The 70,482-nt window shown below is 52.8% G+C and overlaps 2 protein-coding genes across 2 annotated transcripts; one reads left to right on the top strand and one right to left on the bottom strand.

Annotated features, from left to right (window-relative positions):
* The first annotated feature begins 18,441 nt into the window (after positions 1–18,441).
* Positions 18,442–19,403, top strand: FAM181A (family with sequence similarity 181 member A). The gene has a single exon (XM_068553475.1). It carries the CDS (start codon positions 18,525–18,527, stop codon positions 19,401–19,403), a length of 879 nt encoding a protein of 292 aa, XP_068409576.1. The 5' UTR covers positions 18,442–18,524.
* A 5,296-nt stretch (positions 19,404–24,699) lies between these two features.
* Positions 24,700–53,527, bottom strand: ASB2 (ankyrin repeat and SOCS box containing 2). Its single transcript, XM_068553363.1, has 9 exons — positions 53,322–53,527; positions 46,240–46,338; positions 42,901–43,067; positions 41,919–42,074; positions 39,650–39,895; positions 36,433–36,604; positions 28,741–29,305; positions 27,593–27,746; positions 24,700–24,836 (listed from the first exon to the last, which is right to left on the bottom strand). Exons 1-9 carry the CDS (start codon positions 53,525–53,527, stop codon positions 24,700–24,702), a joined length of 1,902 nt encoding a protein of 633 aa, XP_068409464.1.
* Between the last annotated feature and the right edge of the window lie 16,955 nt (positions 53,528–70,482).

The following is a 70,482-nucleotide window of genomic DNA, read 5'->3' as shown; positions in this document are numbered from 1 at the left end:
GGCTGGGAGCTCAGGCACCTGGAGCGTGTACGTGGGAGGAGCTGAGAAGAAGCTTAGAGAGGATGGGGAGGGGGTGGTGGCCGAGCCCGTGAGAGAGGCGACTGACACCAGGCTGAGGCTGGCCCAGCCCTCCAAGCGCTGTCAACTCCAGCCATTCATTTCCCGGCTACAAGCCCGACTTGCAAGCGTCCAAGTCCACTCTCCTTTTAAAGTCAGATATACGCATTTGGAAAGGAAAGCATCATCTGTGAGGTCACCGCATGTGGCTGTCTTCTGCCTCGGGAGTCAAGGCTGGAAATGCCCCTGTAGTGCCTGGCATGTGGCCCCGTGGCCCCGTGGCCCCTCGTGTACCCCTGCTCTTCATGCTGTGCCCTCATCATCGTCCGTGTCGGGGTCTTACCGCACGACCCACATCCTCCCGCCTGCCTTCAGCACCCAGTGCGGGCCCTGAGAACCCAGCGTCCTCCACCCTAGGCCATTGGACCAACTCCTCCAGCAGGAGTTTGAGGAGGTTCAAGTGCCCTCTGCTGGCTGAGTCCCTACATGTCAGAGCAACAGCTAGGAGTTGAGAGAGGTGAGCCCGACCTCTGTCCTTGTCCCTGCCCCCTCTCGAGCCCCATTGCCCACCACCTCCCACTGTGGTCCTTAACACGCTAGATACAGCTCCCTTCTTGGAATGCTCTCCCCCCAAGACTCCTGCATTCCCACTGGTCCATCTGATACACTCCAGTCATCTCTAAGACTGTACTCACTTCCTCCAGGAAGCACCCCTTGATTTCACCCAGGGAAACTGACCTCGCCTGCTTCCTTTCCCTGCTGTCCCCGGGAAAACACCTGTGACAGCTTCTGACAGGCTGTAAGGTCCTTATCTGTTGACCTGCCTTTCCCTGTGGGGCCTTGTCTCTCCTGTCCTCAGCACCCAGCACAGAGCTCACGGAGACAGGGGCTCACACAGGAAATGCTTGGGGAATGAATGATTTTAGTGTCAACCTACTTCAAAAGTTCTGAGCAAGACTATTCTGAGGTGGATGTCTTGGCGCAAAGCCATATATAATATATATTATATTGGGTTGTGGCCAAAAGTTTGTTCTGCTTTTTCCATAACATCTTACAGAAAAACCCGAACAAATTTTTGGCCAACCCAGTGTATACAGGACAAAAACATTGTGCATAAAAACGTGCTCATTAAGAAAACAATCAAATAATATGAATGTTTATGAACTGAAAAATGAAATCTTCTTCAACCCTCTCCCATCCCTACAATCTTTCATCAATCACCACTGTTATAAGTTTGGGGTGTATTCCTTCCAAACTTTTCCTCAGCATTCCCTTTTACTTTATTTTACCTTTACTTTTTTCTTTTCTTTTCTTTTCTTTTTTTTTTTTACCACAAATGGGGTCAAACTATACACATAATTCTGTCCTTTTTTTTTTTTTCATGAAATGATCCATCTCGAGATCCTTCTAAGTCAGCACCTGTAGGTTTATGCCATTCTTTTCAGTAGCTGTAGAACATTCCATACTCCAGCACTACTGCATTGTATAAATTCCAAGTGTTTGGGGTTTTTGTCTTTGTTTTTGTCTGGGTTATTTTTTGTTTGTTCCTTGAGTGCAAACAAGATTTCCAAAGACATCTTATGCACAATTCATGTGCACATATTTCTGCAGAACTGACTCTTGGGAGTAGAGTTGCTCAGTCTAAGGGCAAACCCACTTCACTTGTAAAAGATGCTGCCGAAGGATTCTCCAAAGAGTTGATGCCAATTTATACTCACACCAGCAATGCTTAAGTGTATCTCTGAGTGTTATTAGACTTTCTAAAAATTCTGACCTATGTGATCATCTCAACCTTCAAATCCAGCTGAAGTCTGGTTAAAATGGGCATTTAGGGTGGCTTCTATAGGAAGAGGTTTGGAAAGGGTGCAGGGTAGGTATATGAACCTCCAGCCTCTCAAAGCAGTGGTGGTGGTCCCACTCCTCCTTGACCAGGAAGAGAAAGGCCCTCCCCAAACCCTGCTAAGCCCTTGATCCTGGATGCATTGCCCAGGACCCTCAGCAGGCCTCCCACCCAGGGGCAGGGGGGCTCCCGGACCAGCCAGAGCCCCCAGAGAGGCTGCTTGGTCTCTGGCAATACCTCCCTGCCCACCTGGGTGAGATCCCAGATGACTCCATCCTGCTCTTCGGGAGGGGAATGTATTTGGGAGAAGTGGAGAATAATACACTTGGTGATGCAGGGCCAGGTGAGGAGAGAATCCAAAACAGAGTGAACTGCAGGCTTTAGAATGTAAGCATGCTTTCTGTGATGTTTAAAGTGGTCCACTGGGCACATGGAGGGGGCGGCTGCAGCATCCCGCTGGCTCACCTCTCATTCTACCCCTACCCCAGACCAGGAGGACTCTGGAGAATGAAACTTGGAAATAGCTTGTCATTTGTGCGGTTTAAAAAGATGGAAAAGGGGTGATGGGGTAATGCCAACATTCAAACAGTGCTCTTCACCTCAGACTCAGGTCTTCCTGGCCAGCACCCTTGGGGTGCAGGGGGCACAGTGCCCATAGTTGCCTGGGATCATTTCCATAGTCTAAAGATCATTTCTTTAGTCTTCTAAGAGCTGCAGGATGGCCTCCAGGGAGGCTGGCTTGCCTTTCTTCCTGCTTTTATTCTAATAGGCCTTATGCAAGGATCTTAAAATGACTCAGGGGAAAGCCAAGGTAGGGAAGAGGGGTGGGCAGCCTTGGTGGGGTCAGCAGCAGGATCCCTGAGGGGAATGTCATTAGGGACCCAGGAAATGCATCTGCCAGCAGGTCAGGGGAGGGAGGATGTGTGCTGGAGACCATGAACTGGAGGCTTACTGGGTATAGCCCTGCGAATGATGAAAACACTGGTGCTGAAATATATATCCCCATGTTGGCATGTTTTTTAGAGTTTCCAACCTGCTTCCATTTTCAGTCATTGTGCCTTCTTTCATTCTAAGAAGAGGCAGAGTAGGTGTTAATTATTATTCCCATTTACAGATGGGGAGAAGTGTCCAGAGTGGGGGTCCTCACCCAGAGGCAAGGGTCTTCCCTCGTGGCTTTTTTGAACCGGGGGCCTTCTTTACTTGGCCAACTCCTTTGCTTCCTTTAGGATTCACATCAGGAGAACCGGCCTCCAGAAGCCCACCCTGGGGCTCCCACCCCCGGCCCCTCTGCTTGCTTCGCAGGAAGGCACTGAAGAGCATCCTGTCATCAGTGTTGTGGCTAAGTCTGCTCCCCTCCTGGAACGTTCCCTCTATGAGTCAGGGGCGGTGTCCCATGCATGACTCCCCTGGCCCTCCTCCATCCCCCAGGCGTGGCCCCGCCCACCCGCGGGTGCTGAGCAGATGTTGGTGGGTAGAGGGATGGGAGTGTGGGTGGAAGCAACGAGCAAACAACATCACTGTGATCCTGAACCCCCTGCTGGACAAAAACAATGCGGGGTTTCCGAGGATCCCAAGACTACTCAGGAAACAGACTAGATGATCCTGGGGTGGAGGGGCAGGAGGGTGGAGGCAAGAGGGAGATAAGCAGGGGCTCTGGAATCCCTTCAAGGTGCTGGGGTGGGGTGGCACGTGGAGGGCTCCCTTTAGAGTCCTGATGGGGCAGGAGCATGGGCTGTGGGCCTGGGAGGCCATGAACATTGGGGCAGATGGACCTAAAGGCTCCCTCACCCTGAATGCTGGAGACCCTGAGCAATTCTGAGGGCGCCCTCTTGTGGCCCCTTGAGGCCAAAGCCGAGCGCCCACAGAAGAATCCTGCACTTTCCTCTCCAAACCAACACGTGGTGCAGAAAAGGGGCTTGGAAGAAAGGGTGGGAGCACTGGTTTCGGAGTTGGGAAGCTCGCCATGCCACTAATACACCAGGGTGCTTTGGGCAAGTCATTTCGCCTCTCAGCTTCGGTTTCCTCATCTGATTAACAAGGGACTCGGATAAAATGAACGGCCTTCACAAAGGGAAATGTTGACCACCGGCCAGCCCTGGGCTAAGCACACGCCTGTGTTACCTGGGCCTCCTCCAAGGGCATGACAAGTAGGTGACAGAGGAGGAAACTGAGGCTCAGATTGCTTGAGTGGCTGTCCTCTGGTCACCCAGCTGGTAAGTGGCAGAAGGGAGGCTGTGATTCCAAAGCCCTCTCTCTCCACCTCCATGGGGTTTCCCACGGCCTCCAAGGTCCCTGCCACCTCTGTCCTGTGGTTCAAGGTGTCTGATGGAGAGAAAGAGACTCACAGGAGCCCTTAGGGTCCTGGCAGGCAGTTAAGACAGGAAGTAAAGAGCCAGTCGACAGGGCTTTCATATACAAAATGCACTGTCTTTGGGAGTTCCCTGGTGGCCTAGTGGTTAGGATCCCAGACTTCCACTGCATGGCCCAGGTTCAATCACTGGTTGGGGAACTGAGATCCAGCAAGCCACGTGGTGCGGCCAAAAAACAAAACAAAACAAACAACAAAAAAAAGCAAAAATGCACTGTCTTTGCAGAAGAAATTATGACCACCACTCAACTAGCCATCAAAACTATGTTCTCTGGGCCAACTGCTCACCCAGGAGAAGATCTGGCTGCCCCAGGGCGCAGCTCTTATCCTCTGCCCCGCACAGGTGGAGGATTTGGTGAGTGAACTTGAGCCCCAGTGTGTCTCCTTACTGTGGAAGTAAGGCTCTGGCCAGTGCTTTCTGGTCTCAAGGAGCATCAGCTCCCAAAAGGGGGCATCTGATAGGAGCTCACAGGGACCCAGGGGCAGGCTGGGTGGGAGTGGAGGTGAAGATGACGCCAAGGCAAAGACCCTCCTGCACTGCTCCAGGTGCCTCTGTGGAAGTTCCCCAGCATTGAGGTTTTGGACACTTTTTTTTTTTTTTTGGTCCAGGCTTTGGACATTCCCTCCAATGAGATGACCATTTGACAGGATTGAAGAAAAAAAAAAACAAGAGTGATTCTCCAACATTCACCTGTGTCCTCCTGGGCACTATTCATTAATATCTAAGTTAACATTCATTTGAATTATTTCAAAATGAATTATTTTAGCTTACTTTAATAGAGGTTAGGGCTTCCCTGGTGGCGCAGTGGTTGAGAGTCTGCCTGCCAATGCAGGGGACACGGGTTCGAGCCCTGGTCTGGGAAGATCCCACATGCCACGGAGCAACTGGGCCCGTGAGCCACAATTACTGAGCCTGCGCGTCTGGAGCCTGTGCTCCGCAACAAGAGAGGCCGCGACGGTGAGAGGCCCGCGCACCGCGATGAAGAGTGGTCCCCACTTGCCGCAACTAGAGAAAGCCCTCGCACAGAAACGAAGACTCAACACAGTCATAAATAAATAAATAAATAAATAAATAAATAAATAAATAAAAGAACGTGAATTTCTTAAAAAAAAAAAAAAGAGGTTAATTAATATTTTAGCTGAATTTAATTAATTAAAATCGAAAATAAACCCTGTAACTATCTTGCAAATTGCACCATTATATTGCAGTGATTTTCTGTGTTAGGAGAGCATTATTCTGTCACATGTAAACATTTAAAACACCACCATTTCTGTACCTTCAAAAGACACTTTAGAATGTCTTTTGAAATGTTTTTAATATGATGAGACCTTCATGAAATGGAAGAGGTACAGGGCTTGCCTGAATCCAGGCTGGGTGTTCCTGGGGACGGCGTCCATTCATGATGGGACTCAGCCTCCCTGGGGAGAGACCTGGCAAGAGATCTGGCAAAGGAAACTGAGGCAGAGGCCCGGAGGTATGGGCCAGACCCATGCCCAGGAGTGTGGGAAACATTCATTCATTGAGAACTTATTTTTTGGGCACCCTGTGTGAGGTGCTGTTCTAGGCACTGGGACAGAGCTGTTAGCAAGAGTCTAAGTTCCTGCCTTCCGTGCGACTGACCTCTAGTGGCAGCAGACAGTAAAGCAGGTGAGTAAACATCCGGAGTGTTTCGTGGAGGTGAGTGCGATGGAGAAGAATAAGGCAGAGGAGGAGGATAGGATGGGGGGTGAGAAGACACACCAGGGGGATAGTGGGGCGAGACATAAAGGAGGTGAAGGGGTGAGGCCTGCAAAGATCCAGGGCAGGGGTTGGCGAACTTTTCTGTGAAGGACCAGATAGTAAATACTTCGGGTTTGCATGCCCTCTGGTGTTTGCCACAGTCCCTCCGTTCTGCTGCTGTCACCCAAAAGCAGCACAGACAACAGGTCAATGGATGGGCATGGCTGGGTCCCAGTAAAACTTTACACAAGGAGGTGGCGGGCTGTGGCTTACCAACCACTGATCTAGGGGAAGGGAGTTCCAGGAAGAGGGAACAGCAAATGCAAAGGCCAAGTGCCTGGCGACTGAGGAATAGCAAGGAGAACGGTTATACCATGTACCAAGCACAGGAACGCAATACAAGGGGGAGATGTTGGCCAGGAGAGCTCAGGCTCGGTACCGGGATGGAGGTGAGGGGGCTGCTGCATTCACCTTGGCAACTCTTCTTACTCCCCTCTTACCTGATCAGGACCCATCGGGGACCCTGGGAATGGAATGCACAAAGCAGGCTTGAACAGCCCATTTGCTGATCATGCAAATGTTCCTCTCCTGTGGCAAGACTTTGTTCAGAGAATTCTTTAAAGGGGTGTTTTGGGTTGGATTTGGGATACACACAGAGTTGTGATCAGATGTCAGGAAATGCAGTTAGATGATGAAAAGGAGTCTGCTGTATATGACCAAAGTGGGACAGGCGCTCCAGGCGGGGAGCAGAGGGCTGGAAATCCGTGAGGTCAGAGACAGACAAGAGGGGACAATGCCCTCCCCTTCTCTGAGGGGTGCTGTGGTGTAGACACAGACTGAGGTCAAACCCAGCTCTTCTGCTGCTCAGCTCAGTTATAAGAAATAGTTCTTCTACCTCCCCAAGCCTCAGTTTCCTAATCTGTTGAATGGGAAGGACAATGCCCACCTCAGAAAGTTTCATTCATTCATTCATTCATTCACTCACTCATTCATTCATTGAGGATTAAACAAGATGGCAGATATAAAACTCTGAGCACAGTGCAGTATTCAAGGGGACTCAGACCCCTGCCCCACCATCTTTCTCCTGGGAAATCCCATTCCCAGGGAGCAAATGCTCCTCTTGGAAAATCCCATTCCTAGGGGGCAAGGGCTCCTCTTTGACGATGAGAGTGTGTTGTTTGTGCAAAGCAGCCGAGAGGGAGAGCTGTGGCTGGGAAGGCTGAGCACTGAGGAGGCACCTGCTGTTTACAGGTTGTTAGGTGACTATCTGTTGAGTTCCCAAGATGACTCAGAAACCAACCAATCATTTTGCTCCATGTTCAAGTTGTTCATTAAATCATATACTCAGTACACTTTATTATGTGCCTACTGTATCCAAATATACATGGAGGACAACCTTCCTTTCTAGCCTTTTCCTGCCCCACTCCCTGTGGCAACCTCTCCTCTCCATTGCACTAAACTTCTCACTGTCTTCATTCTCCAGCACGCCTAACACCCCAGTCTCAGTTTGGTGAACTCAGTTGATGAACTCTGGCCTGGGAAGTGCGAGCACTTGAGTCCTCGGGGAGTCGCTTCCCTTCTCTGGGGCCCTGATCCCTTGATGAAAACTCCAGAGGTTGGGTTACCAGAATGCCAAGCTTCATACCCTTAGCTTTGCATCCTGTGATACCAAAAAGGATTCAGGGACACCTAGCCCATCTCTATCCAGGCCCACAGAAGACACCACTAGCCGATCAGGGCATTCTAACTGCTGAGCCCTGCGGGGCCCTCAGAATCTTTCCAGGGGGCACCTGCCAGCCATTACCAATCAAATCCGAGTTGGCAGTTGAGATTAAACAGACTTTCATTCCTGGCTGGTGCCCCGGATGGGGTGAAGAGACACATCAGAAAGGCGCCGGATACAGTCAAGGTGATGGGCATGTGGAGGGTGGCAGGGATCAGTACAGGGCGGTGGCGAGAATGTGGGGCAGTGGTCCATTGGGGGCGCCCAACAGGGGTACTAAGACACTACTTCTGTGTCATTCCTGTCACATCAGCCCCTTTATGGGTGAGACATGCCCAAGGTGGGCTTCACCTGCCAGTTTTGGACCCAGCTCAGAGGGGAGGAAAAAGTGAGGGAAGGGCATTAACTATCAGCCAGGCACCATGTTAGTCTTTTTCAAAGATGATCTTTCCTATTTCCCATTATCCGCCCTGCCTGGGAACTACTGTTAGCTCCATTTAAAGATGAAGAACCTGAGGCTCAGAGCTTACTGAACATGATGATTAATCATAAAACCATAATAATCTGCTGGGGTTGGACTCCAGCTTCACCTCTTCTGGCTGTGGGGTCTTAGGCAAGTCACCTAGTCAGCCTGTGCCTCAGTCTCCTCATCCGTAGAGCAGGGATAATAGCAACAGCCAGCTCATTATGAAGGAGTTAATATAGATGACATTTTGGGAACATTCTCTAGCATAGAGTAAGAGGTCTATTTGCTAGGCTGTTTGCATGGGTGTCTTATTTATTTCGACATCTCCAGCGCCTCACAGAATGCCTTGCACATAGTAGGTGCTCATTAAATGCTTTGGAACCGAGCCATTGAGCTCTGACTATCCTTAGAAGAGTCCTGCATAGCTCTCCTTGTCCCCATTTCACAGAGAGAAAAACTGAAGCTTTGTGTGATAAGGTGACCTGCCCGAAGTCCCAAAGCTAAGAAGTGGTGGAGCGAACTTCCACTCCAGGTGTGTGTGAGCCCAGAGTGCTTCCCATGCCCCTGCCTCCCTCAGGGGCTTCGCCCTTCACTTTTTCCTTAAAACGTTCCAAAGACTCACCTGCTGCTCAGCCCCTGAATAGAGGATATGTAACCGCGTGTCATAGGAGAACGTAAGAGTAGACGGCGATTCTGACCAGGAGGAATTAATTAACCAATGAAGTCTGAAAGCTAGATCCATAAAGTAACTGAGATATTTGATAAGTGTGCTCCGAGCTAACCTTGATTCGAGGCAGCGGAAGGTGAAGAATGAACATGATATAAAGCGAATTAAGAGAGTTCAAGGTGCTCTTAAGCTGGGTAGGGATTGACCATGGGTTTTATCTTACTTGGTGGAGGCTGCTGAAAGGTACAGAGCCACTGCAGGGGTCAGCAGGAGAGGGTGCTGACCTGCTGTGATGTCTGCCCGGGGATGGATGTGAACAGTGGGCATCTGTGAAGGAAATGATAAAAGGCTGGGAACTGGCCCCAGGAACGGTGGCGAAGGGATCCTGAGCCTTTCCCCAATCTCCTGTTGCTCACTCAGTGTCTCAGGTGTTTTGTGAATGGCCAACCTCTAGAACATTAGGGAGCATTGACTTCTAGAGAAACTGAGCACAGGCTAAGAGCAGGGCCCCCCTTGGTGAGATGGCCATGTGTCTGTCTCATTCTTCCTAACTTCATCCACAGGTTTGCTTCACTGTACTAAGTGACTTCTAGCTTTGGAATTATAGTGAAGTTTCAGACCTGGACATGTTTCCAGGCTCTGTGAGAACCTACACCTGCCCAATTTATCTGTCCTGGAAGGAGTGTCAGAGAGGGTCCAGGCAGTGAACTTCCATCCTGGCTGCACATTAGAATCACCTGGGGAGCTTTTAAAAATACCAGGGCCTGCCTCACCTTCCCCCCAACTGCCCCAGTAAAAAAGATTCTGAATTTTTTGGTCTCAGGAGGGGCCTGGCATCGGGTAGAGAAGCACTGATTTAGGACAACAGTAAAATGATGGCAACGTGTTGAAACTAATAGACTGTAACAGTTATGTATGTACACTGAAATACGTAGAGCAACCACTAAAAAAAACTATGCAAAGAGAAATATCCGAAGAAACAGAAAACAAATGACCAAATGGCAGACTTAAGCCCTAACGTATCAACAGTTAATATAACATAAACGGTATAAAAATTAAAAAAGATTGGCAGAGTGGATTAAAAAATGACCCAATCACATATTGTCTACAAGAGATTCACTTCAAATATAACTATATAGGCAGGTTGAAAGTTAAAAGATGAATAAAGATATATCATGCAAACATTAATTTTTAAAAGCAGGAGTGGCTATATTAATATCAAGTAAAGTAGACTTTAGAGCAAAGAGAATTACCAGGGATAAAGAGGAGCATTACATAATGCTAAAAGCGTCAATCAACCAAGAAAACATAGCAATCTTAAATGTTTGCACATCAAACAATGGAACTGCCTAGTATATGAAGCAAAACCTGATATAGCTGAAAGGAGAAGTAGACAAATCCACAATTATAGTTGAATACTTAGACACCCCTCTCTCGGCAACTGACAGAACTACCAGACAGAAAAGCAGCAAAAATGTAGAAGAACTGAACAGCACCATCAGCCAGCAAGATCTAACTGACATTTATAGAACCCTCAAGCTGGCAACAGCAGACCATACATTCTTTTCAAGTGCTTGTGGAACATTTGCTACGATAGACCATACCCTGAGTGATTAAACAAACTTCAACAAATTTAAAAGAATTCAAGTTATACTGTGTATGTTCTCTGACCATAATGAAATCAAAGTAGAAATCAATAGCAGAAAGATTACTCCCAAAATCTCTAGGCACTGGAAATTAAACAACATACCTCTCATGCTTCTCAGTAATCAGTGGGTCTGTAATTATCTGTAATTAGTCAGAGTTCTCCAGAGAAACTATATCTATCTATCTATCTGTCTAATCTGTGTAATCACACACACATATATATATATGGGAGAGAGAGATTTATTATGAGGAATTGACTCATGTGATTATGTGATTGACTCATGTGATTATGGAGGCTGAGAAGTCCTATGATCTGCCATATGCAAGCTAGAGACCTAGGAAGGCTGGTGGTGTACTTCCAGTCTGAGTCCAAAGGTCTGAGAACCAAGTGAGCTGAATATGTAAATCTCAGTTCAGTTCAAGGGCAGGAGAAGACCGATGTCCCAGCTCAAGCAGGGAGGCAGGAAGAGAAGAAATCTTCCCTCCCTCTGCTTTTTGTTTTATTCAGACCCTCAACAGATTGGATGATGCCCGCCCACACTGGGAAGGACAATGCCTTCTTCTCAGTCTACTATTTCAAATGCTTATCTCTTCCAGAAACACCCTCACAGACACACCCAGAACTAATGACTAACCAGACATCTGGGCACCTCATAATCCAGTCAAGTTGACACATAAAATTAACCATCACAGGGTCAAAGAGGATATATCAAGAGAAATACCAAAGACACACTGAATTGATGGAAATTTAAGATAAAACATGTCAACATTTGTGAGATGCAGCTAAAACAGCACTGAGAGGAAATTTTATAGCACCAACTTCTTACATTAGAAAAGAAAATCTCAATTATCTAAGCTCAAGAAAGTAGAAAAAGACAAGTAAAACAGACCCAAAGAAGGGGGAAGAAAAGAAATAATAAAGAGTAGAAATCAATGAAATTGAAAACAGAAAGACGATAGAGAAAATCAATAAAATGCTTGTTCTTTGAAAAGATCAATAAAATTGATAAACCTCTAGCAAGGCTGACCAAAAAAGAAGACACAAATCACCAGTATCAGGAATGAAATGAGATAGCACTACAGATACAGCAGACATCAAAATGATAATAAAAGAATACTATGAGCAACTCTATGCACATAAATTCAACAACTTAGATGAAGTGGATCAATTCCTCAAACACTACGAACTACTAAAGCTCATCCAATATGAAGTAGATAATCTGAATAATCCTATTACTATTAAAGAAATTGAGTTTGTAGTTAAAAACATCCCCCCAAAGAAATCCCCAGGCCCAGATATTTTCATGGGAGAATCCTACCAAACATTTAAAGAATTAGCACCAATTTTATACTCTTCTAGGAAAAAAAAATTTGGAAACACTGCCAGATTCATTTTATGAGGCCAGTGTTACCATGAAGCCAAAACCAGACAAAAGCAGTACAAAAAACAGAACTATAGACTAATACACCGAATGAACATAGAGAAGAGCAAAAAAAAAAAAAAAAAAAAAAAAATCCTCAACAAAATATCAGCAAATTAAATTCAGCAATCTATGAAAAGAATTATACACCCTAACTGAGTGGAGTGTTTTCCCCAGGAATGCAAGGCTGGTTCAATATTTGAAAATCAACCAGTATAATTCACCATATCTATAGGCTAAATAAGAAAAACCACATGATCATATAAATTGATGAAAAAAATCATTTGACAATATTCAACACTGATTCATGATTTAAAAAAACTCTCTGCATATTAGGAATAGAGGAGAACTTTCTCAACCGGATAAAGGGCATCTACAAAAATCCTATAGCTAACATCATACTTAATGGTAAAAGACTGAATGCTTTCCCCCTAAGAGCAAGAACAAGGCACGGATGTCTGTTCTCACCTCATTCAACATAAAATTCTTTCTCTGAACCCTGCCCTTCCTGAGACCCCATGTGATGAATGAAAATTTGAGGCTCTAGCCTCTCTTCCCGGAGAGTTGGGTCCTCAGACTCACCTGCTCATTCATATAACTTTCCAGAAAGCACAAGAGAATACACAGGAGTTCACCTAATTTTATTATGCTGAATCTGCTCTAATTTATGTTAGGAAAAAGCACATTTTCTAAGTTTGGAACATTTGTAAATAACACTGACTTGTGACACACCAGCCCCACACCAATGTTCACATGTGCAACATGGAGGCTGAGAGCTGCTAATGTAATCCAGCCAGGAAACTGAGGCCCAGAGAGGGTGAGTGACTGGTCCAAGATCACACAGCCAGGTATGGGCAGAGTTCAGAGGTCTTATCTCCAAAGCCAGTCTCCCTTCTGGCTTCATAATAATGCAGTGAAATCACTTCCAATATGGGACTTGGTCACACTGACATTTGTCTCTGGCCCTGCAGTCGAGCTGTGGCCCAGGACACAGGGACAGTCTGAGCTGGGCTGTGACTTCTCCAGGTCATCGTGAGGTCTCTAGCTGCTCTGAGGGCACAGCCATGCTGATGCTCAGCCTCAGTTGTGGGGCAAGTTCGCCAAGGCCAGAAGCCCTCAGCCCAGCAGCCAAATTTCAACCCGACACCTCCCATTACAAGGAAGCAGGAAGCCCGTCTGCTCTAATTACAGTTGACAGCAAGCCTCAGGCTGGTCTTTCATAGAAATACTCCCATTATGTAAGGAGGTTACATAAATCATCTTGTGATGTCCGCATCATACATCCACAGAGGTGCAGGCTGGACCACTGTGCCCTTGCCCCCAGTGTAGCCTCTGTACGTTTCCTGAGCGGGGGTGGTTGGACAGTACAGCTGATGTCAGAATGTAACCTACAGGCCCTTATTTCCACATTCCCTGTCATCAAACAGACTCCTTGCTCTAATCCACTGTTTGCAAAATAAGTAGAAAGTATGCATTTGTGTGTGCAAAATCAATCCGTACTCATTGCACACTGCTGTCACTGTTTTACATGTTGGACTCCCACACACTATTTCTTAATGGGCTTCTCTGCATAAAAGCAGTTTGAAAGCGCACTGCCCCAGATCACCTCTCTAGGCTCCCTCTGGCTGGGCTGGCACAAGACACGGCCAACTGCCTCCTTTAGCTTTTCAGTTTCAGGCTGCACCTGTGTCCGCTAATTCTAGAAGAGGACCATGTCAGATGACATCCAGAGATTCCGGATGGGTGGTCCCTAGTAGTTTGTTTGGGAAACCAAGGAAGGTTAGGGTGTCGTTCGTTTCACTGCTGGATGGGCCCGAAGATGGATGCTTAATCATCAAGTCAAAGTTGATCTCTCCCCTCCAGTAAGTTGCCTTGGGAACAGAGGAGCAAGCCAAATGCGCCCACCCTGGCACCCTCTGGTCCTGGCACATAGTAGGTACCAAATGGAGTCCCTCGTGATGAATAGTGTGGATAAACTTGAGGCGGGGTTAACACGACTGGGATGTAGGAGATCCACGGCAATGACAGCAGATGGTTGGGACGGGACCCTCAAGTTCGAGTCAGCACAGCTCACTTGCTTTCAACAGAGCTTTCTAGAGCCCCTGCTGTGGCGCAGGGGGATGCAATTGCGAAACAGAGCTTCCTGCTTTCAAGGCACACACAGTCGAGAAGGAACACACAATTTCTCATCAAGTGCAACCATGGCAGCCACAAGGGTCAGTCATGAAGGCCTGCTCTGTGCCAAGGCCATTCTAGGCAGCAGAGATACAGAAATGAACCGGCAGACAAGCGCCCCGCTCTCGTGGAGCTTGCCAGGCAAGGCTGGGAGGGTGGGGCAAGCGATAAACAATAACACTAGACAGGAAGCAGTTGCTTCTAGTCGACAGGATAAACTCTATTCGGCAGGATGGCTGAAGTATTTAATTCGTGAAACACTTAATGAGAAGCTACTCTGTGCCAGGCCCTAGTAGGGGTCAGATTCCAAAGGGCCTTTTGTGTTAAGCCAAGGAGGTTAGACTTCACCTTTGAATCTGTAAATGGAGGGACGGGAGACGGTGTCGTATACAATGCTGGCAGTTGGTGGAAGTCTTCCTGGATGTTTGAGCTGGGCCTTGAAGAATGCTGAGGGGACAGGGTTGCCTGAGTTGGGCCCAAGAAGCAGAAGTTTGAGGCTTGTTTTTGCGTGTGTCACCAACTATAAATAGGGAGAACAATTCACTCCCTGCACAGGACCAGGACCACAATGAGAGAATGACTGTGGAAGGACTCTCTAGAGTGAGGCATGATTATTATTAGTGATGTTTTCCCACCTGTCTATACGGCCCGTTGGAAAATCACGGAGAAGCCTTCCCCAGCAGGGGTCACCGGCAGCGCCAGAGGCCTGGCCTGAGGCCTGGGGTGCGGCCGCGTCCATGTGGGGCCGTGGATCAGGTTCTCAGGCCACAGCTCAAGCCACAGCTGGCCCCGCTCCCCTCGCCTGGTCACCGATAGCTACGGGTCCCAAGTTCCTGAGTCGGAAGTTGAAAGTCACGTTCCAACGAAAGGACGGAAGAGCTGAACCCAGGACTTGATGTAGAAAATCTGGTCTGTGAGGCCTCCTGACAGCCCAGGGAATCAGCGAGGGCTGGTGGGACTGACACGGGCTTTGTACACAGACAGTCCTGGCTTCAAGTTCAAGTTCTGCCAGTTAGTAGCTGCGAGGCCTTGGGAAAGTAACTGCACCTCGTGCTCCTCCGTGATGGCCACACGCACACCCTCGGAGCTGTCTCAGGGCCACGTGAGATGGTCCATGTGCATGCATTTCAGCGCGTACCAGATGCCCTACAAATATCGATTGTCTGCACCCCATTTTTTTCTCCCTCCCTCCCTTCCTTCCCTCTTTCCTCAAAAAGTATTTGGTGGAAGAACAGCCAGTGTTAAGAGCTCTGGAGATTTTTAAAGATGCAGACTCAACTCCCACGGAGCTCAGGGACCTGTTGGGGACGAGGGTCCATTACTGGCTGAAAAGCAAGGGGATGTTGTCACAGGCAGGCAGCATCAGGTGGGCTGGAGTGACCGCAGGTGCCCTGGAGTCTAAAAGGAAGCTGAGGTCTGAGCAGAGTGGCCCGAGAGCATCTCGACGCTCTTAGAAGGGAGAAGGCGTTCCAGAGAGAGGGGCAAGCAGGAGCAGACACAGAGTGTGCAGGAGGCCAGGCAGGAATGGGGCTGGGGTGGTTTGAGGCCAGTCTCCCAGCAGAGAGTAATGGAGAAGGTGGTTCCTGGGCCGGCGCTGGGTTACGGAGGAACTGGAACGCACATCAGGCTGGCTGACCCAGCCTCCACCAGGCAGCAGGCAGCGGGGAGCCGTGATGAGAGCAGTTCCAGAGCCTAACCTGGTGACCTCAGGCATTAGAGTGTTTTCTCCAGCCGTGTGTGTGCAGGGCATTTTGGAGCAGAAAGGATGTTTCTTGCTTCTACCAGTCAGGGTGGGCTGGGTTATGCTGCAGAAACAAATAACCCCTAAATCTCAGGGGTTTAAAATGACAGTGGTTTAGCCCTCAGCCACACAGACGCTGCTGCAGATACGGGCCAATAATCCAGGATGCTGCGGTCCGAGGTCACCTTCATCTCAGCAGCAGGGGAAGAGGGCATAGAGAACAGTGCACTGGCTCGTAAATGCCTAAACTGAATTCTCCTCCGAACCCGTCATTCTGCCTGTAGAGACTCTCAGGCCAGAGAGGAGGCGGCCTGGAGCCCGGGGCTGTGGGCAGGTGCCTCGTGCTGGCAGCGGCTGCCTATTGGCCAGCAGGAGGGGGTGGGGCCACCACTCTTGGGTGAGTCCTCCTGCCCTGCCAGTGCTCCCAGTCTGGGGGAGTGGGAGCCTTGGAGAGGAGTCCTTGGCATTATAGGTTGTGATGCCAAGGTGTGGGTTGGTGTCAGCTGGCTGGGGACAGGAGGAGAAGGTGGCAGAGGAAAGGGGAAAAAGAAAGGAAGAGGAAGGAGAGGAGGAGGGGAAAGAAGAGGCAGAGCGTGAGATGGTGGGGGCCCACCCAGCTGGCTGGCACGGAGGCCTCGCCCATCAGCATTTCCCAGGCAGCCTCCCTCCGCCTGCGGCCTCACCTTCCCTCTGGCCAGTCAGTGGGCAGGGCCAGCGGCTGGCTCTAGGCTCCCTTGCTTGCTCAGAGCGGCCCTGCTTGCGGGCCCCGCCAGCGTTGGCACGGTGACAGTAGCCAAGTGTGCAAACTTGTGCCATTGTCCCCAGGCCAGGGGGAGCCATGGAGACTGGCTAATATGACACAGGAAAATGTTTGCTGATGGCAATTCTATGGGCTTTGTCCACCTCTTTCTCCATCATGACGACTCGATTTAAGTCCCTAACTGTTTGACTACAAATGCTAGGGGACCGTGCAACGCCAACCTTTTGTCCGGCCGCGCTGAATGGGCAATTCAGGCTTTGTGCAGCTCAATTGAGGAAGCAAACATAAAGACAAGATTCCTGAGAGCTCCAGCTCCCTTCCCATGGATATCCCAGCACCTCGTTAGAGAGTCCTTCCCTGGCTACCTCTCCAACATCAGTGTGCTGCCCGCCCTCGCAGGCCTGCCAGTGCCCGATGCCTTGGGAAGGGGGTGGGGAGAGAGAGAGGACAGAGGAGAGAGGGAAAGAGGGAGAGAGAGAGCAGAGAGAGCCACTCAACACTCAGGGACAGCGGGGAAAGCAGCCCGCCCCGGCTCACCCCATCCGATTGTCTGTCTGCACTGGAGCGTGGCAGCTGTAGGCCTGGAGTCTGGGGGAGCTTTGCCAGCCCATCTCTTCTGGGCCCAGCCCCTCCTCAATCTTGGACTTTTTAAACGTGCGCGCGCGCACACACACACACACACACACGTACATACACGCACTCGTGCGCGCACGCGCGCGCGGGCACACACACACACACACACCCCGCCCCCTCGAGAAAACAGGGAACCGAGGTCAAGGGGAGGAGGGGCGTGGAGGCCGAGAGGGAGAGTGGGCTGAAGGGTAGAAATTTACCGGGAAATGATTGCATTTGGGAGCTGTCTTTTTTGTGATGGTCCCCATGGTGACAATTTGTGACGGCAAAGAATGTGGGAACGGGGCGCTGCCGCCTGATTGGGATGCTTTGTATCTGGAGAGGCGCTCCTGATTGGCCTGAGGGGCCCCCCAGCTCCGGGGACTCGTCCTCCATTCAGCCCGCTCGAGGGCTGCACAACTGCCTCCAGCCGGACCACGGAGCTCGCCGGCCGCGCCGGGCCTGGCCCAGGTCTGCGGCGGGGAACCTGCCGGGCCACCTTGGCGGGGCCCGGGGCCCCGCACCCTCGGTCAGTGTGGAGGTCCAGGCGTCTCAGGCCCCACTGGGTGGGGACGTGGGGCAGGCTGGGGCCTGGGGGAGGGGCGAGGTGCTGCGGGTGGTGGCCGAGGAGGCATGAAATTGCTGCAGATGCTTCTACGGGGGAGTCCCTGCTGCCCACAGCCTGAGATCAGCCCGCCAGGCAGGCCTCGGCTTGAGTGCCAGACAGGGGTCCTGCCTGTCCTGCGTGAGAACTGTGGGTGGAGCGTGGGGACTGAGGAGGGGGGTGGATGCTAGCAGGGCTGGGGGCGGGGGTGGGAGGAGGAGGGCACCGCCGGGGAGACAGGGGGCTTGGCCTTGCCTTAAAGTGGAGCGGTTGCCTCGGCTCAGAAATGAAAACCTTGCTGGCAGGTTGTGCATGCCGGCGGCGTGGTATGTGGGAGACACAGTGGGCTCCAGCCCCAGCAATGCCACTTGTGGCTGGGTCGCCTTGGGCAAGTCGCCCGACCTCTCTGAGCCTCAGCTGCATGTGCAGGGTAACAGACCCAAGAAGACGAAATGTGTTTGTGCATCACAGATGCCCTGGGAATGCTTAGAGGCTTGAATGAGCATCCCGTGACCCAGGACTCTGTCTAGGGCTGAGGGGTGTTGCAGTGAGGACCACTGTCTGCAGCCATGTGGCCTTTGGGGAGGGCTGAGTGTGGTTGCTCAAAGAGACTCCAACGGCTGCTGTGTCCCTCCAGGTCAGCTCCGTGCCCTGCCCTGGAGCCGCCAGCCACCTGCAGAACCACCCTCTTCATGGAAAGCCCCGTGCAGTGGTCCCCTGGTGATGGCATCCGACAGTGACGTGAAGATGCTGCTGAACTTTGTGAACCTGGCATCCAGCGACATCAAGGCGGCCCTGGACAAGTCTGCACCCTGCCGCCGCTCGGTGGACCACCGCAAGTACCTGCAGAAGCAGCTCAAACGCTTCTCCCAGAAGTATTCCCGGCTCCCGCGGGGCCTCCCCGGCAGAGGGGCCGAGCCTCACCTGAAAAGGGGGTCCGAGGACCGGCCTGGGAGGCTGCCCCTTGATTCTGGCCACAGTTCCAGCCCCAGCGGGGGTGGGTGCTGCAAGGAGAAGGCGTTGGGGAACCCCTACAGGGAGGAGTGTCTCTCTAAGGAGCAGACCCTACACGGGCCGGATCCAGAAGCTGCCAGGCCTGGCCAGGTGCCCATGAGGAAAAGACAGCTTCCCGCTTCCTTCTGGGAAGAGCCACGGCCCACCCACAGCTACCCCGTGGGGTTGGAGGGGGGACTGGGCCCCAGGGAGGGACCTCCCTATGAGGGTAAGAAACACCGCAAGGGCTTGGAGCCCCTGGGGCCCGAGACAGCCCCAGTGCCCGCATCCCCAAGGGCACCCGCTGAAAAGGAGCCACTCAAGATGCCTGGGGTCTCCCTGGTGGGCCGTGTCAATGCCTGGAGCTGCTGCCCCTTCCAGTACCATGGACAGCCTGTCTACCCAGGCCCTCCGGGGGCCTTGCCTCAGAGCCCACTCCCCAGCCTGGGCCTCTGGCGGAAAAGCTCGGCTTCCCCAGGTGAGCTGGCCCACTTCTGCAAGGATGTGGAAGGCCCCGGGCAGAAAGTGTACAGACCCGTGGTTCTGAAGCCTATCCCCACCAAGCCGGCCCTGCCCCCGCCCATCTTCAACGTCTTTGGCTACCTCTAGCCGGGCTGGGAGGGCCTCGGTCCCCACCGCTGGCCTGCAGGGGTGTTGGGGACCCCAGGAGCTCTCCTGGTGAGGAGTGGGCTGGGCAGTGGTGTAGCCTCTCGAGAGCCTTCCCTTTGTATGTTGGGGGCGGGGGGGAGGAGGAGGGCAGGATCGGGGCAGGGGCTTCTCAGACAGTTGCCCAGCCAGCCCTTGCAGCCTTGGGAGTGGTGGAGCCGGGCTCGGCCGGCCCCTCTCCAACCGGGCCAGAGCCCGACAGATCACCCGCGGGCCTGTGCAGACCTCAGTCGGTGGGGCGTTGCTCTGGCCTGCCGGCCGTTCCAGAAGTCAGAGTTACGCACCTGTGCATCTGCCACCCACTGTGTAAGCCAATCTCAGTTCTGTTCTTCTTGTTCTTTGTAAATATTAAGAAGGCTAAAAGAATAAAGACATTTCTTTTGCAGTTTTCACATCTTGGGTCCATGAAGTTGAATGGTCCCCAGGCCTAGGACATGCTGGCTGGCCCAGATGGAGGGCCACTTACAGAGGCTGTGGGGGAAGCCTGGAGTGGCCCAGAGACCTCCGTGATGTCTGGGGATGGGCACTGGGGCCCAACCGCTCAATTCCAAGGAAGGAGGGTGGAGACAGTTCACGGGGAAGGATGCTCTGATTCCCCACACCAGAGAACAGAGCGGGGAAGGTCTGGCTACCCAGAGGGTCCAAACTGCTCTAGAGAATAGGGAGGCTGGGACCAGGGCAGGGGGACCTGTGCTCCTGGCTCTGCCATGGGATGTGGGGCTGGAGCCTTCCTCTTGGGGCCTCTCTGCCCCACCTGCAGGATGAGGGGTGGGATGAGAATGGTTCCCTCTGCAGTACCTTCCACTCCGATCACAGCCTCAGGGCAGAGACTGGGCCAAGACCAAGCAGGAGCGGAGCCCCTTGTGGAGCAATTTGACCAAATTGCTCCTTTTTTCAACATGGTCTTTGGTTCTATGTCCATGGGAAGAATCATCATCATCATCATCATGTCTAGCTCATTCCAATTCCTAGGTTACCTGCCAATGGCTCTCTTCCCGGGCCTGATGCAGCCCCTGGCACACCCTAGGTGCCCTGTCAATGGAATGATGAGGGCCTCTGCCTGTGACAATGCACAGAGGGGGGCACTGGTGGCGGGGAGTGGCCCTCGGTTTGGCCCCAATAGTGCCCAAACCAGCAGCCTTGGGAGGTGGGGGGCCGGCAGAGCCAGAGCCCGAGGGATCACCCGCATGCCTGTGCAGACCTCAGTCGGTGGGGCATTGCTCTGGCCCGCACCGCACGCAGGCCCGGGATCTGCGCTGCTGTGTGTGGCGTGGCTCCGTGGCTGAGAGCGAAGGGGCTGCCATGGGCGCTGAGCGGCTCATTTCATCAAAACGCAGTTCTCACTACCGGGACAGGTGCAGGGGACCAGCCTCGTTGGGGACTATGGCTCCCAAATCAACAGCATCCTGTTGAACAAGTTAATCCCCGTCCTGTGCCTGTTTCCTCCTCTGTAAAGCCGGGACTAGATCAAAGATAGCAAACAGATGCACCCACCACTTCTGAGTCCAAGGCAAGTATCATCAACTGGTCACATACTCTCTCTGTTGGGGCCCGGATATGGCCTCAGAATCCTTCCTAACACAAGGCCCCAGGATTAGTGATTGCTAAGGGCCCTTGCTACCCTGCCTGTTTTCACTCCAGGATTCCCCTGGAGAGGGGCATCCACATGGAGGGGCGGCTTCACTGGGAAGCCGGTGGGTTTCTGGTGGTTTATGCCTGATGGTCTCAGAAGACTTCGGAGCCATGAGGCCACATGATGCAGGCAGGGTTGTCCTGAGTAATTATCTGGCTCATGGGGTAGGGAGCCCTCAGCCTGAGCCCTTGCCTCAGGCTGCTCTGGTTTTAAAGAACAGAGAGGGGGCCTGGAGGAGGCATGTCCCCTTCTCTCCCCACCTGCGCATCATTACAAACGCCCTGCAGGACCCACTGTGATGAGAGGCTCAGCCCCTCCACACTGTACAGCAGGGTGTTAAAAGCTCTAATCTGGGCTCTGCCACCTGCTAGCTGTGTGACCTTGGGCAAGTTACTTACCTTCTCTGTGCCAGAACATCCTCATCCAAAAACTGTGATTGAAAACAGACCAAAACAAACGTGGGTAGCTGTGGGGATGATGTGAGTGCCGGGCACTCTAGTACTTCACAAAGGATGAAAAGCTGCACCAACCCAAAGTCACCTCTCCTAGTTATCTGATGGTGTCTGTAGGTCCTTCCACACTGACATTTCAGTGTTGTTTATAGAGTGGGCAACCCACGGGAACGGGTGCCTGGATCGTCCAGCCACCCACATTCCTTCAGAGAAGGAGTCCAGCTCTGGGAGGCATGTTTTCTTGGGGTGCTGCTCGAGTACATTGGGCCTGGGTCCCCACAGCTCCTCTGGGGCTCAACCTTTCCCAGGGGATACCTGGCAGTGCCTTAATTCAAATTCTGGGAGCCTTGTCTGGAAGCAGAAACCTTTACTAAGGTGCCACTCAACAGAAGCACCCGACACCATGATTTTCCACGTTGAAGCAAGTTGGGGAAAAACACAACTTGGAAAACTTCAGTATTAAAAACAAACAAACAAACAAACAAACAAAAAACAGCCGCAGTAGCAGCAGCAGCTGCTTCCCTGACCAAGAAGTGAATGGTGTTGGTTCCACATGAAACCCAGGAACTCATCTGCTCACAGGCTCAGATCTCCAGCACTGGGTCAAACGTGTTCCGCCTCACGAAATGAACACACTTTCAGGACGTTTACTGTTTGGTGATGCTGTCTAGACACCTCTGAGGCCGAAATCTTCCCAGGGGCTGGGTAAGCGCGGGAGTGGTGTCTGTACAGTCCTCTTGACAGCAGAGATGCTTAAAAAATGGAACCACTGGCACAGTGTGAGCACTGACCACTCAGAACCGACCCCCCGGGGGAAGCAGGGCATTTACGCTTTAGCTGCTGGGTGATTCGGAGGCGGGGGGCTGGGCAAGGCACTGGAGGGGAGGGGCCCTGACCAGTGGCTGTGACTGACTGGTGTGGACGTACATCAATATTCTAAGAACCCAAGGCGACTCCTGTGCCTCCCAAGCTGGGCCCCACATCCTACAAATAAACGGTGCTGATGTTGAATCCGGGGGCTGAGCTCTCCCTTCCCACATCTCCCACCACCTCCTCAAGCCTCACCTCCTCCAGGGGAGACCTCCCTCAGACCAGCGTCCCATCCTGCCCAATGCCTGTGGCCCCTGCCTGTTAGGACCCTCTAGGACATAAGGTGACCTGAGAAGTGCTGTAGTTTTAAGAGTTTTGCCTGATACCCAGCCCCACCCCAAATGCCCCCAAACAACATCTTTCTGCTCTGTCCCATCATTGACTGCCACCCCCTCTGGCTCCCAGGTCAGCAAAGGCATTCTTCAGTCAGGGCTTTCCTCTGGCTATGCACTGAGCCCTCCTTGGCCCCTTCCCCTGGGACCCTGGGGTTGAACATCCCCAGTCTGGGAGGACGCAGGTTTCCTTCGATATTTCCTCAGGATCTCTGCAGCAAGACAGCGTGGGACTCTAGCCAAGCACTGCTGGGCTGGAATCCCGGTGATTTGCTGTGTGTACCCAGGCAAGTCCCTTCCCTTCTCTGGGCCTGTTTTCCCTCCGGTACCAGGAGGGAGTGGGCAAGATGTGGCCTAGTCCCCTCTGACCCCTGGCTGGAAGGTGTCATTTGGCAGACTCGTCCTCTTCAGGAAGACACTGGGACTTACTGGTTCCACGGCAAGCCAGCGTGTCAGAGCCAGCAAGGCCACCAGGGGCCACAAGGATGGCAACCTGAGGCCCCAGAGGAGTGAGCCAACAGCAGAGCCAGGCCTGGAACCCGTGCTCCCCCAAGCTGCCCAGCTGCTTGTTTGCCAAAAGCCAGAAACTACGTCTGACCTCGCTTAAGCCTCTCCTGGGGCGGGGCCGGAGCAGACTCTGAGGTAGGTCACCTGCTCTGGTGTCACCTGAGTGGCTTTAAGCAGTCAGGGAAGGCAGCGCCTATGAGTCACTGGGACTTCCATGGAAACAAGGCAATCTCGGCGAATGGGACTCAGATGGTGAGAAAGCACTATAGCCATGCCAGACCTCAGCTCTCTCACCCGCACCACCCAAAATGGGCTTGCAGCTCCTGCCGGGCTCCTCCTGCACCCACGTGAGGACGGAAGGATGCAATGGGGGGCACAAGGCTTCCTGTCTCTCAAGTGTGGTGCCTTTGCAAGGGCTGACGATGTCCATCCCTCTGGCGTTAGCTCACAGGAGCCGGTGTTTGAATGGTTTTCCCCAGTATCTCAGCTTTTGTAGCAAAACGGGTAAGACGTGAAGACAGTGCCAGGGAACACGTGTATAGGACAAGCCCAGGTGTCAGGAGACTTGTGGGATCTGAGACCCTGTTTGTGATGAAGCTCCAGTTTCCATGGCAACTGAACCGGGAGAGAAAAACCAACCTTGGCTGCTCCAACCACAGGGCAGGAAGCTGCCCCCTCTCCTGGGGCTGTCAGGTCTCTTCTGGTGAATGAAGGACACATTCTCCTGGGCCTTTCAGAAGCCCAAACCAAAGTGACACTATCAGGGGTCCATGTGCCTTGTCCCAGCACCTGCTTCTCCCCCACTCCCGCCAGGAGCTAGGCTAAGGGCCTGAGGCCCCGGAGGGGTCTGGCGAAAGGGACTTCACCGGGCAGGGCACCATCTGTGCAACATTTATTGTACCTAAGGAAGCCCTTTGGGACCGAGGTCTCCCCACCCCGCTCCCCTGGGCCACACCTTTGGGGAGAGAGCTCAGAGTCAAGTGGAGAGTTTCACGGAGCAAAGGGGGAGGGGCACAGGGACACTCTGCAGCGAGGCTGTCTGGGAAAGACAGACTCACCCCCGAAAGCTCTCCAGCCACAGCCCAGAGGTGACGCCAGGGCTTCCCTGCTGGCCCCTGCCTTCCCCAGACCACCCCAAGTTCTGCCCTGGTCCCATCTCCTGGCCCCAGGAATGGAGCTTTCTGCCATCCCTGATGGCAGAGAAGGTCGGGGATCTCCTCGTCCATTTGAAAACAAACATGGTTCTTCTCCTACTGGACACATTCCGTCCTCTGCTCTGGGCAAAGCTCTGGCCCAGAGACCGGTGAGATCACGGCGCTACCCCAGCTGAGATGGAGGCAGCCCACAGCCTCGTCTGTCACCAGGTCCCCTTGGATTTGGGGACACTGCTGGCCTGACACTCAGTGAAACAGTCTGAGGAGCCACTCCTTCTCCACGTGCTCCGGTTACTGGGTGTTCTCATATTTCAGGTATCTAATCAGCCTGCCTGGGAGTGGCAACGTGTCCAAGAGTTTTATACGGTATTTCCCAATGGCTTTTCGAACTTGCAGCCGGCAAAGGTGAACCAGGGGTCTTGGAGGTTCTGGAAAAAGGAGAGAGAGATGCTGATTCGCCGTTTGCAACCGGCAGAGGGTTTGCATCTGTGACCCCTGGCTTGTGGGAAGTACCCAACCCACGTGGCTGGCGAAGAGAGCGGGCGCCTGGACTACCCCATGCTCCGTAACCCCGGCGCCTGCCAACTGAAAAGACATCACCCCTCATTCGTCTGCTCAGCCCAGGGAAGTAGCAGGGCACGTACCAAACCCATTTTACAGGTGAGGGCTTAGCGAGGATCACACCTGGGGCTAGAACTGGCACTTCCTTTGTCCTGTGCCCCTTCCTCTACACATCAGCCCAGACCCCGCCCCTCCCCACAGCCTTAGCAAATACGACCTCTTAAGTGCCCCCATGCATGGAATTCAGCTCTGGGCTCTGGGGGGTGCAGAGAAGTCAGGGTCAAGGGGCAGGGACTGGGCAACTTCCAGCAGGTCCCAGAATCCCACTGGGCTGCCTCCTCCAGGAGGCCCCCGGGATACCTCATTCAGTGGAGTTTTCTCAGCTGGGGGGCGGGGGAAGCGGGAGAGAGAGGTAAGAGCAGGGCCTGATGCATCTAGTAATTAATTTCAGCCCTGGGAACAGGGTAGGTATTTGCTGAATCAAAGAATGCCATTCATTCATTCAACAAACACGTGCTGACCCCTTCACTGTGGCTGGCCCCGTGCTCGGGCCAGAGATGCAGGGGTACCCACTCAGGAGCTTTGGCGAAAGGCTTCCACACCAGATGGCGCATCTGAGCAGGGTCCTGATGGGTGGGTAGGAATTTGCCAGGTGAGGGAGGGAGGGAGGCAGGGCATTCCAGGCAGGGGAAGTAGCAGTGCCAAGCCAAAGAGGCCACCGCCACCCAGGGAAGATCAGGGTGCAGCAGGAATGTGGGGGGAGGTGGGGAAGCCAGCCAGCTGCAGGGCTGTCTCACTAGTTGCCCCATCACGGCATTGCTGACACTTCCGCTGCCCTCTGATCTCAGGACAGGGGCTGCCCTCTGGGATGCTCAGCCCCGTTCTCGGCTGAGTGAAGTCTGAGCTTGTGGGAAGGCAAAAGGCCACTGGTAGGCAAAGGACACAGGGCCACCAGGGCTGGTATCCTGGCTGGCTTTGGAGTCTCTGCTGTCAACGTCACAGCATTAAATGAAAACACACGTGGGAAAGTGTTTCGCAGATGGAGGGTGGGCTTTAAAGTAACCAAAAGAGGTATTGGTTAAGAACTATTTGTTCTTCCTGTTAATAAATGTTTGTAGCACACTAAAGGGTTCAGCATATTTTTTCCCAGGGACACAGTTTAGTTGTAAATTACCCTTCCCAGGCAGGGCTTGAGGAGGGGACAGTGAGAGGTGGGACGACATCTAAGCAAGGACCGCTCTATTCTCTAGTGGCCTCTAGTGGCCAGTCACCATGATGGCAACCAATTATTCATTAATTCAAGGAACGTTTGTTTATTGAGCATCTAGAGTTCCCAGTGAGTGGGCAAGTCCATCCCACCCTCCCCCCGTCCTCCGCCCCCTCCTCCTCCTCGCTATCGCCAGCCCAGTAACTTTATTAAGGGCCTCAATTCAAGAGCTCCCAGGCATTTGTGCAAATGGAAAATCCTACGGCAAGTTTGGGTTCAAAGGGGCACAGGGATCAAGGAGGAACTTGGCAAGTCAGAGTTGGGCAACTGGGCTGTGGGACAACTGGACAGGTAATGAGGCAGCGTTTTCACCTGGGGACAGCAGCAGCAATGGTGGGATAATAATAACTTTCTGTGGGTCAGCCTCTGTGCTACGTGATTGACAAGCGCTTGGTCAGAGACAGGACTGTGCCCCCTAGAGCCAGAGAAAGCCCTGGGGCAGCTGGATTGCCTCGGGGCAGGCATCTCCTCAGTATCAGCTGCAGCACCCAGCTCAACTGGCTCTGACGCCTCACCCGCCCATAATTTCTTATAGGGATTCTTGGCCTGACTCAGCCTGGCTGCTCCATCTACACTGCACACAGCTGCTGGACCGTGGCCAAAGCCCACCTCACTGTGCCAGGCACACACCCGCCCCTGCAAACACCCCAAGCTGGCAGAGCTGGATGGGGCTGGACATTGAGCCTGCCCAACCTGCTCTGCTCACACAGGGATACTGAGGTCCAGAGGGGAGTCCTGCCCACGGTCACCCAGCAAGCCCCTGGTTCCAGAGCTCCGGGGGCCTGTCCCCTAGACCAGTGCGGCTCCAGGGATGGCCAATGAACTGACAGCACCGGCACCACCTGGAAGCATGCTGAAATGCAGACTTTTAGGCCCCGCCCCAGACCTGCTGAGTCAGACTCTGCATTTTTAAACAAGACGCTCAGGTGCTTCGTGTGCACTGTGCAGTTTGAGATGCCCTAGCCCATCACTCCCTCCTCCACCCCGTCACACTGCTTCCCAGTGGCCCATAATCCTGGGCGACTTACTCTAAAGGTCCTGATACCCCGTGGGGAGCTGGAGCTTTTGTTTAAAGCATCCTAGAGAGATTTAGTTGTGGGATGTTGGGGTCGATCAAACCTGGGTTTGAAGCCCAGCTCTGCCACTAACTAGTGGTGAGACGCTCGCCAAGTGACAGTGTGAGGGCCAGGCTCCTCACTTACAAAACGAGGAACCACGGAGACACTGGACTTGACACGCAGCACAGAGCCTGGCACGAGAAGGTGCTCATCAAATGTCAGTAACAGTCACAGGCCCCGAGTCCCGGGCCTGAGTCAGGCAGGGTGACCTGCCAGCCGCAGCAGTGACGGCCCCTACCTGCTTTCTCCTTGATGACAGCCCAGTCCTCGAAGCTGTCAATGTGCTCCTTCAGCCGGGAGCAGAGCTGCACGTTGCCCACGTAGTCCAGGAGGACGTCGATGATGGGCCCTGCCCAGCGGCTCACCTCCGGGGCAGACAGGATCTCGCAGAACTGAAAGGGAACACACGCCAGTGCTGGGACACCCAGGACCAAGGGCACTGCTTCAGCAAGCTCATCCTACAGATGGGAACCTGCGGCCAGTGAGGGCAGGGGACGTGTCTGAGGACAGACACTGGGCACGCCCAGGGGAGAATCCAGTTCTCCGCATCCACACCCCTCTCTCATCAACACAGGCCTACTGCTGCCAAAATCGGGAGGTGGGCAACTTGGGCAAGTCACATCACCTCCCTAAGCCTCAACTTCCTTGTCTAGAAAATGGGTATATGACACCAACTTCAAGGGTTTTTTTTTATGAGAATTAAGGTAATATAAACGTAAACTTCTCTGCACACAGAGGTTAGCCCATAAGTGATGGCCATTAGCCATTGTTAATATCTCCAAGAGGAGGTTGTTTCTAATTTCCTTTTCATTTTACGTTCTGGCTTATTTAAGTCATCACCATGGACAGGTCTTGCCGCTGGGGTCACTGACCTTCTGCACCTCACCTGACCTTGTACCAGCCTGCTCTCACCTCCACCCCGATCCTGGTCAATCAACCTCATATCCAGGTGTAGGTTTGCTGGGGGCGATGAACCCCTCAGTTTTGCAGAGTTCCTCACCAATCCCCTGCTCCACTGTTCCTTCCCCCAAAACAGCAGACCAAAGAAAGGACTTAATTTCTCACGTGAACCACTAAGTTCTGCTGCCTCTAAAGCATGCTAATCGCTCACGTGAACCACTAAGTTCTGCTGCCTCTAAAGCATGCTAACACCGGGTTCCGCTGCCTCCGAAGAGCGCTAAATACTAGCTTACACTCCCTCCAAAGTGCACTGACCACGAGTCCACACTGCCTCCAAATCCTGCTCACCACCATCTTCTGCTGCCTCCCTAGTGTATTCCACCCCGCCTCCGGTGCACACAGCCTCGGGAGCGAGTGAACCACTAGTCCCCCCAGCCTCCGGAGCGCACTGGCCCTGGCCGCCCTCCCCCAGACACGCCTTCCTACCTGGACCACGCCTGGCGCCTTGCTCGAGGCGGGCGCGTCGTTGAACCTGTTGGAGGGCGACGGGGCGGGCGGGTGCGGGCCGTTGCCGTACAGGCACGAGAAGCAGGGCTCGCCGTTGCAGCCGAGGTCCATGATGAACTTGAGCAGCGACAGGCACTTCATGGAGAACATGATGGTGGCGGGGAAGGCGGTGGGGTGCGTGGCGATGTAGGCGTCGATGTTGGCGCCGTGGTCCAGCAGCAGCTGCATGGTGCGCAGGCAGCCGTGGCGGATGGCCACCAGCAGGGGGTTGATGACGTCGCGGTTGGGGTCGGCGCCCGCCAGCAGCAGCAGCTCGGTGGCGTACACGTTGTTGTTGACCACCGCGAAGTACAGCGCCGAGCTGCGCCGGTCCTCGTAGAGGCGCGCGCGCTCGGGCGCCAGGGGCGCGTTCACGTCGAAGCGCGCGCCCAGCAGAGCCTCGAGCACCTCGTCGTTGTTGCGCTCGGCGGCCAGGTGCAGCGGGCTGATGCCGCTACGGCGCACGCGCGTGCGGCTGGTCACCGGCAGCAACATCTGCACGATCCTGCGGGCGGGGCGGGCACGCGCGGGTCACGGGGCTGCCCTCACGTCTGGGCCGGACCCGACCCCGGGGGGAGCGGAGGGGCCAGGCTCGGCCGCTCGCAACCACTGAGTGAGGAGGCACGGGCCCACCAGCAGGGGGCGCCGCGGAGACAGCCGTTCTCACAATTACCACTTGGGGGAGACTGGGTCTGCTTTACAGATAAGGAAACTTGAGGCTCAGAGAGCTTCCACCACCTTCTCAAAATCACAGAGCCAGTAATGAGTGGAGCTGGGCTTCAAACCCACAACCCTTAGCCTCCAAAGTCCGAGTCCTTAAAAACCTCAGCCAGACTGGCCTGTGGTTTCAAGAATCTCTTGCCGACTTATTTCAGGCTAAGGAGTGTTGCCCATTCCCAGCTCAATTATCTGAGGGAATTGATTGGAAGGCCCCCAAACCTAATGACTGTCCGAGCTACTATCTTCAGGAGGCAGTAGAGCCACATCGTGAAGCGTGGAGCTAGACCCTGCCCTGCCTAGGTAGGCTGGGGATGTGGGTAGGCGTGGGCGGGCAGGGACAGCCATATCCAAGGGCTTACTATGTGCCAGGAGACATCCAAAGGCCTTACAAACACTGTTCGGTTTAATCTTTACAACACCCCATAAAGTATGTCCCGTCATTCCCATTTTTCCGGATGACAAAACTCAATGCTCAGAGCGGTTAGGGGACTTGCCCAGGCCTTACATCGGGAAACACAAACCAGGATTTGTACCCTCCTCTGACTCCAGGGCTGAGCTGTCCTGCATCTCTGTCTTGCTGCTCTGAGGCCTCGGTGGAGCCACCAGGTCCTGGGGGACAGGAGGGGACAAATCTGTCTGGCCCCAGCCACTCCTGCCCCAGACCCCAGTTAGCCCTCAGTGACCATGAGGTCGCCTCCCCGGTTCTGTGAGTCTCAAAGCCTCTTCCCCTGAAGGCTGACTCTAGCCTCTCCCAGGCTCTCTGCCCTGCCTGTGGCTTGGAGAGGGTTGATCAGCTGCGGCTGAGGTTGGAGATTGCTGCCAGCCCTGACTCTGCTCTCTTCTGCTGAATCAGGCGCTATTCTCAGCACTTAACCTACGCTAATCTGTTATATCCTCCCAACAGCCCTGTGAGATGTGTACTAGCATTAACCTCATTTACAGATGAGGAAAGAGAAGCCCAGGGATACACAGCCAGTAGGTGATGGAGCCAGTATTTGAACCCAGGTAGTCTGATTCCCCCTAGAGTGAGGGCCACACTCTTAACCACTCCTCTGCTTCTTGTGTGGCAGTCAGGAGACAGCTGCTATGTCACAGGGTTCTACATTCTTCACAACACATTACTTGCCTGCCCCATTTTACCTTCACTGCAGGCTGTGGAGGTAGCCAGAGTGGGTCTGTGGCCTTCTTTGTAACAGACGGGGCTCAGAGGGATGAAGTGACTGATCAAGGGCCATAAAGCAGTTCTGGGGCTTGACCCCAGGAATCCTGACCCCTTGTATTTGCTGTCTTCCCCTAGACCCCTGCCACCTGCCAAGCTCTTGCCACTGATGTGATTACAGACCCTAATCCACACAATCCCTGCTGACAGGTGACCTTGTGTGGGCTCCAAGGAAGTGGCCATGGCAGGGCAAGCAGGTGCCACCAGGCCCATTCCCACACCTCTTTGCTTCCTGGCACTTGGGCTCCTGGGGCTTCTGCCTTCTTAGAAATGTGATGCCAGGGACCTCCCATTAGGATCTCAGTGGAAAGTATTATTATGGTTAGTGACGCTGTGTTTGCTTAAAATCTGCCTCTCAAACCTCAAAAGGAAATTCACACACCCAGGGGGGCTAATTGCCTCCTAATTTCTATTTGTGCAGGCTCAGGAGGCCTGACCTCGCTCTGTTGAGGTGCTGGTCAAAGGCGGGGCCGGGGCCTCACCCTGGACCACAGCCATCGCCAACAAATGCTCCCTAACAGCCGTAACATGCCCAGGCACGGGAAAAACAGCGAAAGGGGCTGCCTGGGGCCACTGGCCAGATGGGCTGGTATGGTCACAGCTGGTCTCCACTGGTCCCCTGCCGAACCAAGGGAAAGTGGCAGAAATGTGGGAACGTGACTGGACGTTGCCTAGAGTCCCAGAAAATAACACAGTGAAATTATCTAATTGTTGTATGCTTCTGGAGGACTTGGCCAAGCTGAGAGTAAATGTAATGCTGGGGTGGGGGGGGGGGGCGGTCTGGAGATCAGTGTGTCCAGCCTCCCATTTTACAGAGGGTGAAACTGAGACCCGGGTGTGGGGCGGGAGGTGGAGGTTGGACTGGAGGTGGATGGCAAAGCCAGGGCAGAATGCAGGTGTCAGAATGCCCAAGGCCAGGCCTTTCCATGTTGCGCCAGTCCCCCTAGGCCTGGGGAGTGTTGGTGGCCCCACTGCATGTCACTTCTCTCCCACAGCCCAGTTGGTGGGAGGAGGGCAGGAGGATGAGGGGGATACCCCACAAGATAGACTGGGACATTCCCACTTCTCCCATGGGCAGGTCCTGGGACCACAGGTGCTCAAAATTCACCTTAAGAAGAGAACAAAGGTACCCATTGCCTGGCAGAAACTTTGGTGTCTGGGAGGCCCAGTTTCCTGTCCCTCTCTTCTCCTTTCCCCAGCACGGGGGCTGCACCCACCAGCTCAGCCTCCTGGGTTACTGGGTCACGGTGGTGTGACCTCTGCCAGCATTCAGTGTAAATTTGACCATGGACTTGACTTTCACTAGGGAACCAGCTGCCCACAAATGGCTCTGCTCCCAATACCACTGGTAGCACTGTGTCAACCTGGCAGTGTGTGTGTGTGTGTGCGTGTGCGTGCGTGTGTGTGTGTGTTGAGGGAGGATCACCTCTTTTCTGAGCCCTTATGGAGCCAGAAAAGGCTCCGCCAGTGGAGAATCTGCCTGAGGGTGTTCCCAAGGGCACCGTGGGACTCCTGCCCACGAGGGAATCCCTCTGGGGGAAAGTCTGCAGCTTTTCCCCTGGGAGCTGGAGCAGGGGAGCAGGTCTTCCACGAAGGAGGAAGAACAGGCCCACTGCCACTCTGTGCCACCTGCTGGATGAACAAGCAAGCCTAGGGGTCTCCGGGTCCTCAGAGAGAGAATGGAGCTTGCTGAGGATGCAGACTGCGTGCTCTCAATCCCTGAGGGAATCCTAAAAATGCAGATTCCTGGGCCCTGTCATTCAGGGCCCAATTCAGCAGGTCTGGCGAGGGGCCCCGGAATCTGAGGTGGATGATCTATGCATCACGCCTTGAGAAACTTTGCTGCAAACCTTCATTTTCCTCCAGAAGACACAAGCAGTAAAGCAGTTTCCTGGAGTGGATGGGGTTAGATAAAGGGGCCTGTCCTCTTATTTTCTGGGAGGCCTTGAGCTCTGAGCCTCAGTTTCCCTTTTAATTAACGGGCATGCTAACTTGCTTATGAATGTGTTGAAAAATGCATTTTAATTTAATGTATTAAATGTTCTCTATTCTGCCTTTCCCAGAAAGAGTTTTAAGTGGCTTGCAAAGGTAATATAAATTAGAAGTAAAAGAGAAAGAATATTTAAAAATTAGGGAAGGTCCAAAATACAAGTCAGTATTATATGTCAGCCACAAACTACATATTGGTTCTCCCCTGGGATGCCTGGTAAAATCACCTGAGGGCTTTTAGAAATCCTGCAGCCCTAGCCCCAACCCAGATTGCTTACAGCGGTATCTCTGAGGGTGGCACCCAAGCCTCAGGGTTTTAAGAGTTCCCCAGGGTTCCAGTGTGTAGCCAAGGTTGAGAACCAGGGCTTTCAGTGCTGTTCTACATTCAGTTTAAAGGGATCTTGTGCCATCTGCTCTTGTCTAATACAACTTCTTAACAAGTCTATCTTTGGTGCTGAGTTTTAATCTCATAAGGTGTCTTTGCTAAACTGGAAATGAAAAATAAGAAAAAGTGTGTCTTGGGGCTTCCCTGGTGGCGCAGTGGTTAAGAATCCGCCGGCCAATGCAGGGGACACAGGTTCGAGGCCTGGTCCGGGAAGATCCCACATGCCGTGGAGCAACGAAGCCCGTGTGCCACAACTACTGAACCTGTGTGCCACAACTACTGACCCCGTGCACCTAGAGCCCGTGCTCCGCAACAAGAGAAGCCACCACAACAAAGAGTAGCCCCTGCTCGCCACAACTAGAGAAAGCCCGTGCACAGCAATGAAGACCCAACGCAGCCAAAAATAAAAAAAGATAAATAAATAAATTTATAAAAAAAGAAAGAAAAAGTATGTCTTAGAGGTGCCTAAGACTTTGGGGTCTTGGGGACTCCTTTCTCAGCCACACCCAAATGTCACGCCCTCCAGTTAAAATTGCTGAAGGCACCATCTGGCGAACACCGAGCCCAGATGCTGGAGCCACTTTCCATGCTACGGACAGGCAGGGCGTCCTGGCAGGTGGCTGAGTGCGGAAGGCCTAGGGAAATTCACATCAAATCCCCAAGCAGCCAAGGGAGGACAGCGTGGAGAGGGCCGCGTGCCACATGCCCAGGGAGTGAGTGCAGCTCTGGGGGCTTGCCTGGCCGTGGACCCTGCCAGGTGGCAGGAGCTGCTGGGAATCGGCTTTACCCCTTTGTAGGGCAGCCCTCAAAAGGTGGCCTGGCCCCTCTCAGTCTTGGGGTCCACAGGGAACTGGGGTCTGAGAATGGAGAGTGAATAACCAGGGAAATGGCTTTGGGAGTCAGCATGAGTCCAAAGCAGGAGACTCTGGGAGAGCATAAACCATTCACATTGGTGGCTCCAGAGAGGCCCAGCCTTTCTCGCTGGCCATCCTTAGCCACACCCAGTGCTCCGTCAAACTCCCCACCAGCTGGGGCCAGACTGCTGACATGCAGTTCCACCTGAAGGCACTGGGCGTGACTGGAGGATGCCAAGTGACAGTCCCAGCTCTGCCACTCTCTGGCAAGCCACTTCCCATCTCTGTTCTCGGGTCTCTCCTCTGCAAAATCGGGCTTGGATTAGATCAATGGTCCCCGCCAAAGGTCTGGCTGGGCTGTCTCTGGTTGACTCAGAGCTTTTCAATGATAGAGACTTGGGCTCCTTCTCTCCTGGATATTCTGCTTCCGTGTGTCTGGGACGTGTCATTTAAAAAATAGCCCAGAGTGACTGTGCTGTACAGGCAAGTATGGGGAGCCAGTGTACCAGGAGATTTCAAGGGTCAACCCTTCTGTCTCTTTCCCTCGGCATCTCTCTGGAGTCAGGTTAAGATAATCCATGTTTGTTGACTGATGCTGGATCTTTCTGGAGCTGAAGAGCAAGATGCTATCTTGCCCACCACCTCTGCCTGACTTGAGTTGCTTTCATCCCTTCACTGGCTTCACTGAAAAATGATGGAATGTACCCTCCCTACGTAAGAGAGAACGCAGACCCAGTGAGCACCTACTGTGTGCCAGGCGCTCTGCTGAGGGCTTTATTTCCATTCTATAGCCACGTATATCCAATTCACTAGTCCCCGCAACAGACCCCGAGGCAGTGCAACCTACCTCCCATTTTACACAAGAGGGAATTGTGGCTCAGAAAGGTTAAGCAACCTCCCCAAGGCCTCAGCAGGCATTCAAACCCAGATATGTCTGCCTCACAGCCTGCTACTTGGTCCAGACAAGGCGGGGTCTCCTCTGTGCATGTATGGGGCATGGAGCGGGGAGGGCATCCTTTGTTGGTCATTTGTGCGGGTACCTACAGAGCAGGGCCTGGGGCCCTGAGGCTCAGCTCTGTCTCCTTGTGTCTCCACTCCATTCTCCAGGATGTCACTCTCACCCCCATTTCCCTCTGCCTTAGCGAAGACCACCCACACTCTCCAGCACACACGATCTCCTCCCTGCTGAGGACAGGGCTGCATTTCCCAAAGTGTGTCGTCTGGGGTACACGAGATGGGATTTTAGGTGAGAAGTTTTTTTTATTAATTGTAAATTGATCATTTTAACAATTTAATAGTGTGATAAACGTTCCCTTTTGAAAATAAATTCATGTAAAATAATAATGTCTTGAAAGGAAAATACTAAGAAGTGAGGGTACAGATATCTAAAATCAGGAAGAATGTCTGTGAATGCTCAAAGTTTGGGGAACACTGGTCGAATGGAAATTACTGGGCCCTGTGCATCTCCACGGGCAGCTAGAGTTCCACCTCCTAGGCGAGTCTTCCCTGACCCTCCAGCTAGTGGTGGTGCAGGTGGAGGTTTAACAACTTGCTCTCTGGGGGGAGGAGGGGCCTCTGATTTCTAAGAATCATTAATTTCCATGGCGTAAATACTCTCACCATGGCCAATTTCAGACTACCGATGTGATCAGCCAGCTCACAGGAGCCGTACAAGCCAGCTCTAGCACACCTCTGCTTCCAGCCCATGCTAGCCTCTAGGACCACCACGGAGCTCAGCTCTTCATGCTCTTTCATTTGTCATGAATTTGTGTGTGTGTGTGTGTGTGTGTGTGTGTGTGTGTGTGTGCGCGCGCTCATCTTCCGTCCCACCAGACTGCTCCCTGAAAACTTCAGCTTCTCTCATCTCGCTCGAAGTACCTAGCACATAGTAAGTGCTTAAGAAAAACTAGCTAGTATCAATGGTACTATTTGTATTATTGTAGGTATCCCCTGTATGCCTGCTAACTGCCTAAGAGGTTATCTTTGCATCCCCAACAGAAATATCCACTAGTCCAGACTCATATCTGGCTTCCTGTGTGGAATCCAGTAGATGTGACGTTTGGAACAGGTGAGTAACTGTCATTTGCAAGCTGAGTGACCTTGGGCAAGTCACTCAACCTCTCTGTCTTAGCTTCCTCATTTGAGAAAAAATGAAGATAATCGTATCTACCTCAGTAGATCTGTTAAAAGAATTATGAAAAGTGCAGTTGTTAAAAGGATTAAACACGTTTCTAATGTAAAGTGCTGGCAAGTGCCACATAGGTGTTGGCTATTATTATTGTTCCTGGTGTTGTAAGCATTCACTCTAGCTTGCTGACTGCTGAGGGGTCTTCCTCTTTTCCACCTAAAACGTGGCCTGGGCTCTGACCTCTCCTGGGCCTCCCTACCCCCGTGGGCGGGGCATTCAGAGGAATGGGCGGGGCAGGGGAGGAGTCTGGGGGCCCAGAGGCGGGGCCTGGGCTGACCTGTAGTTGCCCTTCTTGGAAGCGATGTGCAGCGGGAGTATGCCATCCTTGTTGGCCTTGTTGGCGTCGGCACCCTGCGACAGCAGGAACTCCACTACCTTTTCGTGCTCGTTCTTGCAGGCCTCGTAGAGGGCAGACGCGTGGTCGCTGGCCTGTGTGTTGATCTCAGCACCTGGCGAAGGAGAGGCGGATGGGTGAGTGATCAGGGCGGTCACTGTCCTTGATGTAGTGCCCACCTCGGGCTGGGCGCTGCTGCCCTAACCACTGTGATACATTGGATCACCCGGAGGACCTCCAGGTCCTTTCTGCTGCATTGAGACCCACTGTCTGCCATCCTGAGCTGCCACGACGATGCTGGGATTTACTGAGCGCTTGCTCTGTGCCGGACACTGTGCTTTACCTATGCTATCTCTCTGAGTCCACAACATATGGTAACCCCACGCAATCAGTAACAACTTTATCTCCATGTCACAGGCAAGGAAGATGAAGCATAGAGAACCTCTGCAACTGGCCCCAGAACCCCCAGCCCATAAGGGAAGAGCCAAAACTTGAACCCAGATGACCCAATGGCAGAAGCCTTGGCAGATGGTCAGATGGCAGAGACCGTGCTCTCAACACTCATTCCACCTAAAAGGATCCAGATCCTGCCCTGAGGAAGGCCCTCACAGCTCTAGGAGGGCACAGGGCCTCCTCGTAAAGAAAACCCCTAATAATTTTATTCATTGGGATTTGCTCTTCTCTGCCTTCCATTTCGAGGAATAAGAGAGGAATTACTTCTTGTCTCCTCTGAAGGAAACACTACACCGTGCTGCAGGAGGGAGGAATCCAGCCTGGGGACAGTCTCCCGTGAGCCCCGTCCCCTACGTCTTCTCCGTCTCCTGGTGGTGACAGAGAGAATGCAGGGGTTTCTCTGCAAAGAGGGGTGCAGCCTGTTCCCAGTCCCTCCCTATTCTGGAAGGAAACAGAACTGAGACGGCAGTGAAATGTCAGTAAGCGCTGAAATCAAGAGCAGCTGTTAACCACAGATCCCCTCTCTCTGGGCGTTCAGCTTATCACAAGCTTTCTTGTAATTTAAAATTTTTGATGACTGATTTCTGGTCTAGCGGAAAGAGCACAGGCTTTCATGCCAGACAAGAACCAGTTGAAGTTTCTGTTTCATGCTGTACAAGCTCTGTGGCCTTGGGCAGCCTTTAGGAGCCTCAGTTTTCTCATCTGTTGGCCAGGAATAATAGTACCTACTCAACTGCAAGGCGTAAATAAGGCAATGTAAGCAAATATCTGCTATAGACTGAAACACTCATGTCCCCTGAAAACTCATATGAAACGTAATCCCCAGTGTGATGCTGTTAGAAGGGGGAGCCTTTGGGAGGTGATTAGGTTATGAGGGTGGAGCCCTCATGAATGAGATTGGTGCCATAATAAAAGAGACCACAGAGAACTCCCTCGCCCCTCCACCATGTGAGGACACAGCGAGAAGTTGGCTGCCTAGGAAGTTGGGACAGGCTCTCATGGGACACTGAATCCACCGGCACCTTGATCTTGGACTTCCCAGACTCCAAAACTGTGAGAAATAAACCTTGGTTGTCTGTAAGCCACCCAGTCTGTGGTATTCTGTGATAGCTGCCCGAGTGAACTAAGACAACCTCCCCACGAGGTGGCTGGCACAGCGGGGCTGCTCAGCAAATGCAAGTTCTCCAGGATGGAGGGGACGGGTCGCAGAGGCTGGTTCTGCCTCCACCCCGAGGGAGAGTTGGCCAGCGGCTCTGACACTGCCAAGCTCTCAAAGCCAGGCTCCCTGGAAACCTGAACCCCGCCGGCCTCCGGCAAAGCCGCCTGCTCACACAAGAAAAATATTTGCATTTGCAAATGGACTCAGCCCACAACGGGAACAGACCCTGACTCAGGGCGTCAGCAGGAGAGCTGGGCAGATGTTTAGCGTCAGCCGGTTCCCCTTGCCTGCCCGCTGAACACCCTGCCCTTTGCCCAGCCTCCTTTCCTGGCTCCCAGGACCCTGCCTGTGCCCCTTTGTCCTCAGGCTGGTCAGCCCAGATATGTCCCCAGCGGCAAGGAAGTGCCCTGGGTCTGTTTTCCCAACTGCTCGGGCACGTGCTGAGTAGGTGGACGCTTATCCAGGCCAAGTCCCAGGATGGAAATTCTCGAGGCCTGGGGCGGGGGGGCGGGGTGCGAAGAGCATGCAGTTTGGAGTCAGATGGACGCAGTCGGAATCCAGGCTCTGACTGTGACCAATCATTTAACCTCTGTGAGCCTCGGTCTCCTCATCTACAAAATGGCATGAGGACACTCCCTACCTCTTAGGGCTGTGGAGGAAACCCCACTGGCCTCTTCTGTGTTCATGCTTAGTGCAGTGCTTGGCACACAGCAGGGTCCTCAACAAATTATTCCAAATTATTCCAACTCAGCCCCAGCGTCTGGCTTACCTCTGTGTTCTCTGTTGCTCAAGTGGAAGGGTCACTTCCCATGGAGGGAGAAAGGAAATCAAAAGCGTTCTTGGGGTAGATCAGAATATAATACTCTTTAACCAAAAGAATGTCTGCCAAAGTCTTGGAGTCTTCTGTTACTGGGACATGATATTTCAGGCAGTATTATTTTATTTTGTGCCATTAAGTGAACAAAGATTTTTCAGAGGCAAAGAGTGCGAAGACCAGGGTTCAAATCCCAGTTCTGCCACTAATTTTCCGTGAGACCTTGGACAAATCATTTTCCTATTCTGGTCCTCGGTTTCATCACCTATAAAGCGAGGAGGTGACCTACGTGTTGTCTGAAGTTCCTTCTGGCCATGATAGAAAGAGAAGTGGTTAGGGTGTCGGGAGACTAAGATTCTGGCTAGTTCTATCACTAATTTGCTACGTGACTATAGATAGATAAGTCCCTTCCTCTTTCTGGGCCTCAGATTCCTCATTTGTAAAATGAGGTCGTTGGGCTAGGTTAGAGATGGCTAATATACGGCACGTGTGCCACTCCACTCCAAGTTTGTGCCTAATTGCAGGGATCACTGGTGGAGCTCAACACATTTCCGGCTGAGCCTAGAAACAGCCTCAGAATCCTTCTCAACACGGTACTCCCGGAAGATAGCATCACTCAGTCAGAGTATATCCATAGAGGACCCCTAAACTTGCCTTCCGTTAGAGTTGATCTCGGAGGTCCTTCCCAGCTGTGCCCCTTGGGAACTCCATGACCCAGGGACCCTAGCACTCACCGTGTTTGGCCAGGAACCTCAGTGCCTCCAGCTGCCCGCTCTGGGCGGCCACGAACAAGGGGGTGATGCCATAGACATTCTTGGCTTCCACCTTAGCACCTCTGCTCACCAGGATCTCCATGACCTCCAGGTCATTGTGAGCTACAGACTCGTGCAGAGCCGTCCAGCCTTGGTTACAGCGGTGGTTCGTGTCCGCGTTGTACTGCACCAGCATCCTCACCGCCTCCACGTTCTTGCGCTCACAGGCTGTGCCCAGGGAGAAGCAAGATGGTCAGCAGGGCCCCGGCAGGACCTGGCCAGCCAAGACTTCATTCATTCGTTTGTCCATCTACCCATTCACTCATCAGCCATAAGTGGATTCACTCAACAAATATCAACTGGATCTGTACTAAGTTTCAGTCTCTGCATAAACCTAGGATATACAACTAAAAGTAATAGTAATACTAATCAGAATTAATATTTGCTGATATGTATCTGGCACTGGTTATGTGCCAGGCACTCTATTCTAAGCACTTCATGTAATTAACTGATTTAGTTCTCCCAACCACCCTTAAAGGATGTAGTGTTATTCCCTTTCACAGATGGGAAAAGTGAGGCACAGAGAAGTTAAGTGACTTGCCCAAGGTCACACAGATAGTAAGAGGCAGAATTGGGATTCAAATCCAGGTAGTCAGTTCTGGAGTCTCTGTCCCCTGGAAGGTTCCGGACTGCCCCACCTCATCTCCCTTTCCAGTGTTAACCTGCTTCACTCCTCCACGAGGCCAGAAGGGGAGGAGGAGGGCAGTGCCATAGTCCTGCTCAAAACACTTCCTCAAAAGCTACTCACTTAATTTGGGTTAAAATTTACCTTCTGAGTCTGCTCAAACCTCCCTTATAAGCCTCATCTTGCTCTAGGCCCTAAATGCAGCCTTAGCGCTGGCAGAGCTATTACCAGAGAGGCTGAGCACTTGTCCAAATTAACCATCCCTGGAAGCTTCTCTGAGTCAGTCAGAGGGGGTGGTGAGAAGGAAGGGGGGCTGCCTGTGTAGTGTTTCAAACAGGACCCCAGGCTTGGTTTCCTCACCTGTAAAGCACAGATAATGGAACCTTCCCGAGAGGATGCCGTGGGAGGATGGAGTGAGGTAGCATACGAAGGCTCTAGGGTGGAGCTTGGCACATAGTGGAGCTCATGCAGGACCAGGGCCCAGGCTTCAGCTGTGAGTCACCCAGCATATTGGGCACTCTCTCTGGGATGGCTTCAGTGCCCGGGGGACATGAGTTCTAGGGAAGACACTCCCACCACAGGTCTGCAGTGGACCTGGTTCCTACTGCCTATGGAATATTCCAGGTGCTGGATACCAGACACAGGGGAAATTGGAGATTTCTGTAGTTTTTCAAAGTGTAAAGGTCCTATCATTTTTGCAAGACCCAAAGCTGATTGCTTAAGTGTATAGGCATGAACTAAACACTTGATCGTGGAGTAGTTCAGAGTGTGGTGCTGGCATCCAGCTCGCGGAGTTTAGATCCCAGATCTGCCCTTGCTGGCTGTGTGATCCTGGCTGCCTCATGTCAGTTCTCTGTGCCTTAGGGCCTCATCTGTAAAATGGGATACTAACATTGCCTACCTCGTACGTGGATGGATATGAGGGTTAGAAAAAAGAACAGAGCCTGGTAGGTAGTAAGCACTCAATAAATACCAACTATCATGGGTATTCGGATTTTGACCCTGGGTACTGCCAGGGAAGCCAGTGAATGTCCTTGGATGATGTATTGAGTAAGCCAGGAATGTTTCCTTTTCTCGAACATCCTGGAGGTACAAATTCCCTCTCACGCCTCTTTGCTTTTGCCTATGCTGTTCCCCTTGCTTGTCCAGCTGGTGAATCTCTCCCATTCAGGCTCAGTTCTGGGACGCCCTCCTGCGGATGCCCTCTTCCACATCAGGGCCCCTCCCCAGTGTTCCCAGGTGCCTTGTGCCAAGCTCTTCAATGGCAGTAGCTGACTATTACATCATCTGCGAATCGACGCCCACCGGACGGGGAGAGCACATGGGCACGGACCGTATCTTTTCATCTCAGGGCTCTCAGCGTGCCTGGCCCATGGGAGGACTTGGGCAATGTGGACTGAATATGTGCACGAATGAATGGTTCGACTATGTAAGTTATACATCTGAATGAGGCTGCACCACCAAAGTAGACCCCCTTGGGGAGTTGTACACTTTGCAAGCAATCCTCCCCATTGCCCACCTAGTTTCTGGACCCTCCCTCGGGGAAGCCCACCCCAGTGGGCTCACCTTTGTAGAGTGGTGTCTCTCGGGCCTTGTTGGAGATGTCGGGCTCAGCCCCAGCCTGGAGCAGGGATTGGAGGCAGTCCAGGTGTCCCCTGCATGTCGCCAGGTAAAGGGCCGTTTCCTCCTGCAGGGTGCGCTGGTCCATGACTGCCGGGTATGCTGGGGAGGATAGACCAGGAAACTCAAAAGGAGGAAGACACCCACCTCCCCCTCCAACACAGGGGTGGTCCCAATTTCCTCCCAGTTCCAGGGACAGATGTGAGTGGCCTCCACCTGAATTTACCATCCACACTGCCTTCATCCCCTTGGCCTTGGATTCAGTCACTTTCACAGGGCTGTTTCAGCTTCCCGGTCATATTAATCCAGCTCAGATGCCACCTCCTCTGGGAAGCCTTCCCTGGTTGAACCCCCTCCTTCTCCGAATGACCCTGTCCTTCCCTTACACTCCCACCAGCCACTGCCAGAAGTCAGTCTCATGTAGTCACTTCTGCCCTGGAATGTGGTGGGCTGCCTGGGGTCCGTGCTTCTTGAGGGCAGAGGTAACTCCTGCCTGCAGGTGTTACCCAGCCACATCTGGCCTGGGGGAGAGCCGAGGCTCAGAGAGGAGGCATGATTTGCCCAGGGTCTCACAGCTGTTGGAGACCGCCTTGGCAGGGCACAGGCACAGCTGCGGTATTTTCCACACCAAATCAGCCCCTGGAACATTCTCGAACAAGCTGGCAGTGGCTCTCCCACAAGTCAGCCCTCCCTTATTCCTTTTCTAGGAATTAGGCCCTCCTGTCCTGGGAGGCCTGGAGAGGTGGCGGGATGGGCGGGGAAGCACTTCCTTGCTTCCAACTTGATGACTTTAACTCTGCAAGCGGGGTGGTAACTTTGCCTTGCCCCCTTCACCATGGTTGTGGTGAGGCAAAGCTCCGCAAGGAAAGTGCCCTTGCCCGTGCGTCCCACTCCCACCTGTGGCTGCGCACAGAGCCCACCGCCTCACCTTGATGCAGCACCTTCAGGCAGCTCAGCTGGCCGTAGTAGGCCGCCTCGTGCAGCGGCAGCCAGCCCTCCTTGTTGGGCTCTGCGAGGTTCTTCCCCGCCTTGATCATCGCCTTCAAGGCCGCTTCATCGCCTTCCTTGATGGCCTTTAGCACAGGGTCCACGGGCCTGTGAGAGCAAGGGGCAGGTCATTCCTCAGGACTGGGGCAGGCAGAGGCAGGGCCGGGTGGCCTTTCTCCCAGAAGGAAAGCAGGGCCTGCTGGTGACCAGGAGTGGGGCTGGCTGTGGGATCACACAGCCTGCTTGTCCCTGCTGCTCTGGGACAGGTGCTCAGCCCCTGCAGCCGTGTCCTCTCAATAAGGAGAATAATTTTTCCTAACCCACATGGGCGTGCCCTGGGAACTCTGCCCCGACCTCGGCCCTGACCTTGGCCTCTCCGACTCTCAGCCCCATCACGGCTTCCTCAGCCTGCCTGCCCGGGTCAGCCTCTCCCTGCCTCCGGTCCTAAGCCCTCAGCTAACCACTGGCTTTTATGTGTCTTTGATAGTTTGCCCACTGTCTGTCTCCCCCACTGGACTATGAGACTATGAGCTCCAAGACCACAGGGCCCGTGTCCTTCTTTTATCCCTTATGATTTGGTTCCCACGGCCCAGCTCAGTGGCTGGTCCATAATAGGCACTTAATACATATTTGCTGCTCGAAAGAAAGAGAGAGAGAGAGAGACTATGAAAGGAAGGGAGGGAGAGAGGAAGGAAGGATTCAGAATTTAAGAACGCCAACAATTATTTCACTCCTTCATCCCTTCTATTTCCAAAAAGACAGCCTCTTCCCTGTTAGAGTTTTGCTTGTTTCTTTGGGGATTGTATTTATATCTCTTTCAAAACAATCTTTGCAATGGCCTCCTTTGAGCGTTTGGAGGACACACTGGCCTATGAAGATAAATGCGAGGGCTCTGGACCGGGCTTCGCCAGTGTTCCATCCCCCTGTGCGCATCCCTGGGCCTGGAGTGTTTCCATGTCTTTATCTCCAAGTTGGGCACCACATTGGGACACTCTGCTAGAAACATGGCCAGCTCATTCACTTCCACAGATGGAAACCAAGGGTCCCTTTTAAACAGAGCTCCTTGGTGGCCAAAAGAGAAATAGGGGACCCCTCTGTCCCTGCAGCTTTCAGTGGCTGCATCTGCTATACCAAGACCATTTCTACGAGGAGGATTCGGGCTTCCTGTGTCAGCCCCCCAAAGGGATGGAGCACTGACCCCACAGGAGGTTTTAGTGATAATTAAACTCCTTCCCCGAGCATAGCGTTCCAGAGTTTACCAAGCACCTCCGCCTTCGGGGCCTGTTTGCACTGAGACAAAGGCACAGACCCTTCAGGGGGGGGACTCCGTACAGTAAACATCTCTCTGGGGTCTTCCCAACCCCTTTCCTTTCTCCGGACCCTTCTCCTCACCTCTAGAACTTTCAGCTGCTGAAAGATTTAAGTACCTGAAGGATTAATACGTTTGACACCTTCACAATTTAAAACTTCTGAATGTCAAAAAGATTTCAGGGCTAATGTGAAAGATAACATCTTAGCTTGGCTCATCCAAGCCACTTCGTTCGTTCGTTCGTTCATTCATTCATTCATTCATTCATTCATTCATTCATGCACCGAGCTGGCTTCCCCCATCCTTGGAGAGTCAGTGAGGACGACAGACTGCTGTGGGTCCACTCTTGGGGAATGAGCTGCGTAAGTGGTCCCATTTCCCTGATGGAGGAGGTGAGACCGGAGGCAGGCCTTGTCCCAGGGCCATCATCCCTGTCAGCGGCCACAATCGGCCCAGAGTGTCTCCAGGGCCAGCCCCTTTACCCTCCCAGCTGCTCCCCGCTCCAGCATGAGCGGCACTTCCTCCTGACTCTCAGCCTCTCCCTCCAGCATGAGCGGCACTTCCTCCTGACTCTCAGCCTCTCTGGTTATTAATAGCTTCAGAGCACAGATGCCGGTTAAGGACAGACCCAGCAAGGACGATGGGTAACTGACAAGATAAGCCCTGAAGTCCCCATCAACACCATCACTGCCACCTTGGTGAGTTCCTCTTACGAGCGGCCAGAGCAGCCCCTGTTGGTGTCAGGAAAAGCCCCAGTGGGGTAGGTGTCCTGTCTCTCCTGGAAGGTCTCCTGTGGGACCGGCTGAAGCGGAAGGGAGGAGGGCTAGCTGTCCTTGTGGCCTTGACGGGTGTGCGGTGTCATGAGAACATTCTCAGGACCCACCACTCAGCTTGGGCCTCGTCCAGCTGTGGTGCAAGGACCCTGGAGCGCTCAGACACACACACCGCCAGCTTCTGTATGAGCTCGACCAAAGTGCCCGCCCCTGGGCTGGGGGGAACTGCTGGGGGTATCAGACCATCAGAGACTGAGGAGCTGGCCAGGACCCTGGAGGCCACTCTGTCCTCTCCAACCTCCTCTACGGAGAAGGGAGACCCAGAGAGGGCCAGCGGCTCACGGGCAGCCTCACAGGAAGTGGCAGCAGCACTGAGACCAGACCCTGGGTCTCGCTTTTCCAGACTGTCAAAATCCTACCTGCAGCGCCAAGGAAGAGAGGGGTGGCAGGGCTTGAAAAGGGCTGCGAAGAAGGAACAAAACATGGGCCAACTGTCTCCTCCCCACAATGTAACCAATCAAGGAAATAGGGGCTCCAGCGATGGGACCCCTTTTTTGTTTTTAGCTGCTTCTAGGGTCGAGCAGAGAAGGAAACAGCACAGAGCTATTTTCCAAGGACTCACCTAGCCCAGCACCCTGGTGCCAGGCAAACAGAGCCCTTCCTGCAGCTCGGATTATCTTTTGGTTTTAGCACCTGGCACTTAATAAATAAAAACAACAGAGCAAACCAAAACTTGTGGGTGTGGGCGTCGTGGGTGTGCTCAGATAGACCCGCGGTGATGGCATGCGGGAAAGTGAGACAGAATGGGAGGCTGGCTCATCGGCCTCAGCTCTGAGCCCCTGGAGTACTAGGGCCGTCTCCCCCGTCTCCCTCTCGCTGGGTCCCCAGGTTCAGAGCCCTACGGGGCTACTCCAGCACGCAGGGCCCATTCTGGGGGAAGTGAGGGGTTAATCACAAGCTCAGCCTGGCTGGCAGTTCCTAGAGGATGGAGCCTGCGACCACCAAGCCCAGCTCGGCAGGAGCTGCTGAGTCTCAGGGGGACACACCTGGGAGGGGTGTTCCTGGGAGTCCCTCCAGAGTACCCCTCTTCCTGGGGGCTGTGGGACTGCTTCCCGTCCCCGCACCCCAACCCCAGTTTGGAGGTGAATGAGCTTGGATGCTCTGGGGGTCGCGCGGTGTGGGGACGGGGGGCACTTACGCCAGCTGTGAGGACTTGCTGCGGTTGTATTTCTGCATAACCTCCTGGAACAGGCCCTTGGGGGCTGAGGTCGGGGCGCTCTCAGGAGACACAGCGGACCTGGAGGGTGCAGGGCAGGAGTGAAAGAGGGAAAAGTACTCTGCATATGAGAAGCGGGTCATGGCCGGAGGCAGGAACGAGGACGGAGGGAGAGCGAGGGGGAGAGACTGACAGACAGACACAGGGCTCTGAACCAAAGCAGATGGCCGGGTCCTCCCTGTGCGCTGGACACAGCTGCTGTGTCTCCAGATTATTTTTGGCCCTTGGAGGAAGCCCTGGGAGATTTAAATGACCATATAAGACAACAATGAGGTTAACCTCACCCCACCCCCAAAGGTCCCCTTCCCCAGCCAACCACGCGGGAGGCAGATATGAAGCAAGGTGACATTCTTCACCCAGGAGGATGTGAGAGTAGTCAGCAGCAGGTTCCAGGATGAAAGGGGCTCAGTCCTAGGGCGGCCAGGCTGGGTCCCCACAGGGATGGGCAAGAGATTCACCGGAGTTGGGGGCTAGGGGTGCAAAGCTGGGGCGCCAAGCCAGGTCTGTGCTCCCACCCTCACCTCACTGGCTCACACCCTCATTAGAGGGTCCTGCTGTCCCAGGGTCAGGAACAAGCAGTACAAAGGGTAGAGGAAAAGGATGCATGAAGAAGTTCATCGGAGTCAGGGCTTGGAGTCAGAGTGACACGGGTTCAAATCCAGGCTCTGGCACTCCCTGGCTGTGTGACCTCGAACAGGTGCATCTTCTCTGGGACTTGGTCTGGTGAGGCCTGAGTGCGTGAATGGTGTAAAGTGCTTATCAGAGGGCCAGGCACAGGGCTCCACACGTGTCCACCATTCGTTGCATCATTATTTCGTCACTCTGAGTCTCAGTTTTCCCACCCCACTGGGCTGTTGTGAGGACAGGAGGGGTGAAAGGAGGAGAGGCGGCCACTGCACAGATCTGGATTGGTTGGAGCTGGAATGGGAACAGGACATGCTGGCCCTTCTTCCAGCGGGTTGGGGACCCTGGGGCAACAGACACCCCAGCGGACCCGGCCTGGTCTCCTGCGCCCCTCTGCGGGGTCCCCTGCGGGATTGGGAAGGATGTTGCTACAGGTGACCAGCATCCCGTGGGCCACGGAGATGCTGGAACTGTGACCCTGAGGCCCTGCAGATTTTGTGGACACCCTCAGCCAGGCCAGGGCACAGGGAAAGGGAGGGAGCCGAGAGAGAGAGGGGAAGGATGCCAGCAGCCCCCTTCACCTGCGGCACCACGGTCATCACCTTCCACCTTCCTTCTCCCCCACCTGCTCCTGAGCAGCGAGGCCGAGCATGATGCCATGAATGCTAGAGCAGGTGCCAATGCCACTGCCTTTCCTAGACTCAGAGACTGAGGCTCCGAGAGGCGGGAAACGGCCTCAGGGCCACACGCAGCTGCAGAGTCGACTCCTGTCTGCCACGGAGCTCCGACACGTGCTCCCTCCTCCAGAGGCTTGATGTCTCCCGCCCCTTTGTCCCTTCTCTGGCTCTCAGGCCGCCACGCAGACAGGCCCTGAAACTGGGAACAAGCCCCCACCCCTCTCTGTGCCTCAGTTTCCTCCTTTGCAAAATGAGGAGGCAGGACCAGACCAGGGGTTTCCTCGCTGCTGTGGTTGCCGTGGAGCCTTCACTGCAATGAACTCACGTGGAAACTCAGGACGCCATACAGATCTCAGACCACATCCTGGGGACGGGGGTGCAGAGACTGGCCCTGCCAGGGCCCCTTTTCCCCAGCCCTGAGAGCTGCTGTTTCAGTGTCATTATCTGCACTTGCTCCCGGCCCTGAAAAGCGGAGGATGCTGGGCAAGATGGAAGCAGCCTGAGGCCAGGCCCACCTGAGCAGTCCCCAGCCCTGTGGTCATGACAAAGCCCTGGGCTTCTATCTCTACATGGCCCTGGGGACCCAGTCACTCCCATCATTGATCCACGTGTGGCCTCCCATCACTTTTTGTTGTTAGAATGTTTTTAGCCATGTAAAACACATTGATGAAAACCTACCCACCACCCTAAAATTAGGACATATCTCTGACGGTATAATAATAACAGCAACAATGGAAGGTGAGGCTGGCGGGGATGGCAGCGAGATGGCGACGGTGACATTCCCTCACGATGGGGCATGGCTTCGCCTCCTTTCTATCCTCCCCGCCACCTGGACGGTGCATTGGTCCCACGTGCAGAGGAGGAACATTCAGCAAGAATCTCCCAGCTCTTGCTGGTTGCACCTTCTGTGCTAGGGCCTGGGGGTGCAGATCAATGGCATCGGGGTCGGGGTGGGGGAGGACACATACCACCACAGAGCCGCAAGGGAGGGGCCGGGAGAGAGGCAGGGGGACTCGCTCTGGGCACTCTGAAATTGAGCGTGTTAACTAGGCTTTAGGGGCAGGCAGCATGAGTGCTCAGAGCCGGAAGGGGAGCCAGGCCGCGGACCGGCCTCCGTGCTCTTTCTGATCAAGGCTACAGGCCCCATTTCACCTCAGGTCCAGAGGAGGGAAATTCCCAGCAGAGGAAACCACAAGGGCTGAGTCATCAGAAGTGAGAGCAACCTGGCAGGATGTGGGCACAGGTCATGCCCTGGAAGGGGCCCAGGTAGGGCCCCACGTCCTTTGTGTGGGCGGGTAGGTGGGGGTCGGTAGTATGTCACCATCACCAGCTCCCAACAGCCCTGTCCTGGAGTCCAGCTGGTCCCGGCTTCAGACACAGTTCAGGCTCGGTGAGAGTGGGGACCAGGGCTGTGGTGACAAGGCCCCCTGACTTCTCAGTGGGCCCTGTCTGAGTTAATGAGAAGCCCAGGCCAGCCCCAGGAAGGGTGTTAAATTGGCCTGGACCTGGCTGAACGCGGGTGGCAAGCAGGCATCTTAATAGCAGAGGGAGCTGACAAATACAAGAGTCTTCCCATGCCTGCCACCTAACAGCATCCTATACCTGTTCTCCCATCTGGTCCTCACACGAACCCTATGTCGAGCACAGGTGTCATGAGTACAGGGCCTGGCACCGTAGGCGCTTGATAAATTTAAATGAACGAAACAAAACAAGTAAACAAAAGCCTTTGTAGGGATAGTGTCCCGTATGGTAATCTTGGTGCTGTGTGGTTGTATGCCAAGACCTCAAATTCCTGGAGAACCAGCCCACTGCCCTCTTGGCTGGAGAGAGGAGGAGCTCACACAGGATTGCTACCTCCACGCCCATTCCTCCCATGCGAGTTCTGTTTCTCTCTCACCCACTGGCCAATCCATCCTTTCTGGGCTGGCCAGAGAGGACTCACATGTAGAGAACATGGATTCCAAGCTGCAGCAACTTCTGCCTTCCCACCCATGGCTAAAATTCATTGAGAGCTTGCTATGTACCAAGTCTTATGATAGGCACATAGCACAAGTCATCTCATTTCATTCTCTAGTCCACTTTGTGAAGGAGATGAAATTGGCTCCCTTTTGCAGATGAGGAAACTGAGGCTCAAAGGGGTTTGCTTCCTCTAGACTGTTCGGTAAACTCCTATTAATCCTGCAAAGCCCACCTCCTTGACTAAGAAGTAAATCAACCCTTCCTGTGTCCCTTTGACACTGAAGCAAGGCTCTTTGCTGCATCCATACTGTTGGATCATTATGTACCTCTGGGCCTTTGCCTTCATTAGACTGAAAGCTTAGGGAGAACAGGAACAAGGCCTGATACACATCCAGGTGCAGGGAAGGCACCTGTCATATTGTAAGTGTACAGTAAGTGTAGGTGGCTTATTTGAATTGTTTGCAGCTGTGCACACATCAGCCCAAGCAAGTTCCTGCTTCATGTTTTCTTCCTTTTTCTTCTTAGAAATTTAACTTAAATAAAATGCAGAAGTTTAAAGACTGGAAGACTCAGCTTCCTGGACCCACTCGGACTGCTATTTTAGTACCCTTGGGCTCCCTGTTTCATGAGTGCATAAACCCTACTTCTCCATTGGATGGGACGTTGGTCTGCCTCTCAGGGGGCCCTCAGCGGGCCAAGGCTTGGAAAATGATCCTCATACATGTTCAAACTTCACCCCTTACCTTGTGGTGGGAGAGGAACAAATTGGAAAATGACTTTAAAAGGGAATATTATGTTTTCTCTGGGATGCTGAGCTGGCTTTCATTTCTAGGATCCCAAAGACCCGCTTGACCTTTACGTCCACATTTGGTCACAAGCTGATAACAATAAATTATATTTCTAGAGAATTTTATTGGATTCAAAATGCAGGGACTTCCCTGATGGTCCAGCAGTTAAGACTCCGCGATCCCAATGCAGGGGGCCCGGGTTCGATCCCTGGTCAGGGAACTAGATCCCGCATGCCGCAACTAAGGTCCGGCACAGCCAAATAAATAAATATTTTTTAAAAATGCATTGATTTGCCTAAAAACATTCATTGAGCATCTACAATGATCCAGGCTCTTTGCCAGGTACTGAGGATACCAAAGTGAGTAATATCTGTTCCCTGTCCCCAAGGAGGTCATACAGTGTCATTGGGGACACTCTCAGGAGGCCGGGTAATGCCTTCTAGGGTGACACAAAAGCTTGTCCACGATACAGAGGCAGCCTTGAGACGGGCACTCAGGGAGGAAGTGGGGCGAAGTTGTTCAGGCTGCAGGATGTGGGACAGCACCCACCTCCTCTGATTAGCTTTTCATAAGAATACTGCAAGGTAGGCCTGGGCAAGTTTTTGGTATTGCCATTTTAGGCATAAGGCTGCTGGGGCTCAGAAAAGTCAGGTAACTTGCCTAAGGACACACAGCCAGTAGGTGACAGAAGAAGGAGCCGAACCTCCCAACCCACTTCTGTTTCCACTCTAGTCTGCTGCCTCCTCACTCATTCACCCATTCATCCATTCACAAAGAGCTGTGAGGTGTTGCCACGGGTCAGGCCCTGTGTGCTAGACACAAGGCCTCACAGGAAGGAAGACGGCTGAGGCCCCTGCCTTCAAGTAGTTCACAGGTTAATGGCAGAAATAAATACATAGAAACTGTTGTAGTCAGGGCAGTGAAAGAAACAGCCAGGAAAGTAAGAGAGCAAGTTGCTTGACCTGGGAGGCTGGTCAAAGATGAGGCGGAGCTGGCCAAGTGGAGCCTCTGGGGACATACGTGATGTCCGCTTTCTAAACCTGCTGTGGGTCTACTTAGATGAACACTATGATATTTGGGGATAAAAGTGGCCAAGGACTCTATCGGGCTCCATACTTACTGTAACACCATGTCTGAGTGTGAGCACAAATCCGTGTGTCTCTTGTTTGGGGGACCCTGAATCTCTGTGGGGAGAAGTCTCTTCAAGGTGGAGGAGGGACAGGAAATAGAGAGAGGCTTTTGCAGAATCAACAGAGCTGGTCAAGTGTCTGAACTTCAGGGTGGGACAGACCTTGGTTCAGTTCCTAGCCCTGCTGGACGCGTGTTTTGTCATACGTAAAGTGGGCACAGAAACATCCACCTTGCGTGGCTTTTGTCAGGATCAAGTGAACGCCTGCGGGCTGGGCATGTGGAGGAGGAGGAGAATTTGATTAACAATCACATGAAAGGGATTTGCTTCCCTAGCAGGGCCCAACCCAGCCTCCTTTCAGAGATGAAAGGGCAGAACAGAGCCTAGGAGGTTTCAGGTCACATCAAGAGCGAGGAGATGCAGGTTGAATCCTCCTGCCCTGCATGACTGCGCCTGGATCTTGGGTGAGGGCCGCATGGCCTTGGATAAGTCCTTTCCCTGCTGCGTGAGCACTTTCTTTCTCAGGATAAATGTTTACACCCCACATTGGGCCTCCACTTCCTTACCACTAGAGGAAGGAGGAGGTCAGGGCCCAGTTCTAATGTTTTCAAGTGTCTACAGGACTCCTGGAGGGGGTTCCCATGCTGGGGAGAAGGCTGCAGAGGCCCCAGGACGTACGGCTTGTGCTGCAGACCACGTTGGAGGGAACTTGCTCTTCTCTCTATCTGATCCCTCTGAGAATGAGGAACCTGTGGTCTGACTTGGGCTGAACTGGCCAAAACAGGAACCAGGGTCTCTAGAGCATCAGCCACCATGAGTCCTTGGCTCTGGGCTTCTGTTTTTCAGATTGGGTCCCAGGATGGGATGTCCTTGTGGTCAGCTCAGTAACCTGGAGCCTTCATATTCCTTCCAGCTGCCCAAGGAGGTTGCCTGCCTTCCCCTTTAGGGAGGGGGCTCCTGAGTGATGGGCATCCCAGGCCTTTGCCCAGCCTTCCTGGCAGAAGTGGTCCAGCCTCGGAAGGGCCAAAGTCACTTGGGGACCACCCTGGTAGGTTTCATCAGGGCACAGGGCCAAGATGTACCGTCACCCACCTTCATCCGTGTCGACTGGCTCTGGACATCGGAAAAAGTCTGTTTATTGTTGCTGCTGTTATTACTATTGTTGTTTGAGGTTCAGAGAGGTTAAGTGACTTGCCCAAGGTCACACAATTCAAAATTGCATCTGTGGAACTGCAGTTGTGGCCCATGTCATATTTCTACTGGTGTGACATGGTACTGCTGTAGATGGTCCTGCTAATGGGATGATGAGGTCGTGCTGAGATGGGGGAGCCAGAACAGGAGGCAGGATGGTTTTGCTGGGCAGATGTCATTGCTTCTCAGACATGTTTTGCCAGGAAGATGGCATAGAAAGGGTTGGAAGCCCTGGCCAGATGCAGAACATCAGTTCCTTTGCATCCAAACATAAAGCCAGTGGTACAAGGCCAAGCCATGGGCTCTGGAATCAGAGAGCTCCAATCTCTGCACCACTGCCTGCTAGCTGTGTGACCTTGGACTAGTTACTCAGCCCTGAGCTTCAGTTTCCTCATCTGTAAAATGGGAATATAGCATACAGCCTCCTAGAAGGTTCTTAAGAGGATAAAATGAGGCAAAGTGTGTACAGCACCCAAGGTGGTACTTGGCACCTTCAGAGCTCAGTAAGTTTAGATAACAAATGTAAGTCATTACAGTGTGAAAATGCATCTTAGAGACCAGGATAATTTGGTCTTGGATTAACAGTGTTTGGGATCTATGCCTGATGGACGCCCCATCTGGCCTCCCCTCGCTCACCTGGTCCACGGGTAGAAATGCGCAGGTTCGCGGTTGACACGTGTGGACACAGCGGCCTCAGTGGTGGTTGGGCCCCGAGTCTTGTCAGCCAGGCTCTGCTCAATGGCCATCTGGACCAGCTCATCCTCGCTCAGGCTGCTGTACAGGTTGTACTCCTCTTGCCCAATGGCACGCTGTCTGCCCCGAGCACTGATCTCCGTGGCCATCCTCTTCCACCTCTCACCTTGGCCTCCAGAAGACACTCAGCGGGGAGGTGCAAGCATCAAATCAGAAAAGTCTGTGCAGAGATCAAAGCCACCCTGGTCACTAAGAGTTTTGCGAGGTAGCTATGTTTACACACAGGGAAGGCTGTGCTTTCTTGTGGCAATCACACAATCATTTTTCATCCATTCATTTTGTCATACGATCCACCCAACCACTCATTCATCTACACATCCATCCACCCGCTCATCTATTCATCACTCCACCAGCCTATCTAACTATCCGTCCAACCAGCCACCCATCTGTCCAATTATTCATCGTCCCACACATCCAGCTGTCCACCCACCCACTCATTTATCCATTCACCCTCCCATCTGTTCACTTAGCCATCCATCTGTCCAACCATCTAATCATCCATCCAACATCCATGCTCCTATCCATCCACTCATCTGTCTAGCCAGTCATCTAACCATCCACCCATCTCTCCATTATTCACCCTCAGATGTATCTGTCTATCCACCACCCATCCCATTTATCCATCCATCCATCTATACATCTATATATTCAACCAACCATCCACCCATCCACCATTCATTTTTCCATTCCAGACAGCCTATCTATACACGTGTGCACGCATCATCAACTGAGAGATTATTTACTGAGCACCTCTTCTAGGTCTGACACCCTTCTAAGCACTGGTGATACAACAACAACGATCCCGAGGGACAGAATCCCTGCCCTCAAGGAGATTACACAACCGTGCCCACATTCCTTCCTTCCAATCATCCAACAGCACCCTATCCACGCATTTCTCTGACTTGTGCTAGAGTTGAGATTATTAGAGATGAATCACCTGATCTAGTTAAAACCAACCGTTAAAATCATTTGCCATGTAATTCCAGGGACTGTCTTCTTAAAAAAATTACCTTAAGGAGAAATGGACTTTGGTTGAGTCAACTGCTTTCAGGAAAAGAAGTAAAATCAGCTGAGCCTGATTTTTGTTTTGACTGGCTGACATGCAGTGTGACTGTAGGTCAGTGATTCTGAGCCCTGACTGAAGATTAGAGTCACATGAGATCTTTTAAAAAAATATCCAAAATACCAGTGCTGTAATTCGGTTTGCTCAGCAAATATTCACCCTCCCCTTTCCCCTGGAGGCAGAATGTTGCCCCTTCCTTCCCCACTGAGATTGGGCTTGGCCATGTAACTTGCTCTGGCCAATGAATGTTAGTGGACATGATAAAGCAGCCACTTGACATGCGCGTGGGCAGTGGCACTTGCTCTTCTGCCATCGCCAGGACTCCCCCTTGGAGCCATTGCCCTTTAGCCGGGCCCCAGAGTGAACCCACCTGGGGCAGCCATAACCCAACCTGCACAGAGGATCTCTGTCCAGTGGGCCTGCAGCCTGAAGCTGAGGAGCCCAGCCTGGCCTGGCCTAGATCAGCCCATCGACCTGCAGAGCCAGAGCACGAGAATAAACGCTTGTTGGGGGTGCTTTGTCATATAGAATTCTTGTGGCTCTAGTTAACCAATGCTCAAAAGACTAGGCCAGGCACTTCACAGAGAGGACATCTAAAAGGCCAACCACCAAACGTAAGGGTGCTTAACTTCCTAAGTGTTTGGGAAGAATTCAGATTAAGACCCCAATGCAATACCACTATACACCCACCAGAATGGCTCAAGTGAAAAAGATGGGAAATGGCAAGTGTTGGAGAGGAAGTGGAGCAACCGGAATGCCCCCGACTCGTGGCAGAAGTGTCAAAATGGGATGGCATTTGCTAATGCTGAACATATACATGTCATGTGACCCCCCAAATCCCACTCCAGTCTCTATGCCCAAGACAGGTGTACATATGTTCACCAGAAGACAAGTTTGAGAATAATCCATAGCAGCGTTATTCAAAATAAACCCCAATGGAAACTCCCCAAATGTCTATCAGCATTTGAATGGATTACTGCACTGTGGTATATTCATGTGATGGATAATATGCACCATTGAAATAGTCAAACTGCCACTACACACAATAACAGGAGGCATCTCACAAACCTGAGTGAGCAAAAGAAGTCAGATAATGAAGAACATACATACACGATTCAATCTGTATGAAGTTCAAGAACAGGCAAAACTAACTTCTGGTGATAGAAGTCGGGAGAGTGGTTACCTTTGGGGGTTACTAGGTGGGAGGGAACATGAGGGGGGCCAGTCACGCTGTATTTCTTGATCTAAGTGGTTACATGGTTGGTTGGTTCCCTTTGTAAGAATCCCTGGAGCCGTTCAGGTATGATCTGTACATTTCTGTACATTATACCACAGTAACACATCTACTTAAAAGAATATAAAACCGGTTCTAACAAGGATTGGTGTTTGGGCCCCGACTCGGACCCATTAAGTCAGAATCTCTGGGAGTGTGGCCTGAGCATCACACTTCTTCGAAGGGCTCCACGGGTGACTGGGAACCACCACTTGGCAGGACGACCAGCCATAAAGCACAAGCAGAGGGGGGGCACCCATCTGGGGTGGGAGCGGGGCGAGGGGTGGGATCTGACATGGGCTGAACCCTTGGTAGATATTCTTCTGTCTAATTCCTGTCACAGCCCTAAGAGTAACACCTACTGCTCTGTAAGGCACTAGCAAATGAGAGTTGTTATTATCAAACAAATCTGGGTTTTCCAAACACAGCTAGAAAAGGCTGCAGCTCCGAAGGCAGCAGATGATCAGCACAAGGGCACCTGGGGACGACGGTTCTGTGTCCTGCCTCAGCCTTCCTGGTGTCACTCCCCTCCACCTGCTTCTCCCCACCGATTCTGCCTGGTTCAGGCCTTGACTTCCTCCTGCTCGGCCTCAGCAGTGGCCTTCATGCTGGTCTCCCAGCCCCACACCCCAGACCTCACCAAATCCCTCCTTCGCCTAACAGAATAAAGCCTGCACGCCTTGCCTTGCCCTTCCACCTCTTCAAAATCCAGTCCCCACTCTCCCTTCACCCTCTTCCTCTGCATCCCTGACTTTCCAAGTAAGGCGAGGGCACACCTCTCCCCCAACCCAACCGTGGCTCCTACCCCAGTGCCCTTACTTGAGCTGTGCTGGACACATCTCCCTCCTTCCTGCATTTTAAGAACTCCTTCTCATTCCTCAAGGCCCAGAGCAAGTGCCTCCTCTTCCAGGAAGCCTACCCAGTTTCTTCCAAGGAGCATTCTGCTGCTAGAACTTCTCCCTCCAGGCTGTGGTCAGTAGTTCATGTGTGGACTTGACCCTGGGTCGTCTTCCCAAGGCCAGTGCCTTACGAGGGGAGAATGCCTGGTTCAAGTTTACTGTGCGGGTGGCTGTCTGTCTCCACTATCGTAGGGCAGCACGGCAGACCCTCTTGATTGCCCACCCAACAGCCATTTCCCCCAATTTCTCTGATAGCAGAACCTGGCTTTGTTCAGGCAGCAGTGTGCCCTCTTCCATGGATGAAGCATGACTGTTCCAAGACAATTGGGACAATCTCACCCCCTTGGCCAGTGACTAATTTAGGGGTAGGCATGTAGCCTGGTTTTGTCCAAAGAGACATAAAGGAAATTCTGCTGGGGTCTCCCAGGAAGGACTTTCCTTTTCCTAATAAAAGAGAAAGCAGTGAAGAAAAAGACTCCTCGCCCACACCCCTGCTTTGTGCTGGAGGACTTGCTGCTTGGAGTGGTGGCAGCTATCTTGTAACCATGAGAGGGACAGTGTCACAACAGTGAGTCTGACGGAGCGAATGACAGGTCTTCTGAGTCCTTCATTATATTGTTGAGCTGCTGAACCTGTGCTGGGTCTGCCCATCCTGGCCTGCTTATTAGGTAAAGACTGAAGATCTTTATGGTTTAAGCCAATGGTAGGTGGATTTTTTGCTATATGCAGTCAAAAATCATCTTAAAGCATGGTTCTTAGCCCTGACCGAGTGTCTTGAAAACATGCCAAGGCTCTAGTCCCACCCGAGACCAAGAGCTCAAAGCCTCCAGGGCTGGCGGCCAAACATTGCAATGTTCAAGGCTTCCTTGACAATTTTAGTAGGTAGCCAGCGCAGCTCCACATCAACTGTCACGTAGCTGCTCTGTGCTCCACACTAGGGGAGGGAAAAGGGGCATTCTGACCTCAAAATCACTTTGTGCCTAATGTTTGGGGTACTATTATTATTATTATTGTTACCATTATTATTATTTTGCAGCACCGACAACCTCAGTTTTGTTTATTGTGTAAAGAGCCCAAGACCGGCAATCAAGAGACTTGGGGGTTTACGTCCCAGCTCAGCCATGAGCATTTCTCTTTCTCTCTCAGGCTCTCAGTTTTTCCATCTGTTAAATGGCGGGATAGACTAGAACCTGCCCTCCATCCTTTCCATCCTGGAAGGGGGCACCGTGCAGCCAGGTGGTCCCCACCCCCAGCTGACCCAGGCCCTGCTTCCCACCCCTTCTTTGCTTCCCTGTGCCTGAGGTCCCTGCCTTGACTTTTCCAGGGCTGGAGTTTGGCTCTACCCCCACCTGGCACAAGGCAGAGGCTCAGTTCATGTGGTGCTACCTTGACCAGAAGTGCCGATGCCCAGTGCCTGCCCAGCGTCGTGGTGCCCTCGCCTGAGGGCATCTGCTCCAGGCCAGGGGCGAGGGGGAAGAGCACTGGACTAAGAGTCAGAGACCTGGGTTATGGTTTCCAAGTTGATGCTAAAGTGCTGTGTGACCTCGGCCACATCCCTGTCCCTCTCTGGGCCTCAGTTTTCTCATTGCAAAAAGAGGGTTTTGGCTAGAAAGTTTCCAAGGGTTCTTCCAGTTCTAAAGCTTCTACAACTCATTGAGATGTTTGGTTAGCTCTGTGCTAGTGAACACCAAACTCTCTGTCCCTGGGGGTCCCTATGGTCACTTCAACAGGTCTACCATATGTATGGAGCTTAGCATTGTTCATGGGGGAATAGCGAACCAAGCAGGAATGGAAGGATCTCAGATCTGAGTGTCAGGAACCTTAGGTCTAGTTTCAGTTCTGCAACTTACTAGCTATGTGACCTTGGTCAAGTCACTTCCCCTCTGGGCCTCCGTTCCTTTATCAGTAAAAATGGGAATGAGACAACCCACTTCACCGTGTTGAAGGAGCCATATACACGTGCTGGTCAAGTGCAGGCAGCTGGGAGGGGACCCCTCCAGCCCCTCACCCTGAGGCAGCATTGGCCCTGCAGCCTGGTATGGGTAGCTCAGAGGTACACGGACAGCACCCGGCTCCAGCAAGCACCCCTTCCTTGACCAGATTCCTAGGGAGGCAAGGGCAGCCAGGTGATGGTTACCTGGAACTGCCATCTCCCGCAGCTAATTCCAGACTCCCCAGGCCCTCCCCCATGGATCAGACAGTGTCCAGAGACTTTCCCTTTTGTCACTTATTCCATGGCATTGCCCTGACAACAGCCCTAGAAAGTAAGAACATTTTTTGTTGAATTAACTTATTAATTCTTCTGCATCCTCACTCTTTTCAAAAGGACTTGATGCCCCTACGTGATTGATCCCATCTGATAGACGAGGCAATTAAGATTCAGAAAGGGGAAGGGAAAGGTTTGCATGAGGACAGGCAGCTGGAAAGTATGGATTTGGAGCCCAAGCTTCCTACCTCAAATCCAGTGCTCCTTCTGGGAATTCCAGGGACACCCATCCAAGTAAGTGACACTCACAAGGGTTCTGAGCAGGCAGGGGTAATATAGCCATCCTCACCCAACCCGGCACCTGCGCGGTGGGGACCATGGTGGGTTCCCACAGATGGGGGTTGACCTTGAAGGGACCTTGAGGGAGAAGAACTTCCCTACCCTCACTGTGGGGCCAGACATCTCTTGATTTTCTCACTGAGATCCTTAGCCTTTGAGGGGCTTTGAGTAAGTCCCCATCTTTAGAATCCTCACATTCAAAACAGAGACCCTGGTAAGTACTGTTGTTAAGGAGGTGGTAGTAGAATTAAGAGATTCAAGCATGGACAGGCCTAGCGCTGGGCCTGGCCGTTGGGAAGGAAGTGTGTGATACCAGGCTACTTCCCCATCATTGGGCCTGTGCGATTACAGGCTAGGGCTGCTGCCAGGGACACTGGCAGGTGGAACTGCTCAGCCTTAGCATGAGGGGGCAGTTAGGAAGCAGCCTATGGGGGACTTCCCTGGCGGTCCAGTGGTTGAGACTCCACGTGTCCACCGCAGGGGGCACAGGTTTGACCCCTGGTCGGGGAACTAAGTTCCTGCAGGCCACGCTGCACGGCCAAAAAATGAAAAAAAAAAAAAAGAAAAGAAGCAGCAGATGGGGTCAGCTTGGCCGGGGTCAAATCACAGCTTTGCTGGTTATTAGCTCTGTGACCTCTTAGAAGCTCAATTTCTCCACCTGTAAAATGGACCTAAAAGAGTATCTATGTCATGGCAGAGTGAGGGTAGGGGTGAGGAGGTGAGATCCTGGGTGATGCCCTGCCCCTCTCTTGCCCTCAGTTTCTCCTCATCTTCGTGCTGTCCAGCATGATTTCTGAGGCCTCAGCCTGGGGGCTAGGCTACCTTCTGGGCCTGAGTCCTGGAGAGAGGCCAGCGGGATTAAAAAATAGCCCTTTCCCAGGGAAAGCGAGAGTGTAGTGGGCCCTGCCAGTCGAGCCAGGGGCCTGCAGAGGGAGCGGTGGTCGAGAGTGGCCGATCCAAGGCCAGCTTGGAACAGGGGAGACTGGAGCCACCCCTGAGGCTCCCAGGGGCTCCTCTTTTGCTTCCTTTGTGGGGCCCCAAATGCTGGCTCCAGGGGAGCCCCCACCTCTCCCAGGGCAGCTATAAAATGGGGATAACAGTGGCTGTGACGGGGCTCCTTGAGTTAACACAGTAAAGCACTCAGAACAGTGCCTGGTCCATCCACAGCCAGTGCTCTTCTAAGTTGGGCCTCAGTTTTTACATCTGTGAAATGGGCATAGAAACATGGACCCCCCTGCAGGACTGGAGTGAGGACTAAATAATAACATTTGAAAAGTGGTCCTTCTTCTCCCCAGTTCCTTCCCCTCTCTGCAAATCCAGGCTCCCTGACAGCCAGGGTCTGCCTGGGAGCTGCGGTGGGGTCTCTGTAGTCGTTTGGGGGCCTGTGGCGGGAAGAGTGGCTTCCTGGATGTTTTATCAGAAACTGGGGGTGGGAGGTGTGGCTGGGAGGGTTGGGGGCAGGAGAGGGACTGGTGGTCATCCTCCAGGGCATCAAGCTCCCCCTCAGCCGGGGACTTGAGTCAGGAGTGAGAGCCCAGACAAGCGGCTTCCTGTCCTCCACTCATCTGCCTTCCCTTCCCTTCCCGGCCTCATCCCCTGGCTAGTCATCCTTCCAGACGCAGTTCATGCAGCTCCTCCACCAGGAAGTCTCCCTGATCTGACGGCTGAGGCATCCAGAGCTGCCTCCAAGGGCACCCCTGACGTTCTAGTGCTCTGACTGCCCACTGTGGGCCTGGCTCGCTAGAGAGTCTGGAAACGTCCACAGAGCAAGCCTGTATCACATTTGTGCCATAACCCCAGGACACACCCAAGGCCAGGTACGCAGTAGGTACTTAATAAATGTTGGATGGGCAGGTGAATGAATGATTAGGTCAAACCTTGGAAGCACAGCTATTATGAGAAGACACTGTGCGTGGTAGAGGGCGTGACCACAGGTGTCTGACTGCCTGAGTTCAAACCCCGCTCTGCCACCAGCTGGCCGTGTGATAGGGAGCAGGTTACTCCACCCCCCACCTCGTTTTGCCCCTCTGTAAAATGGAGATAATAATAGCATCTGGCCTACAGTGGTGCTGTCAGACAAAACGAGGTAACATATAGAAATGTGGGACAGGGCACTCGGCATGTGCCCGGTGGCCCAGTAAAATCTGCTAACATTAGTCCATGGCTCCCAGGATGCTGCAGTTCTCTGCTCTGACCCATTCCGGCTGAGATGCTGTCACCTGGAACTCACTCCCAGTTGGCAGTTTCCATGCAAACTGTTTTCCCCTGACAGCTGTGGTCAGGAGGGTCGGCTGTGGCTGTCGGCCCCCAGGCTGTCCCGGGCAGCCCCGAGGGACGCTGCAGAGACCCGCTGGGTGGCCCCAGGGGTCAGTAATGGGGTCAGAGCTTGGGAAGGAGGGAGATCTCCACGATCTCCCTAAATCCAGCCTGGGTGCAGGATGGCTTCTCCCCACCACTTCCAAATCCACTGCTCCCCAGGGCCCCTCCCTCTGCCGCCTCCCTTCCTGCTGACATGACCTGCTGTCCTAGGAACTTCAGAAGGACCCACAGCCCAACCCACTCCTCCCCATCCTGGGTTTGAAGTCATGTATGAGGTGACCACCTACAAATGACAATAGTGGGTTTCTGGTGAGCACTTAGTTCCTGGATCAGGGCCACACGTAGTAAGGGCGGGATGAGTATATCAGGCAGGGTCCACTTGGATGTTTTAGGTGTGAGTGTGGACTGTGCAATTCAGCTCTTATGCAAAGCACTATGGTTCAGACACTGCAACAAGCACTGGGAGAACCACAGCCCTAATGCCTCCCTTTGCAGCTCATTTACACTCTCACCTATGTTGTTAGCTTGAGCTGCGTGATAGATTTGTGATGAGGGTACTGTTCCCATTCTACAGATGAGGAAACTGAGGCACAGCAGGACGAAACTGATGAGGAAGAGACCAGAGGCTACATCTTCTGACTTCACACCTAGTCCTCATCCTATGTAACCCACAGCCTCCAGTTTTTTTTTAAGTTTTGAGTAAAGGCCTGGGTTAAACTAAATTAATTATCTATTTATCTATCTATCTATCTATCTATCTATCTATCTATCTATCTATCCATCCATTTCAGGGCCTCACATCACATGACCTTAGCCCAAGGCAGTCCTAAACACCTGCTGCTTGGCGAGCCTGGGGCCATATGAGGAAGTGAGGAATTGACCTGGGCTGTTCCTTGGCCCCCAGGGTCCTCAACCCCACTCCTTGCAATGCCCAGTATGTTTACGTCAAAGCTTATCTTTCTGATCTGCTGTTCCCCCAGGATCCAGAGGGGTCCTAGGAAATCCGGGGAAACACTTCCAGCTGGAGAGCTCGTGATTGTAAAACATTAAAGTATTCTCTCCCCTTCCTGGGTCCTATGGCTTTAAAACCTAAACCGTAAAAAACGCTGGTGCTCACACTACTATATATAAAATAGATAAACAACAAGGATCTTCTGTATAGCACAGGGAACTATATTCAATATCTTGTAATAACCTATGATGCAAAAGAATCTGAAAAAGAACATATATATATATATGACTGAATCACTTTGCTGTACACCTGAAAAAAATAGCCCTTTCCCAGGGAAAGCGAGAGTGTAGTGTGCCCAGCCAGTCAAGCCAGGGGCCTGTGGAGGGAGCGGTGGTCGAGATCCAAGGCCCGCTTGGAACAGGGGAGACTGGCTCCACCCCTGAGGCTTCCAGGAGCTCCTCTTTTGCCTCCTTTGAGGGGCCCCAAACGCTGGCTCCAGTATATCAACTATACTTCAATAAAATTTTGAAAAATAAAAATAAAAAGGCTGATGCTATGGGTCCCTGCACTGTTTCCTGGCCAATTTCATGTATTGCACCATTTGACTTCTCAAAACCTCCGGAGTCAGGGGAGGATTCTTCCCATTGCCCAGATGAGGAGACTGAGGCCCAGATTGTAAGTGGCAGAGAGCCTGCCTGCCCCTCTTTTCATCGGACCTCCTGACACCGAATATTTAGGGCAGTGGCCAGGGGTTAGTTACTCTGGAAGTCTCTGCTCTGGCTAAGGGGCGAGCCGGCCTTGCGGGGAGGTAGAGTGGAATCCAGGCCACCTTCATTGGCCCCCAGAAGGGCCCAGGTCAAAGCCCCAGGGTGGGCCTTTGCAACAGGCAGTGCTGACAAGCCTTTGGCTGGTGGTGTCCAGGGCCTGGCAGCTAATGGGATTTGAGCCTTTTGTCCAGACTCTAAGGCTCCAAAGCCCCTCCAAGCTCTGCTAATCCAAGAAACTTTGATGCTGGTTACACACAGCCGGCTTCTCTCGGGAGTTAGGACTTTAGGTTTCCGAAGCTGGGCCAGGGTTGTTGGAGGTTACCAAGGGGACCTGACCACAGCTGACCCCATAGCCCAGGAGGGAAAGCTGAGCCCCAGGGACGGGGCATGACAGGCCCAAATTACCCAGGTAGGAGGTGACGGCCAGGGATTTGAACCTGTCCAAAGCTGCTTCCGCTCCCACGTCACCACACCCCCGGACCCTCTGTGCCCACTGTAGGTTTATGGAGACCAAAACTCCATCTGAAATGAGCTGAGCGCCCCTTGCTAACCTGAATCAGGATGAATCACTCACAAGTGGTCGAGGACCCTGATGACAAGTTTTAGAAGATTATTTACTTATTGTTGTACATTGAGGAAGCTACCCCAAAACAGGAGGAGAGAAAGAGGGTGAGAGGGAGAGAGGGAAGAAGAACGAACAAGAGGAAAAAATCCTCTTTCCTGTTTTTGGTAGAAAATATTCCATTTTCCGAGGAGAAGCATAAACTCCACACAGGCCCAAAGGCCCACAATCTGAAGCGGTGCCATGAGCACCAGCTAAGAAAAGCATCAGTGAATGCCAAGTTTTATCTCTGTGGGCCCCATGCTATGGAGTCCCCAGGCTCGTGGGTTACCGTCAGTTCAGCCTCCCAAGTGGAGGACACGTCTCTCACCCCCGGGCCCTGCAGGGGCTGGAGGTGACCCCTAGCTATGCTGACCCTGGCACAGCTAGGCGCCTTCCCAAGCTCCTCCTGGTCCATCTCCCTGCCTTTTCCTGCTGCAGCCAGCCTGGCTGGCTTGGCACATACAGGTCTGGACGCAGGACTCCAGGGCCCTGCCCCAGTCTCTGTCCAGGGCTCAGCGAATGCCTTGCTTTGCCATCTGTGCCAGCACCCTGGGCTGGGGTGAGGAGGGGCCGGCTCACCGGTCTGGGGCTGAGCCTCTGACAGCTGCAGCGCCACCCCTCTGCAGCCCACGTATGGCCTTGCCTAGCCCTATTCTGGGTACCTGGAGGACAGGGACTCTCCCTCATCTTGGCCCCTGGGTGGCAGAAGGTTCTGGAAGCTCTCACTCCAGGCTTCAGAGGGGGAAGTCTCAGGAGGGGCAGGGGTGCCCTCCCAGAGCCCCCCTCCTCACCCAACCTAACCACACGCAGGACTGGCTGGAAATTGTTTTATTTGAGATCACACCAAAATCAGCTAGGATTGTTCTCCTTTCTGTTTTTGTTGGTCTGCTTTTTGCTCTCCTGCCTTTATTTAAATCTTTTTCTTCTCTCTCTCTACTTCTCCTCTCTTTTTCCACCCCTCTCTTCTGTGTGCTTTTCTTTAAAAAATTCAGGCAGATTAGGAATCACCTGACTTTTACCTTACCACCATCTCCCCAAAACGTTTCCCTCGACCGCGAAGCTCTTAACGACTTCACTGATAACTCCCAGGCATTAATGAGTCCAGAAGAAGGTGCTGAGGATGAGAAGTAAAGATATAAACAAGTCCTGCGACAGCCGCCCACTCCGGGCAGCCTGACCCTCTACAGCTCAGCAGTGGAAGGACAGTGGGTGGGTCCAGAGATATTTTTGCGCCTCCTTTGGGAAGACTCTCTTGGATCCAGCCTGTCCACAATATACGGCACCTTATGATGCTTCGAAGGTGCCAGGACGTGTCTGTTTACCTCAGTGCCAGTCCCCTGGGAGGCTGCAGAGACCACGGCTTAGACTGTGGGCACTGGAGGCCCATCGGCCAAGAGGCCAGGATTTGAGTTCCAGCTCCAACTCCTCCTAGCTGTCCGGCTTTAGGCGAGACCCTTAACCTCTCGGGACATCAGTTTCCACATCCGGGAAATGGGAGTAACCATCACCTTTAACTTATGCCCATGAGAAGAGTCATTGAGAGCAACCACCGCAAGCCCTGGACTCAGTGCCTGGCTCACGGTAAAGGCTCAATGAACACTCACAGATATTGATTACTCTTATTAATTGTAAGGTCACCAGGGGTGGATCACACGGGGTCCCCACCCCAAGGAGGAGGAGGAGGGCATCATGGGCTGGCCTGTTTGTGCAAGAATGGATGATGCAAACAAGAAGGGTGCCAGGTGGAGGCAGCTGCCAGTCCCTGGAGGAGGCTGTGCTGTAAACAGACCTGCCACCAGCTGTCGGGACCCGTCCAACTGTTCCAGAAGTGACTGCAGCATCTGCCCCTGGCTGCCTCACTGCGCTCTGCCCCAGGCCTCCGACAGCAGAGATCAGGGCCTACGGCTGGTGGGCTGGCCCCTCAGGATCTGCCTGGGCCTCTGTGAACTCCCTCAGCCCCTATCTCACACATAAGCTCTTCCATCCTGGGCAGGGGGCTTGGCCTCTGCCCCGACTCAGGTCTTCGTCGCTTACCTAAGGGTCACTGCCTCCCTGCCTCCTCATTCCGGGCCATCCCCCCGGCTTCCTGAGGAAATGCCTGAAGTCACATTCCGCCCACGCCTCCTCTGCTCAAAAATGATCAGAAAATGTTCCATCTTCCTGCCTCGCCTGGTGGGACCTGCATCCCCCATCCCCACCCCCGGCTCCCCCTCCCAGCATCACCCCCGCTTCTCACCTCCTGACCCTTTGCTATAGCCACACTGCGCTTCCCACCATCCGCCCAGACCCACCCCGGCTTGTCTGCCTTTGCCCGAGCCGCCCCTCCACCTGGAGGTCCCTCTCCCACCCACCCTCCACCCACCTGAAGACATCCACCCATCCTTTCAAAGGCCATCACCTCCTTGAATATGTCCTCATGTTTACACACACACAACGCTTCTCATTCTTTACGTGGTGTCATAGTTCTTGTTTGCAGATTCGATTCCCTCTCCTAAACCCCACGTCATTGTAGGTATAGCCCATGGCATCCAAGGTTGCTATCACCTGCTCCCGCCACACACAATACTGCACACACATGGATGCTCTATAAATGGCACATGAAATTGACGCCCCCATGCATGACAATATCTTTCATTCAACCTAAAAGCATTTCTGAAATTCATTTGTCTGACACAGACATTGCCCAAGGCCTATGGAACCAACAATAGCATCACTGATAACTCCTTTTACATTTCCATTTTTAGAAGTGCACAGCAGAGTGATATTCTGAGCAAGAATCCTCCAGAAGATCGGACAAGTACGTGCAAACAGCCGATCCTTGTCCCCCAAATCCAAAATGAAAGTCACCAGCTCGCTTTATAACTCAAGAGAATAAGAGAAAGAGGGAGACGCAAGAACATACTTTGACTTTAAGAGGTTACAGATAGGCACTGCAGCGGTAAGCCCCAGCCAGACAAGCAATCTCTCTGTAAAAGGAAGTTGAAAGCATGCATTACCTGTTAGGCTCTGAAACAAGGGTACAACTCAGGGGTAATAAAAAAGATTTTCTTGAGAGTGTCTTTAATTCAGAACATGCTCCCTGAGCTTGCCTTCTGCCCTGGCCCTGGGCTCCTGGTTGCTGTGCCAGGCAGTTCTGAAACACTCTCCTTTGAAGCAGGGAGTGTATTTCGGGCCCACCGCATGACCAGTGATGGCAAGCCAAGCTATAAGATGTTATGAATCTCAGATTTCCTGTTTAAAGACTGCACTGGGGAAGCTGCGATCCTGGTTCCTCCAGGGCGCGTCAATTACGGACCGCACTTCGGAGAGCATCTCGGAGCTTTGGCCCTCCCGTGATGTCATCACTTGTGATCCCTGACATGGAGGCCATATATGGATATGTTTCTGGAACTCCCCAGGAGGGAGTGAGAGAGGAGAGAGATGCAGAGGGTAAGAGACACGGAGCTGGGAGATAAAGACACAAGAGCAAGGAAGGAATTGTAGGCGAGATGAGAAGGGAAGAGAACGGGGAGAAAAGAGGGAAAGTGGGAAGAGAGGATGGAGGGAAGAGAAGTAAGAGGAAGGAGAGGAGACAGGGAGGCTGGGAAAGAGGAGAGGAAGGAGGGAGATTGAGAGCAGGCTGGAAGGCAGGGAGGAAGATAGGCTGAACGAGAGGGAAGGGAAGATGAGAGGGTTCAGTGTAAGGGCCTTTGCAGAAATCACTGCGCGCGTAGCAGGTGGCAGAGCCTGATATTTGGAGGTACCAGGATCCAGTTGCTGGAGGCCATGGGGTGGGGCTGGAGCTACAAAGGGCAAATAAGCATGTGGGCAAGCCTTGAGCAGAGGCACACAGCAGAAGGGAGCCCTTCCTCCAGGGCCAGGGAAGAATACCCCGTTTCTGGAATCGACGGCGTGCCACAAAATGTCAGCCTCGGGTGGCAAAAAAACAACACGCATAGAGGCACACGCACTGAGCACACAGGATGCCAGGCACCCATATGCCTGCATCTGCGTTCAGATCTCAGGCGTCAGAGTCAGGGGACTGGAAGTGTCACTTGGTGTTATTCCTCTAAATGGAAAATAATTTCAGTTTCAAAGACCCCTTCCCCCTTTCAGGATATTGGATTTATGACCCCCTGGCGTGGCTCACTTTGCATAGTTCATCTGGAAATAAATCTCAGTGAGTTCAGGGTACCCTGTGGTAGGGTCAGTGTTCTGGAGGGCTGACCCGGGGCTGAGGACGGGAGGACATGATTAGTCTCAGGCTGTCTCCCAGCTACTCACATCACTCCCGCTGGGACAGTCCCCCCAGGCCACTGTGGCTGGTGACCCTTCAAGGACAGCTCACACTCAGCCCCTCCCAGACTGTGGGCCATGGTGGCGGGGTGCAGGAGAAGGTGGCGGCTGTCTAGGGCTCTTTAATGTCTGGGAATTTTTCTCAGTAGTAAGGAGTTCTAGTGGACTCCATGGAATGCATCCCTGGGGTCCTGCTGCTTCCTTGGGATCCCTGCCAGACATGGGGCACAGATTCCTCTGCTGTCAATGTGTCACAGACCTCAGATTTGGCCTGGGAGGGCCGGGCCATGGGCAGACACAGGGCCCCTTCTCAGGTGACCCTCTGCCTTGCCTCTCCCTGCCAGTCCAGACAAACCACTTAGAGTCAAGAAAGCTGGAGAAACTCAGTCTTCAAATCCTGTTGCCTGTGCCTGCACTCATCTTTTGAAAATTAAGAGCCCAAATGGTGGGTGAAGCATCACAGGGAACAGAAAGTGCATTGGGGGTGGACAGCAGGGGGAGGGGACTGGCCAGATACACTTTGACTCATGTATGATAATGTCTTCTGGCTGTACTCACACAACTTTTCCAGCAAGTGCTACTGTCACCCCATTTCACTGATGAGAAAACTGAGGCTCAGAGAGGCTGGGGAGTTTGTCAATAATCCCAGAATCTATAAGTGACGGTTTAGCAGTTTGAACCACAACTGCCTGATGCAAAAGCCAATGCTTTTAGTCGCAGCTCTATCCCCCAGGTAATGGGAGTCCAAATGTTGGGGCAGAACAAGGAGCCCTGCAAGGCTATGACTATAAATTGGTGAATATTTGCTGTTCCGCTGGTCCTTCACTCATCCCACTTGGGAGGCTTGAAGCTGCAGATAAAGGTCCACAGACCCTGAGATAAACACGGGTTGGCCTGTCTGTGGACATCACAGGTCACTCAACTCCAAAATGAACAGGTTGGGCTAACCTGGTGATTCCCAACCTTAGCTGTACGTTAGAATCCTATTAAACTTAGCCACGCCTGCCTCTCCCCCAGAGATTCTGATTTCATTCATCCGAGGCAAGGCCTGAACAGCACCAATTTTTTAAAACGTTTCATTAAAGAATAATATACCCACAGAAAAGCACACCTATCATAAGCATACAGCTCAATCAACTCACAGACACCCCAGCATCTACGTCAAAGAGAGAATATTACCAGCACCCCAGAAGACCCATTTTGCTCCCTGCACCCATCTCAATACCACCACCCACCACCTCCTGCCAAGGGTGACCACTCTCCTAACAGCTAGTGGTTCAAGTTGTTTGAACTTCATATGAATGGAGTCACGTCTGTGTCTTCCTCCACTGAACTGTATAGTGTGAAGTCTGTCTATATTGTTTCATGTAGTTATGGATTGTTCCTCCTTGTTGCTGGGTAGTTTTCCATGCTATGAATATATCACAGTTAATTCACTCTACTGCTGATGGACCTTTGGGTGGTACTTAGTTTTCGGCTATCATGAATAGCATAGCTGTGAACTTTCTAGACTATCTTTTGGTGACTATCCATATCCATTTCCGTCAGGTCAACACCTAAAACAGGAATCGCTGGATCAGAAAATCAGCATAGGCTAAGTTCCAGGAACACTACCAGTTTTCCAAAGTTGTTGTGCCAACTTACCTTCCCATCTGCTGTGTGTAAGGGTTCCAGTTCCTCCACATCCTCACCAACACTTGGCATTTTCCATCTTTTCTCACATTATCCATTCTGATGATCAATAGTGGTAGCTCACTGCAGTTTTAATTTATGTGTCCCTGATTACAAATTACACAAGCATCTGAGAAGTCCTGGCCCCAGTGATCTTTGGAGCCTTTGTGCAAGGCCCCAGAGGTGGTCCTGTGGAACAGTCCTCCAGGGAAGGTTTTTATGGGGACAGAAAGGGCTAAATGGGGCATAGATGCAGAGGCAGAAACCAAACAACTGGTCAACCTGCAGGGCAGCAGAAAGAAGGCTGGGCCACCAAGAGAAAGCCCCCAGGGCTCACGCATGGCACCAGGAGGGTTCTACTCTCCCGATCCTACATAGAGCCTCCCCTCCCTCCCTCTCCATCTCCTTACCCTGCTTCATTTTTCTCCATAGCACTTATCACCCCCCCCCCTTAACTATTATACATTTATTTGTCACTTGTTTATTGCCTGTCTGTCCCATCTGGATAGTCTTTCTGTTCACTGCTGAGTATCAGTACCTACAACAGTTCCTGGCACATAGTAGGTGCTCATTAAATGGCTGTTGCTATATGTGCTTACATGCAAGCCACACAGCTCCTGGATCTAAACTGGGAAGGGCTGTGGCACGTCCACCAGCATCACCCTGGTTCTTGGCT

The sequence above is a fragment of the Eschrichtius robustus genome, chromosome 1 (assembly GCF_028021215.1).
Source record: "Eschrichtius robustus isolate mEscRob2 chromosome 1, mEscRob2.pri, whole genome shotgun sequence".
NCBI classification, from domain to species: domain Eukaryota; kingdom Metazoa; phylum Chordata; class Mammalia; order Artiodactyla; family Eschrichtiidae; genus Eschrichtius; species Eschrichtius robustus.
This window is presented reverse-complemented; position numbering and strand designations above follow the sequence as displayed.

Bases quoted from the DNA above. Each gene is read 5' to 3' on its own strand.
- FAM181A (XM_068553475.1), top strand. From the start codon at position 18,525: ATGGCATCCGACAGTGACGTGAAGATGCTGCTGAACTTTGTGAACCTG.
- ASB2 (XM_068553363.1), bottom strand. From the start codon at position 53,527: ATGGCCACGGAGATCAGTGCTCGGGGCAGACAGCGTGCCATTGGGCAA. The intron at 43,068-46,239 runs GTAAGTGCCCCC...TTGCTCTCACAG, and splicing joins AGCAAGTCCTCACAGCTGGC to GCCCGTGGACCCTGTGCTAA. The intron at 39,896-41,918 runs GTGAGCCCACTG...CCCTGGGCACAG, and splicing joins AGAGACACCACTCTACAAAG to CCTGTGAGCGCAAGAACGTG.